We start from the raw sequence: 72089 nt of genomic DNA, 5'->3' as shown, positions 1-72089 counted from the left end.
TATGCTTGGTGTTATGTGCTAGTATTGAAGAGGTAAAAACTACCTTTTAATAACATTATACTTTTAATTGCAATTTTATTCATTTATTTACACATTTGTACTTTTACTGATAGTTAGATGTACAATTGTTTTTCTTTTCTCCTCGACCAGTTGTAACCTCCTTGAAGGTTGACAACCAGTTGCAACCTCCTTGAAACCTAAGTAGTATTTTGTAGTGAAAAGAGCACATAAACTGAAATCAGCGAACCTAGGCTCAAATTCCTGTTCCACCTCTTGTTTATTACATGTGGTATTTGGGCAAGTTCCTTAGCCTCTGAAGCTCGGTGTGATCATCTGAAAAGTGGGGAGAACAGTTGCTGTGGGTGTGGGATGAAATGCTGCTTGCAAAGTGCCTGGCACAGGGTTTGGTTCCTCTGGGCCTGGACGGTGGCCAGTCCTCCTGACCTGCTGGAGACTGATTAGTCCTGGACATCGTGGGGGTTCAGGTTCAGGGAAGGTTGGGCAGAGTGTCAGGGGTCAGTGCCTAAGAGACGCTATTTCCTTTTACTCTGGTTCTTATTTTGAAATTTCGGTTGAAAGGTATCATGTTATACTGGATAATGCTTGCATTTTTATTGTTTTTAAATTTTATTTAAGGCATGCTTTGAAATTCCCATTTTAAACTATGAGGAAAGATGGTTGATATGGTAACTGAGCTTTAAGAAAAAACATGCATTTTATATATTGAGAGAAAAAAAAGCTACTATATATTTTTATGCCAGTAAATTTACCACTTAATTCTGCTGCAATTTTAATATCTTTAAAAATTCTAATGTCACTTGAGTTTTCTTTTAATTTAGAAAGAGTGAAGGAATCATTTGGAAAAGTTTAAAACCTCAGAGAATTGTCACGGGACAGAGGATAGGACCCTGGCCTGCTATGGAAAAGCAGATCTGTGTTTTAGTCCTGGCTTTTACAAAAACTTACTGTGTGATCTTCATAAAAATAACTTTTAATATATTAATGTCTAGGGTGTGTTTCCTTATTATAAAATGCATGGATCAGACTAAATGATCCATAAGATCTTTTTCTGCTTAAAAAAAAAAAAAAGCCAACCATGATTCTTACTAATTTGGTTACAAGTATTGGGGATCAGAAAACTTCAGTCAAGTAAAACAATTTCTTTGTAAGTTTTACAAATGAATAGTGTAAATGAGATTATAAAGAGGAATGTTTAAAATGCTTGAGAGAACACTTTCAAGCAATTTGAAGCACTTGAAGAGCACGAATTTAGGTAGAAAAAAATTGATTGGCTAATTGCAAACCGTTCTTAACTACTCATTCATGCATGCTGGAGAACACACTCTGCTTAAATTGAGTCCCTGTATATTCTTGACAAGAGTAAAAGTACACTTTGTTGAAAAAAAACCTATCTACACTTTGCATTTGTTTTGCTCATTCAGCTTGTGACCGAGCAGTATCACATGATAGTTGAGGGACCAGACATCTCTAGAAGCAGCTTGATAACTGTGCTCACCTCAGAGGGAAGCCCTGAAGAATAAGTGTACTATTATATTTAGAATGTTGCCTGGTGCATAGTAGAGGTTCAATAATTGTTACATTATTACAATGGCTTTATTTTAGTGGTTTGCTTTAAGTATGATCTATAAATCTTGCATTGATCCACAATCTTATATTCATAACAGGTTTTATCCTTAAAATGTCCATTGCCTGTTCAAGTTGCTTGCCTCATTGGAGTTTTTATTGGGAGGTCACAGTATGTGATGGGAAGAAAAGTGACATGGAGACAAACAAGTGTCACTTTGGCCAAGTCAGCTCTATCGTGGGTCTTACTATCTTCATCTATAAATAAGACGGTGGGTTGAGTTCGATTAGCTCTGCCTGCTTGGGGTTCATGGCCTTTCAAGTTTGAAATATATGCAAAATTATATGCTAAATACTGTACATAAGCATTTTTCTAGGGTGAATGTCTATACCATTCATCAGCCTCTCTAAAGGATCCATGAAGAGTCAAGAACCTCCCATAGCAATGATCTTCAGCTTCCTTTTGGCTCTATGGTTCCATAGCTACAGAACATTGGGATTTTGGTGACATCACCTGGGGAAACAGATTTTCTGGGGAAATTGATAATGGAATCCCTTTCCTGGAGAAATAATAATAATAATAAAAAGAAAACCTAGTATTTATTGACAGTTCCTTCTGGCAATAGGAAGAGCAAGGATGAATAAAGGACAGACTTTCCACTGACAGATGACCCAGCTTTTCCCTGCATTTCAGTGAGACAAACGCTGTCCACCCAGTTTTTTGGAATATTTGTGTTATCTTGACAGTTCTTATTCAAGATTTCGACATGCTTACTATATAGAATGGTTACATTCATAATATTTTTGGGTGTCATTCTGGATTTTTCTAACAAGACAGAAGAGTGCAGAATTGTAGCTTGAGTCCCACTCCTAATGGCTGTATGTTAATCAGGCAAAGTTCTCTTTACTGGCTGTGTTATGACTGGGTCCTTCCCCATGGAAGGAGGTGTGAAGAGGGATCTGAGCAGGATCGGGACTGAGTTCTGGGCCAGGGATAACAGCAGGGATTTTGAGAATCAATAAACTTGGGGCTGAAAGGAAGTAAGAGGAGGCATTCCTGAGCTGAGAAGAGTGGTAACACCAAATCCAGAGGGGACAGGGTTGGTGTCAGGACCAAGGAGAGAAGAAGATTGATGTCAGACAGTACTATCAGTCAGCATCCCATGATATACTGTCCAAAATGGGAATGAGAGCTACCTTTCATGCTGTGAAAATTGTCAGGCCCCCTTAATTTTATACGATTTCTTTCTGGCAACCAATGTATCAACACTACAGGGCAGCTCTAGTGGTTTGTAAGAGCGTCCACATTCCAGACGCCACAGAGGGAGCTCACATAACTGACCTGGCCTGGCCACTTGTGCCCACAGGGTGTGGCTGTAAGAGGTGAAGGGACCATCCTGTCAGGGGCCAATTCTGTTCAGACTCCATCCTGTAAGAGCTGCTGCTTCTTCTGAATAACAAGACCAACACTGATGTACCCAATCCTTCCATGCCTTTATTCTTAAAATTTCCTGAATAGTTCTTTACTTTGGGGCTTTTAAAAAGACAATGAGAAATAAGTAGAGAAGAACTTACCCAATATAATGATATGTGTCATTTATAATTATTAAGTTATCTTATATATAAATAGGTAAAGAATATTACAAACTATATGACTTTCACTTAATGGTGATACTGTTAACTATTGAACACTCTTTGCTAGGGAACTGGCTGGAAAGGTATTTGTCTATGCCTTGGTCCTATTGGGATCTTCTACTTCTTGATCTAGTTTAAGTCTCTGAAATCCTCTCAATTACTTCTGTGTCTTGTGCTTTTCCATGATCCACACCAAACCATTTTGGACTAGCCAGTAATTTCACACTTCTTGTAATACATACGTCATAGTTGGCCTTTACTTTTTTGTAACATTTTGCTATTGACATTGCTATTTTCTGTTGTACAAAAGAGCCAACTAGAAATCCTAGAACTTTTGAGGAAGATGCCAGTCTCTGATTATGCAGATATGCCAGCTGTAAAACTCATTCTTCTGGTCTGCTGGGATTGGAAGTGTCCTATAGGCAGAGCAGGATTTGCAGAGAGAAAATAATTCTTACGTGGGATTTACCTAGAAAAGTCTTTTACTCCTTCCTCATTCGTTCATGAACCTGTCCTGAGTATCTGATATGTCCCAGTCTCTCAGGCGGCATCTGGAAATAAATACTAAGTCACCCCTGCTCTCAAGGAGCACGAGGTCTAGTGGGAAGAAAGACAGTAACAAGAAACAATTACAGTTCAGGGGAAAAGGGTTATGATTCTGGGAGGCACCAGAAGCCGTGGAGTCCAGAGGAGTGGCGTAGGGCCCAGCTTAAGTTGTTCAGGGAAAACTCCATAGAGGAGTTACACTTGATCTTAGTCTTGAAGAATGAGTAAGAATTTTCTAGGTAAAAAGGTATGGGGTAGGAAAAGCCATTTCAGGTAGGAAATGTAGATGTTCAAAGACCTAAAAATACAGAAACATTTCAAGTTCTGTATCATGGGAGCAGAGAGTTCTTTATGGCTCCTTTCTGGTGTCCCCTCCAAGCATCCTCAGCAGCTGGCCTGGCCACTTTGGGACTCGTTTCCCCACATTGGGTGCTTTGTAGAGGTTTAGCAGTGAGACCTTCGTGTGTCCTTCATACTTGACAGGAGGGTGAGTGTGGGATAAAAACTTTACTATGTCATATTTGACACAGTAAAGACTGTCACAAATTAATCACATGATTGCACAGCATTTACTACTCGCTGTATGTAAAGATTTTATTTTCAGGGCTGTATATATAATTTCTGTTGTGAGAGACATACTGGGAAGAATGGGAAGAAAACAAAAACTGGAGCCAGAAGACCTGAGAATGAATCCTGACCCTCCTATAACTTAACCATGATTCTGGGCAACTCACTTGATTGCTTTGAATCTCAATTTCCTGCAAAATTATGATTAATAGTATCAACTATTATTGGATTATTGAAAAGATTAAATGAGATGGAAGATGCCGATAGAATTTCGAAGGATTAGAATGTACTAATGATGATTGTTATTATTACAAATCACACACACACACACCCCTTTATATGTACTAAATGTGCTTCAGGATAAATCAGAGTTTCTGGGAGGAAAATAGCCTGAGCAACTTTTTGAAGGAGGGTGAGAAGACAGCTCATTGGACATGAAGTAGGAGGTGATTTCAAGAGAAATCATGGTCTCATGGTGCTGGTGGACAGGGCTGAGTGAGATTTGAGCTCTGCCCAATCAGACAGATGGAGCAGGGACAAGTGGGAGGCTGAGTGGGAGTGTGTGAGGGGAAGTGGTGACAGAGTCCTGAGGCCGGGACATGTGAGCTCTGTGGGTGGCAAAAGCAGTGGGAGGAAAGAACAGTAGGAAAATGGGCTCAGAGATGTTTAGAGCAGGAAAGAATCCTAAACTTCACGCCTTCACCCTCCTGGTGAGAAAATTATGTTCCTGAGAGGTTAAGTAATTTGTTCCTAGTCATCACCACAGGCAGTTACAGAACTGAGATTCCAACCTGGAAATCGTAGCTTTTAGTTTTCTTGTTTTTAACACTTCTTTTTTGTTTTATTTTCATTTTTTAATTTCAGAATATTAATTAAAGGGGCACAAGTGTTTTTGTTACATGAGTATCTTATAGATTGCTTACATCGGGGCTTTTCCTGTGCCCATCAACAGATTAGTGTTCATTGTACCCAACAGATAAGTTTTTATCCCACACCCACCCTCCCGCCCTCCCCTCTTCTTGTTTTCTCATGTCCTTTATATCGCTTTGTGCCTGTGTGTACCCATCTCTTAGCTCCCACTTATTAGTACGAATAAATGGTGTTTGTTTTTTCATTCCTGGAATACTTCAGTTAGGATAATGTTCTCCAGTTCTATATATGTTGCTGCAAAGAACATTACTTCATTCCTTTTTGTGGCTGAGTGGTACTCCATGGTATATATAGACCACATTTTCTTTATCTACTCATAAATTGAAGGGCACTTAGGTTGATTCCGCATCTTTGCAATTGTGAATAGTGCTGCAATAAACATTCTAGTGCAGTTGTATTTTTGATAAAATGACTTCATTTCGTTTGGGTAGATACCCAGCAGTTAGATTGCTGGATTAAATAGTAGGACTACATTTATTTCTTTGAGTAATCTCCATACTGTTTTCCATAGAGGTTTTACTAATTTGCAGTCCGACCAACAGTGTGTAAGCATTCCTTTCTCTCTGCATTCGCGCCTACATCTATTGTGTTTTAAATTTTTAATAATGGACATTATGATAGGGGTAAGGTGGTATCTCATTATAGTTTTAATTTGTATTTCTCTGATGATTAGTGATGTGTTGAGCATTTTTTTCATATGATCATGGGTCATTTGTCTATTTTTTTCAAAAAACTTCTGTTCATGTATTTTGCCCACTTTTTGATGTTTTCTTTTTTCTTGATGATTTGTTTGAGTTCTTTGTAAATTATGGGTATCAGTCCTTTGTTGGATGTATACTTTGTGAATATTTTCTCCCATTCTGTAGGTTGTCTATTTACTCTGTTGATTATTTATTTTGCTGCGTATAAGCTTTTTAATTTAATCAAGTCCCATTTATTTATCTTTGTTGTTGCTGTAATTACTTTTGGGTCTTAGTCATAAATTCTTTGCATAGGCCAATGTCTAAAAGAGTTTTTCTATGTGTTCTTCTAGAATTTTTATGGTTGCCTTACATTTAAGTCCTCAATCCATCTTGAATTAATTTTTGTATATGGTGAGAGATAGAGGTCCTATTTCATTCTTCTGCATGTGGCTATACAATTCTCCCAACACCATTTATTCAATAGGACTTCCTTACCCTAGAGTATGTTATTGTCTGCTTTGTTGAAGATCAGCTGGTTGTAGGAAGATTGTTTTATTTCATTTCTGGGTTGTCTATTCTGTTCCATTGGTCTATGTCTCTACTTTTATACCAGTACTATGCTGTTTTGGTTACTATAGCCTTGTAGTATAATCTAAAATCAGGTAATGTGATGCCTTCAGATTTGTTCTTTATACTTAAGATTCCTTTGGCTATTTGACTATTTTTTTGGTTCCAATGAAGCTTAGGGTTATTTTTTCTATATCTGTGAAATGTGATGCTGGTGTTTTGATGGGAATTGTATTGAATCTGTAAATCACTGGGGCAGTATGGACATTTTAATGATGGTGATTCCAACAATCCATGAGAAGGGGATGTTTTTGCATTTGTTTGTGTCTTCTGTGATTTTGTTTATCAGTGTTTTATAGTTCTCCTTGTAGAGGTCTTTAACCTCGTTTGTTAAATATATTCCTAGGTATTTTATTTTCTTTGTAGCTATTGTGGATAGTATTGAGTCCTTGATTTGATTCTCTGCTTGACTATTATTAGTATATAGAAATGCTACTGATTTGTATACATTTATTTTGTAACCTGAGACTGTGCTAAATTTATCAATTCCAAGAGTCTTTTGATGGAGTCTTTAGGGTTTTCTGGATATAAGAACATATCATCAGCAAACAAGGATAATTTGATCTCCTCTTTCCAGATTTAGATGCCCTTTATTTCTTTCTCTTGCCTGATTGCTCTGGCTAGAACTTCCAGTACTATGTTGAATAGATGTGCTGACAGTGGGCACCCTTGTCTTGTTCTAGTTGTTAGGGGAAATGCTTTCAACTTTTCTGTATTCAGAATGATATTGGGTATGTGTTCGTCATATATGGCTTTCCTAATTTTGAAGTATGTTCTTTCTATACCTAGTTTGTTGAGGATATTTATCATGAAAGGCTGCTAGATTTTATTGAATGCTTTTTCTACATCTATTGATATGATCATGTGGTCTTTGTTTCTGTTTCTGTTTATGTGGTAAATCATGTCTCTTGGTTTATGTATATGTTAAACCATACTTGCATCCTGGAATGAAACCCACTTGATCATGGCAGATTGTCTTTTTAATGTGCTGTTGAATTTGGTTTCCTAGTATTTTGTTGAGGATTTTTGCATCTATGTTCATAAGGAATATTTTTCTGTAGTTTTATTTTTTTGTTGTATCTTTTCCTGGCTTTGGTATCAGAGTGATACTGGCATCATAGAATGAGGTGGGGAGGATTCCCTCCTTCCTGGCATTATAGAATAATTTCTATAAGATAGATACCAGTCTTCTTAATGTGCTCCCCTGAAGGAAACAATGAGTCCCTATTCAATCCTAATCATAATAACTTCAGAGAATAAATTTAACACAAGCATATATCTATCTATCTATCTATCTATCTATCTATCTATCTATCTATATATATATGTGTGTATGTGTGTGTGTATATATATATATATTATTGCTTATGTTAATTCCTGTTTGGTTCACTCTTCTAACATTTACATGTATCAGAAATCTTTCTGTCCACCTCCTTCATTGAATTATTTATTCACAAGTTTATTTATTCATTAATCCTAACATACTTTTATTAAAGTTTCCAATATTCTGGGCACCACATATAGCAATAGGGATCCAAAGATAAACAGGACCCTGTCCTTAGCTTCAAGGAACCCATCCTCTCTTATAGAAGACAGACAAACAGACATATGCAATTTGTTTGGTGAGTAGGCACAATGAGAGGACAAGTCAGTTGTGAAATATGTGAGGGGACATTTCAGAGGTAATAATCTTTAAACTGGGTCTTAAAGAGAAACTAGGAGTTTTCCAGGTAGAGGCAGAGGATGGAGGTAAGTGTTGAGTAATGAATACACCACATAAGTGACGTGCAAAAGTCTTCACAGCTGCAAGGCAGAGAAATTCTTTCCCTGAAAACATACGATAACATATGATAATATTATGAGAGAGCAACACTGACGTGAGTTTTGGGGAAGCATTCTGTCTCAACTATGTAAAAGGTGACTTAATGAAAAGGATAAATGGCAAACATTTTTAAACACAGAACAAATCATCTCTTCTATCATCAAGAACGAAGCTAATTATTGTATGGTGTCACTTCTGCTTTATGAATCCCTGCCAGATGGGATTCTGCTTGTGACTTTTTCTGCTTCATTCAGGCGTGGGAAGAAGACTTTCACAGGATGAGTTCTTTTCCCGCTTGTTAAACTTTGGCAGCTACGACTGGCTCCACATCTGCAGAGTTCTGTTTCATAACAATGATATTGTTTCTGCAAAACTAAAGTTATATTCATTATCTCTGGGGATGCAGAGATAAATATAACATGATCTCTGCTCCCCAGGAGTATACACTCATGTATGGAAAACAGACATGAGGCAAAACACACACAAGGCAGTGGGGTATGCTCTACTGGAAGTGTGGAGTGATGAGGAGACATAGCTGGGAGTGGCTTGTGTTCCTAAGAATGAATTTTGAAGAATGAGTAGGACTCAGATAGTCAAATAAGGGCAGGAACCTCTTCCTCACAGAAGACAGAAAAAATACCAGGAAATCTGGACCAATATAAGATCTTCAAAGGAGATGCATGAGAGAGTAAAATGCAAGGTACAGCTGAGGCAGGAAGAGAGCAGTCTCAAGAAACCTTCTAAGTCCAAATGAGTTTAAATTTTATCTTGTGATGTTGGGAGAGCCATTGAAAATTTTAAAGCAAAGAGTGATCAGAATAGATTTTAGTTTCAGAAGAATGATTTTGGCTTCAGCAAAGGGAAAGAAATGGAGAGGGGAAATATTAAAGGTAGGAAGATGAGTTGTCCACCTGTTGCAACAACTTTGGCAAGAGATAAAAGGGAACTAAATTAGGATGTAAAAATGGTAGGCTTTAGTTACCAATTGTTTGAGGAGTTGGAGGGTGTGGGAAGAGTTTAGTATGGCTCAAAGATTTCTAGTTTCATTGACTGTGTAGTCATGCTGTTGTACAAATACTACAGAAGAAAGAGCTAGTCTGGGATGTGGTGTGTGTGTGTGTGTGTGTGTGTGTATGATGAATTCAGTTTTAGATATGCTTGGTTCAAGGAGCCTGTAGGTCCTCCAGATTAATATGTCCTATAGAACATTGGGTTACACAGAATAGGATTGGTTTGATTTGAGAAGAGATATCTGGGCTTGAGATGGAGATTTGGGCATTACCAACATATAAAAAGTAGTTGAACATGGGGAGAAGGAAGGTGATTGAGTTTTCCAAGAAAAGATAAGTAGAGAGAGAGGGTGAGGGTTGGATGGAAAACTTCTCTGTTTGAAATTGTATGTCAAAAACTTCAGATCTTATTCATTGTTGACACAGCATTGGGATATTTTCCCAATGGGCAGCCTTTGGATGGTGACAAAGTGAGAGTGCCAGGAACTAGATTTATTCTGTGAAGAAATTCTTCCCAAAGCAAGAAACTTTTGATTCTTACCTCTTACTCTGAGATTGTGTGTGCTCAGTCTCCAATAGCTTTTGGTAGTTGGTACTTTGAAGCACATTTGGGCCGATACTTTCACACTAGTACTTCCAATGACATAGCTTTGGATCACAGAAGTGGATGAGCATGTTCTAGGCCTCACAGCTGGTTAACCTGTCTTAGTCTGAACAAGTTTGGCATTTGATGTCTGGGTTTTCTTATGACACAAATTGGGATCTTATATTTTGAAAATGAAGGAACTAAAGACCAAATAACTTGTCCTTTCTTTCTACTTCAGAAATAAATGGCATGGGAATATTTGCAACTTCTAGCCTGTCTTCCTCCCTCTTTTCATGTCTTCCTTCCTTCCTTTAATCCTTTCCTGTGATTCACTGAATACTAATAGAACATCTATTATGTTCCATGTACTATGGTGGGAGATTTGATAAATACAACACAGTCCTGGCCTTTGAGAAGTGTAGTCTACTAGGGAAGATGGTAATACAAGCAAATAAATGCTGGGAAATGTGCAGAGTGCTGTAATAGAGAGGAAAATAATGGATAATAGAGATATTCTGGGGGGGCTTGTGGTAGACTGGTATCCTCTGGTGAGCCATCCCTCCCAGTAGGCTCCCCTGTCACACTAACTCTGGGCATGGCATGTGACTAGTTTTGACCAATAGAACATTGACAAGTATGATGCATGCAGAAGCTTGATGAGCACTTGTACATTGGGGCTTATCTTCCTGTAATGCTCCTTCTTGTAACTTGGCTACCATTTTGTGAGGAAGCCCAATTAGCCACAGGAATGGGCCTGCCTCTTATTAAGGCCCCCAGCCTGTAGACACAGTTGAGTTTTACACTAGTGGCTAGTACCAAGTGACAGCTCTGTGAGCAAGACCATTTGTATCATTTATCTGTACCAGTAAAACAGAAGAACTACTTGGCCAACAAAATTATCTTTTGAAAATTAAGGAACTAGAGATCAAATAGCTTGTCCTTTCTTTCTACTTCAGAAATAAAAGGCATGGGAATATTTATGATGTCTAGCCTGTCTTCTTCCCTCTTTTCATTTCTTCCTTCCCTCCTCTAATCCTTTTCTGTGATTCACTGAATATTAATAGAACATCTATTATGTTCCAGGTACTATGGTAGGAGATTTGATAAATACAACACAGTGGCCAATCAATTTTTATGAGAATAATAAATTGATATTGTTTCCAGCCACTGAGTTTTGGATTGATTTACTATTAGATAACTGAAACAGAGCTCTTGATTTCTTGATAATGGTTCTTTCAGTCACCAAAGCCTCTTAGGTTGCTCTTTCTTCCTTATCCACTATAGCTAACCACTCATCAAGTCATGCCAATCCTATTCTGTCAACCTCTTTCTCATCCACCTCTTCCTGCATTTCATCATTTACATTCCTAGGTTCACCATTTTCCTCCTGGGTTACTGCAAGAGCTACCTTATTTGTTTCCATTCCTCTAGTCTTTGCCCCTCTATGAAGTCATTATTCCCACATTTTTTAAATCAGGGTTTCTTAACTTTGATATTGACATTTGGGACTAGGCAATTCTTTGTTGTGGTGGTGCTGGGGAGTTATTCTGTACGTTGTAGGATGTTTAGCAGTATCCCTGGCCTCTACCTTCTGAATGTCAGTAATACCCTCCCAGTCCTACTAACCAAAATTGTCTCCAGACATTGCCAAATATCCTCTAGGGGACAAAATCAACTCCAATTGAGAACCATTGCCTAAAATCCCATCTAAAACCTTATTATTTATTTCCCTGTTCCAAACCCCTTTGATGGTTACCTGTTATCTTTGATATGTTTTCCAGAGAAACCCCATGACAGGGAAATGAATGGCAGGGGAGGTGGGATGATGTCTTGGATGTTCTCACCTCACTTGTGACCTGAAATCAGGAGCTCCATTTGGAAATAAATCTCTCTGCACCTGATCATAAATCTAAAAAAGAAAGGTGCTTCATGTAAAAGTAAAGGAGGCTTTTTGTTTATTATTAAGTCAGAATCATATTCACTCTGATCTGCAGAAGACATGACCTATCTTTCCTCTTTGTAAAAGTGCTAAAAGACATTACTTATCAGGCTCTAACTGTGTGCCAGATACCACCATGCTCAGAGCTTTAGAGTAATTAACATGTTTAATGCTCACAAAAGCCCTGGGAGCTTTGCACTGTTTTTATTACTGTTTTTCCAGTGAAGAAACTTAAATCATGTTACTTCCCCTAATAGCATAACTAACCCAGGCGAGAGTCCAGATCTGAATCCAGACCAGCCACCTCTGGAGCTGAGATCATCACCGTGTCCTATATGTTGTGGGTATCGCACTGACGTTGGTAAACGTGTGCTTGGGCTAGCTCTGCCACTCACTGGCTCTGTGTTCTTGGCTGAGTTAATTTACTTCCATTAATTTGGTGTATTTTTCAATGAAAATGGGGGAAAATAATCCCTACCCCATATGTGGTTGTTGTAGTATTAAATAAAGTGTGATATTTTATGTGAAGTAGAGGCAGAATAAGAATTAGTTCATTCTTTTTGATATTTATATAATAGCAATAATATCTGATCTGACTGTGTCATCCATGAGTTAAGGGTAGAAGATGTATATGGCAAAACATATTAAAACTGTAAAACAATATATATAAAGTTTGAAAAAAGTACTTTTTGTGTGTGTGTGTGTTGTGTGTATGAGAGAGAGTGAGAGAGAGTGTGTACGCATGTGCAAGGTAGCACTAGCCCTTTGGAACATCTACTATGTGACCAGTGCTTATATGAATTATCTAATTATCTTCAGAGAGGTTGTTATTACCTTAATTTTTCAGAAAGTCAAATCTCAGAAAAGTTGTGGCTTATGTAGCTGCTAAATGGCAGAGCTATGATTCAAACCTGGGTTCATTTGATTCTGAAATCCATACTCTGAAATATACCACTTCGCCTTTGTGTGATATTATTAAGTTTTAAGTTTTATAGCTGTATTATGTGTTTTAAAATAAATAAGTGGGCCAAACCTTGATCATATAAAAAAAACTATAGATATTCATGTTCTTCCTGAAACAAAGTTCCACAATGTTGGTGAACATAATAGTCTACGTGGCCGAGCTGAGGCCCAGCAGACTAAACAAGAGAAGCAAACACAGGAGCCCTGAAATATTTACCGTTTCGCACACACACACACACACACACACACACACACACAGTCTCTTTCTCTCAAGGGATTTGAAGGTCTTCAAGATAATGTAAAGGGCTGTGGATAATTATTTTATGTTAGAAGTACCCGGATAAAACAAGAAGTTTGGACATTTAGGGAAATAGCTCGGCAAGAGAAGCCCCAGGGAAATTAGGCACCACAATAAATAGAAATTACCCTGAGATAATTGCTAACTTTCTAGTCATTCTAAAGTTCAATGAAAAATTCAGAAATAAAAGAGAATAATACATCATAACTGAGAAATTAAAAAAAATATTTTGAACCCCTGAAAGTTGTGGGCATGTCAAAACTCCCCTGATACACACATTGGCGGGCCTCAGGGGACACCTGCACTCGTTGGATCCCAGTAAAGCAAAGAGCCCTGTAAATTATTTCTGTTTGTCTGGGTAGGTTTTTTTATTATTGTTTTTTTTTTTTTTTTGGTAGAGAAGCTGTGAAGATATCAGGAGATTATAAAGAAAACAAAAGAAGATATGCAGAAATTTCCAAAAATAAATGAACTGAGTGGAACATGCACCTCCAGGGAGGTCTGACAACTAACTGAAAATAAAATGGAATTGATTTTATAAAGAAAAAACTGTTTTGGTGATGCAGTGGAATAATCAGCACTGGCTCATATGGACAGAAAACATTGAGATGATCCTTGGCTGTTTAGGAGTATTGCTCAGAGAAGTCCATTTCTTCCTTCCAAGCTCCATTTCTCCCCTCTAGATTGTTGGCCTTTGTGCATTTTAGTAATCAGGACAATGATTTAGATTTTTGAAGTAAGCGATACATTTCATTGATTATTTTAGCTAGTAGTAGTTTCTTTCCCCTTGGCATGTAATTAGTTTCATAATCCTTGCCCTCAAGCAGGTCTCAATCGAGTTGAGGTCTTACATAGATTAACCAGTATTTACCAGTTTTGAAGAGTGTTATGGTGAAATGAGCTATGAAAACAGAGATTAAGGAGAGACAGATTCTTCTTGAAGATATGAGTGAGGGCTTGAAAGTAGAGGTGCACTTAAGGATGATGGGAGCTTTCCAACCAGATAAAGGCAGGAATTAAAATTCTAGACAAGAGAAAAATGGCATGCCAAAGCACAAAGGCATGAAAGAAATTACCTGTATGGGGCACTGCAGGTGGTTTGCTGTGGCTGAAGCACTAGTGAATGGATGGAATTTTGGGAGCAGGATTCCCTAGTCCAGGCCACTATTATCTCACCTGTTGATTATTGCAGCCAACTCCTTACTCCTCTTCCTGCATCCAGGATTAGCCCCTCCCCCACCATCAAATCCACACTCCACACAGCAACTAGATTGGCCATTCAGGGGAAATTCTGGCCCTGTCACTTTCCTGCTTTAAACTCTTTCATGGCTTTTGTTTGCCTGCTAAATAAAGCCCAACCTCCTGAGCCTGGGATATAACATCTTGCATGATCTTGCTTTCCTCTCTAACCTTATCTCTTCTGTCTCTTCCCAGGTCTCCTCTGAGTCTTTAATATGCTGCTTCCCCAATTGTCATTCTCTTGGGAAACTATTTAGCCTATATTTAAATTTCTCTTCCTATAAGATGCCCCAGTTATCTCCCTCCCCTCTGCAAAGCTGACTAGGGAGAGCTCTGTGTTCTGCATTCTGGGATGCATCTTTCCTAGCACTCATCACACTGTCTGGTATTGTTCACCTGCTCTCCCCATCTCATTCTGTTCTGTGGAGGATGAAGACTCAGAATGCATAGTTCTTAACCTCATATCGTAGGTGTGGAGTGAATGTTTATTGAATGGATGAACTCTGAAGGGATTGGTGTTTTAGGCAAAAGAACCTGTGAGGAAAGCCTAAGAAAATTACTTTTTCCCCTTAGTCAACAAGGTTATTCCGTTTGGGAAATGAGGATACTGGCAGCAAATTCATTATTCTGAATGCCCTTCAGGCCTCTTCTTCTTTCTAGCTACTTAGCCTTTCCAATTCCTTACCACTAATACAATTACATCTACCTATCTTATTATTATCTTATTACATCTATCTACCTGAATTATTTCTTCCCTTCACCAGACTAAACACAGCATGAAAACCTCTGTTAGAGCGTAGATATTTATTTTACATCAGAACCAAAATAAAGTCTATTCTCATTATTCCTGGTAGTTGTATTCTATAAAGTCAGCATGAAAACTGATTTCGCAAATACTGAAGTATTGCTTCTAGGAGAAATATAGGGTTAGGCTCCTGTGAGCCTCTGGCCACAATATTTTTGTCAACCGATTGATACATAACCTTGTTTTGATGTGTGTTTCTATGTAAAGGCACCTTATATAATATATATTGTTGATTCATTAACATGGAACGCACAGCCAACAGCACTATAACTCATGCCTGAAGGAAGCTTATCTAATCCATATATTTTCTCCATCACAGCTTTTTTGTGCTTAGAACAGCAGATAGCACTTCAGTATGATGCTTAGGAACCATTTTAAATAGTGAAGTTGCCAGTAAAAAACACAACAATTAAAAACATGGCACTAAATTGACTGTGAAGAGGATGCTTGTTTACAGAGTGAGAACTGAAAAAAGAAGGCAGAGGTCGCCTTGTTCAGCCTCCACGGGGCACGTGTGTATTAGGGGACTCAAATTTTTCACCATTCTGTGCATGTCTGCAAATGTGTCACAAGTCTTGGTTTTAAGGTTGTAAATATATTTTGGTGAGTAGGTGAATTCACACATACAAAATCCATGAATAATGAGAACGGACTCTATATATATTTAGAATTTGTGTACATTGATCATGATGGAGTGTGACAGACCAGATTTACCCTCACATCTGTAACAACTAAAAAAAGAGACAAAATATGGGCATGGATTTTCAAAATATTGAACATCAGACAATGAAGGACAGTGATCTCTGAAAGATGGCAAACAAATGAGAAAAGCTTTATGCCTGTCTCATGTTACTACCTGGGGAAAGGGTTCTGAATTGTGGTACCCAGAGAGGAAACCCAGAAAGAGCCAGCAGTCTCTAAGAACTGAGGAGCTTGGAGTCTTGGAATGCCAGGGTAGCAGAGTACACAAAGTACTGAAAGGATACAGCTGTACAGGGAGAGAACACCCAAGACCTGCAGAAGGTATCCCTAGAGTATTCAGCTACATGGTAATCAGCACATGTGTGTGAGGAAACTATCTGAAATGGGAAGAACTACTAAAAGGATTACAGGGAACAGCCCTTGGAGCTCACACAAAGCCTGGAATAGTATTTGTTCCCACCAGCTAGAGTGGAAACCTTAGATTTCACGGAACATGGGGTAAATGATTCAGAAGGAATTTGAGAATAACTTACTCCTAGACTAAATGTCCTAATGGTCCTGATTAATAAAGTTTAAAAAGGAAACCTAAAATGTCTGTGTTTTAAATAATCACATTCCAGAACAAAGTTCTAAAATATTTATAGGAATACAAAAATGTCCGGCGTCCAGCATGACAACATGCACATTGCCTGAAATCCAATATACATTACCAGGCATGCAAAGAAAAGGAAAAATATGACTCATATTAAAAGTAAAAAAAATGTCTACGAATGAAAACTAACTCAGAAATGACACAGAGAATATGATGGTGAATTAACTAAAGCAGGTATTGAAACTATATTCCAAATATTCTAGAAGCTAAAGGAAAAATTGAATATGTTAAATAGAGAAATGGAAGATAGAAAAAAAAAAAAAGTAAAGAGAGCTGTGGAGCAACCTCAAGCAACTTAATATATGTGTGTGATTGGAGTTCCTGAAGGTAGGAGGGAGTGAAAGAAAAAAAAAAAACAGAAAAAAATATCCAATCCAAAACAAAACAAATCAACCCTCCTCCCTAAAACAAGCACCAATGAAAGGAATTTATAGTAAAACTGCTTGAAGCCAGTGAAAAGAGAAAATTTTAAAGACAGTAGGTTGGGGGGGCATTATATACAGAGAACTAAAGATAAAGATGACAGCAGATGTGTTATCAGAAGCAATGCATGCTAAAAGAAGTACTAAAAGAAAAAAAATTGTCAGCATAGTTTTTATACTCAGAGGAAATTCTTCCAAAAAAGAAAGGAAAATAAGTACTTTCTAATTATGCAAGAGCTAAAATAATTTATCGCCTGTGGAACTGCACTATGAGAAATATTAAAGGAAATACCTCAAGCATAAGAGAAATGATACTGATAAAAGTCCTGATCTACATGAAAACATGACGAGCACTGGAAGTGGTAAGTGGGCACATATAAATGCCTTTTTCTTAGAATTTACATCTCTTAAAAATTAACTATTTAAAGCAAAAATAATAACAATGTACTATGGAGTTTATAAAATGTGTAGAAGTAGCGTATACAATGGCAGGAGGGGAGAAGGAAGTGGAAGTATATGTTCGTAAAGTTTATAAATTTTGCGAAGTGTAATAACTTGAAGGTGCACTGTGATAAACTGAAGACATATACCAAATACCTTAAATCAAGCACTAAATAACGCAACAAAATGTTTAGGAAATAGGTCAACAAAAGATATAGCATGGAATTATAAAAATATTCAATTAATCCAAAAAAAAAAAAGAAAAAAAAGTAAAAAAGAAACAAAGAATAAATGGAACTAATATAAAACAAATACTAAGGTGGAAGGTATATAGCCAACCATATCAGTAAGCACATACATGCCAGCAAGTGGTCTTCACATTCTATTTGAAAGGCAGATAATGTCAGATTGGAAAACAAAAACCAAGGCTGAAGTATATGTTGACTACAAGAAACACGCATTAAATAAAAACACAAAAATAGATTGTGAAAAAATGGAAAAAGATAATTCATTTTAATGCTAAATAAAAGATGATTGGAGTGAATATGTTATTATCAATCTGCCCTTCACAATAAAGAATATAACCAAAAATAGAATATAATTTTTAATGAAAGATTTGTCAGTTCATTAAGAAGATAAAACAATCCTAAATATTTATGTACTAAATAACAGGTTTCAAAATACATAAAGCAAAAATTAATAGAACTACAAGAGAAATAGACAAATATACAAATGTATTGAGAGATTTCAACACTTTTCTCACAGGAATTCATAGAACCAGACAGAAACTTGGCAAAGATATAGATTACTTAATTAAATAACATTATCAGCCAAATACTGGTATTTTAGAATAGAGTACCAACAACAGCAGAAATAAACATTTTCTTAAAGTGAAAAAGAAACTTTTACTAATGAAACTTTTATGGCCATATATTAGGCCATCAAAAATCACAATAAATTAAAATGGATTCAAGGGAGACAAATTTTGTTCTCTGATGATAATATCATTAAATTGGAAATCAATAATAGAAAGCTAAATAGAAAATCCTTAAATACTTGGAAACTAAGTAACAAAGTTCTAAATAATCCAAGGAGCAAAAATGAAATAAAAAGGAAAAGCAGAAAGTATTAATATTTTGAACTGAGTGAAGCTAAACATATAACCCATCAAAATTTGTGATCCATAGCTAACAGTTAAATAGTAAGTGAATTTAGAGGTAAATTCATGGCAGTAAATGCCTACTTCATAAATTAAGAAGGATCTCAAATAAAGGTACTGAGTTTGGGCCTTAAGAAACTAGAAAAAGAAGAATAAATGATATTCAGAATAAACAAAAGAAAATAAATAATAAATATAAGAATAGAAATCAATAAAATATCAAACAATAGAGAAAAACAAGAAAACCAAAAAGTAGTAAAATTCTCTGTAAGAATACTACAAAATTTATAAATCTCTAGTCAGATTGGTCAGAAAAAAAGATACAAATTACCAATATCAGGAATGAAACAGATTATATCACTCCAGATTTTACAGATATTAAAATTATAAATAAATATTATGAATAACTACAGATATTAAAATTATAAATAAATATTATGAATATTATGCCAATAAAGATAAACTTTTTGCTAAAAACCTTTTCAAAGAGAGAATTCCAAGCCCCAGATGGAGTTACTGGAAAAATATGCCAAATGTTTAAGAAAAAAATATCAATTGTACACAGACTATTGCAGACAATTGAAGAGGAAGAAATACTTCATAACTCTTTTTATGAGGCCACCATTATTTTAATAACAAAAGAGATAGTTATCAAAAAATTATGAACCAATAGCACTTTTGAACACAAATGCAACAATTTTAGACAAAATTTTAAGAAATTGTATCTGACAGCATGTTAAAAAAACACATCATGACAAGTGGAGTAGTTTATCCTAGGAATGCTGATTTCACAGTCAAATATCCATGTATATAATTCACTATATTAACATACTCACAGTAAAATTATAATGTATTATCATCTCAACAGATTTAGAAAAAGCCTTTCACTAAGTTCAATATCTATTCCCAATAAAACTTTCAGAAAACTAAGAATTAAAGGGAACTTCCTCAACCTGATAAATGGCACCTACAAACAATTAATGAAGACTGAAAGCTTCCTTTCTAAGGTAAGAAAGAAGGAAGAGATGTCATTCCTGTCACTTCTGTTTGCATTGTACTGGAGGTTCTAGCCAGTAGAATAAGGTTAAAAAAAAAAAGAGAGAGAAACAGGGATATATCAGTAGAAAGGAAGAAGGGAACCTTCCTTATTGACAGATGACATAATCACCTTTGTATAAAAATCAGATGGATTTGACACAAAAGTTACCAGAACTAGTAAGTGATTTAGCACTGTTGCAAGATATGAAGCCAGTATGTAAAAATGAATTGTATTTCTATATATTAGCAAAAAAAATTAGAAATTGAAATGAGAAAAGTGATATCATTGACAATAGCATAAAAATATGAAATACTGTGGAATAAACCAGATAAAACACGTGCAAGACCAGCACACTGAAAATAACAAAACATTGCTAAGAAAAATTAAAGAAGACATAAGTAAGTGGAGAGATACACAACATTTATGAATGGGAAAATTCAGTATTGTTAAGATATCAGTTTTTCTCAAATTGATCTCAAGACACATTCTATTATAATCCCAGCAGGCACTTTATATAGAAACTGAAAACCTGATTCTAAAATTCATATGAAAGGGCAAAAGTCTAGAAAAGCCAAAATAACTTTGAAAAGGAAGAACAAAGTTGTAGGATTTACCCTACCTGACTTCAAGAATTACTCTAATGCTCAGTAATCAAGGCGGTGTACAGTGATGTCAAGATAGACAAATAGATCAATGGAACAGAAATGGGAGTTCAGAAATAAACCCACACATATGTGGTCAGTTTCCCTTCAACAAATTTGCAATAGCAATTCAGTGGAGAAAGAATATCTTTTTTAAAGAAATGGTTCTGGAACAAATTGTACATCTATGTGCAAAAAATCAAATTTTAACACTACCTTATACCATATAAAAAACTAACTCAAACTATATCATAGACATGAATGCGAAACCTAAAATCATAAAACTTCTTTAAGACTACATAGGAAAAGTCTCTGTGATTTTGGGTTAGGCCAGCAGTTCTCTACCAGGGGCAATTTTGTCTCCCCTGCCAGGAACATTTGGCAATATCTGGAGAAATTTTAGGTTATTTCAACTGGGGTAGGCATTGCTACTGTCATCTAATGGGCAGAAGGCAGGTATGCTGCTAAATATCTGACAGTGCACAGGAGACCCAATCCCCTCTCCCCCTCACACCTACCCATAACAAAGAATTGTCCAGCCCAAAACCTTAATGGCGCCAAGGTTGGGAAATCTTGGGTAAAGGAAATGTTTATTAAATACAACACCAAGAGCATGGTCCATAAAAGAAAAATTTGATAACTTTTATCGAAAATAAGAAATTGTGCTTTTGAAAGACACTTTTAAGAGAATGAAAGTCAAGCCATAGACTGAAAAATTATTTGTAAATTGTATCTGATAAAAACTTGTATCCAGAATATATTAATATTTATATAGATACACACATACACACACACACACACACACACACACACACACACACACATATATATATACACATAGACACACACACATTTATACAGTGGCATTTCAAAACACTGCAGTAATAAGCCAATAAAAATATGGGCAAACATTTGAATAAACATTTAAACAAAGAAGGCATATGGATAGCAAATAAGCATACAAAAAGATTTTCAACATTGTTAGATATTGTAGGTAAATACAAATTAAAACCACTGTGAGACATTACTGCACACCTATTCGAATGTCTAAAAGACTGACAGCACTAGGTGTTTTTAGAGATATGGAGCAACCGGAAATCTTGTACAATGCTAGCGAGTGTGTAAAATTTTGTTAAACATTCTCGAAAATGGTTTGAAAATTTCTTCAAAAGTTAAACATACACCTATCAGATGAACCAGCCATTTCATTTCTAGGTGTTTACTCAAAAGAAATAAAAGGATGTACACAAATAGCAACATTATTTGGAATAACCAAAAACTAGAAACAACATAAATGCTCATTAACAGGTGAATTAATAAATTGTAATATATACATAAAATGGGATAGTACTCAGCAATAAAAATGAATGAACTATCAATACATGCAACAACATAGGTATATCTCAAAATAATTATTCTGAGTGAAAGAAAACAGACATTAAAAATCACATACTACATGATGAGTGCGTTGCACACTGTCTGGGGAATGGACACACTTGAAGTTCTGACTTGGGGGGATGGGTGGGACATGGGCAATATATATAACCTAAACTTTTGTACCCCCATGATAAGCTGAAATAAAAAAAAATTACATACTACAGAATTTCATTTGTATAACATTTTAGAAAATGCAAACTAATCTGTAGTGGCAGAAAGCAGACTAATTTTTGACTGGGAATGGGAGATTCAAGGAGGTTGACAGGAAAAACTACGTTGGGGGATGAGGAAACTTGTGGGGATTATGGATATGTTTGTTGTCTTGATTGCAGCGATTGGTTCAAGAGTGTATGTGTCAAAATGTATCAGATCAGACACTTTAAATATGTGCAATTTGTGTGTAAGCTTTACCCAATAAAATGGTTTTTAAAAACTGATCTCAATCAATAAATGATATATAAACATTTATTTATAAGTGAATAAAGAAACATTTATTGAATACCTTTTACAATGAATGGCTCTAGGCTTATATTAATAATGAATGAAATGATCATCTGTTATAAAATGCTCAGTTTTGTCAGGAAAAGAAAATAATGATAAAAGCAAAATAATAACTAAACTTAGATGAAAAGCTAGAATATAGTTAAGTATCAAATATACTTAACTCAATATTTAGTATATTCTTTTTGCCAATCTAGGTGCTTTAAAGAAATTGTCTTGCCTTAACAAGTCTTTGAAGTAGGCACTTTCATTATTCTCATTTTATAGGTGAGAGAATGCCAGGAAGTCTGTATTAAAAAATCCACATAGATATCTTTTTATGATTTATAAGCAAATATATTAATTACTAAGCAGTCTAAGTGCTATAATGAGGTATTTATGAGAAATTAAAATCTTTTTGGAGTACAGAAGAGGAAGTAATAATTCTGATTGGTGGCGTTCAGGGTAGCTTCAAAAGAAAATGACATTTTATCTGGCCTTTAAAGAATTTGCCTTCAATTCTGTCTTTTCTATTAGAAGCTGGGCCTTTGGAAGGCAAAGGTTTACTGTCTCTTATCCACTTTTTAAAAATTAAAATTTAATTGAGATAATTATAGATTCCCAGGCAGTTGTAAGAAATAAAACAGAAAAAAGAAATAAAAACAAACAAAGGTAAAACAGATCCCTTAGACAGATTTCTCAGTTTTCTTCAATGGTGGTATTTTGTATCAGAAGCAGGAAATTAATATTAATACAATCCACTGATATTACTCTGATTTTTCCATTTCTACTTGTATCATGTGTGTGTGTATCTGGTTTTACATAATTTTACCACCTGTGTAGGTTTGTGGATCCACCATAACCATCAAGGTACTGAAAGGTTGCAACATCACAAAAGTTCTTCCATGTTGTCTTTTCACAACGGCACTTACCTCCCAGCCCGCTACAGTCCCTAAGCCCTGGTAACCACTTAACTATCCATTTCTAAAATTTCATCATTTCCAAAATGTTATATAAACAAAATCATATACTGTGTAACCTTTTGAGATTGACTTTTTGGCCCTGAGAGTAATTCCCCAGAGCTTCATTCAGGGTATTGCATACATCAATAGCATATTCCTTTTTATTTTAAGTATAATATTTCATGATATGCTCATGCTATAGTTTTTTTGAAACACCTGTTAAAGGACATTCGGGCTAATTACATTTTTTGGCTACTATATTTCAACTATATATCAACTATATTTGTGTATAGGTTTTGGGGAGAACATCTTCTCATTTCTCTGGGATAATGACCAAAGGTACAATTGTTGGATCATACATTATTTTATATTTAGTATTTCAAGAGCATGCAAACTGTTTTGTAGAATGGTGGTGCCAGTTTACATTCCAATTAGCTATTTATGAGTAATCCAGTGTATCCACATTTTCACCAGCATTGATGTTGTCACTGTTTTTTATTTTAGCCATTCTGACAGGGGTGTGGTGATATTTTACTGCAGTTTTAATGCTCATTTCCCTGGTGGCTGATGATGTTGAACATCTTTTTATATTTGTCATCTGGATATCCTCTTCAGTGTTCCTTCCTGTCTTTTGCCCATTTTCTAATTGGATTTTTTGGTTTTGTTTTTTTTAATACTATTGAATTTTGAGAGTTCTTTATATATTTAGATTTTAGTCTTTTGTCAGATATGTGGTTTGCAAATATTTCCCCCCAGTCTGTAGCTTCTCTTTTCATGGCCTTTATAAGACCTTTCACAGAGCAAAAGTTTGAATGCTTGAGGAGTTCCAATTTATCAGTTTTTCCTTTTATGCATCATGCTTTTGGTATCAAGCCTAAGAACTCTTTCCCTAGTCCTGGTTCCAAAAGATTTTTCTTGATGTTCTTTTCCAAAGGTGCTATAGTTTTACATTTTACGTTTAAGTCTATAATCCATTTTTGGTGTTTTTTTGTATAAAGTGAGAAAATTTCTTCACTTACTGGTTTTGCAACTTCATCAAAATTCAGTTGAGGATATTTATGTGAGTCAATTGATAAGATCATACAATTTTTCTTCTTCACCTTGTTGTGGTGGAATAAATTCCACTTAGTTACAGTGTGTATTTCTTTTAAAACATTATTGAGGCCAGGCGCGGTGGCTCACGCATGTAATCCTAGCACTCTGGGAGACCCAGGTGGGCAGATCGTTTGAGCTCAGGAGTTCGAAACCAGCCTGAGCAAGAGTGAGACCCCGTCTCTACTAAACATAGAAAGAAATTATACGGACAGCTAAAAATATATATAGAAAAATTAGCCGGGCATGGTGGCTCATGCCTGTAGTCCCAGCTACTTGGGAGGCTGAGGTAGGAGGATTGCCTGAGCCCAGGAGTCTGAGGTTGCTGTGAGCAAGGCTGATGCCACGGCACCCTAGCCCGGGCAACAGAGTGAGACTCTGTCTCAAAAAAAAAAAATTATTGAATTTGGTTTATTAATATTTGTTGAGGGTTTTTGCATTGAAGCTCATAAAAATATTGTAGGATCTTTTTTTTTGGCAGTGTCTTTATATAATTTTGGTATCAGGACAATATGGGCCTCATAAAATGACTTGGGAAGTATTCCCTCCTCTTCTATTTTCTGGAAAAGATTGTGTAGAATTGATGTTACAACATACATATATGACTCATATAAATCGGCTGGTTTTAATATTTTACCACATTGTGAGTGAAGTGTGTAAACCTCACTTCCACTTAGGTCCCTTATTGTTCCCATTTTTAAATATCATTGTCTGGGTGGTTTTATTATATTTTGTTCCAATCATCAAATGAGAATTATAAACTTCGTGAGTAAAAGGATAGTCTACTGCACTTAACTGTATTTATGATCTTGATCTTATTTCTTCTTCCTTCCTAATGTTCTGTGGTTCTTTATTTTATCTTTTTCTGTCTTTTTGAAGAAATTCCTTTGCCAGTCTTTAAGAGTGAATCTGTTAGTGACAAGAGTTTTTAGCTTTCCGTCATCTGAGAGTGTTTGTATTTCTGCTTCCTTCCTGAAGGATAGTTTCTCCAGACACAGAAGTCATGGTTGACAGTTTTCCTTGTTTTTTTTTTTGTCTCAACACTTGAAAAATGTTGTGCCCCTTCCTCCTGGCCTCTATGGTTTCAGATGAGAAATTCAATGTCATTTAAATTGGTGTGCCCCTACTGGTAAAGTTTTATTTATTTGCTTTCAAAACTCATTTTTTGGCTTTAATTTTCAAAGGTTTAATTATATATTCATATGGATTTCTTTGAGTTTATTCTATTAGGTGTTTGTTCAGCTTCTTGAATATATAGGAGTGTGACTTTACCAAAATGAGGAAATTTTTAGCCTTTATTTCTTCTGTTTTCCGGTTTCCCTCCTGCCCTACTCTTGCCCATTTTATATTCTCTTTTTCTTGCCCACATTTTACCACATAGTGCGATGTTTTATACACAGTGAATGCTCAATTGTTACTTCACTTGAATTACTCAGCTAGGTATTCACTCACTCATCAAGGGTGTTGGCGGAGATGGTTGTGCTTTTACTCCTCTTAGGCAGGTTTGTCTAGATGTCTGTATACCAGGGACAAACCTCTCAAAGGCTGGTAGGTAAAAAGCATGAATTCTTTCTGTGGGAAGCGTCTATCTTCATGAGAGTTGGATATAGCATCCTATTCTGTTGAGATGATTTTGTTTCTATCACACAGTCTCTTTTTTTAGAAACAAGCAAGAAAAATCATTGCCTTTCCTTCTTGGACCTTTGTAAAAGAAGTCTAAAAGATTTCAGATTGGAGTTTTGAGCTTTCACATTGCAAAGCAGGCTATGAGGCTGATACCACAGGGATCCATAAATGGGTAACCATTTTATCTCCTACCATCGAGGCTGGCTTGAAAGTAAATGTTCCTTCATTTTGGCTGATAGGATTATAGAATCTCAGAACTAGATAAGACATTAGAGAATAGCTGCTCCAAAACTTCTTATGTTACCAGTGCAGAAAATGAGACTTATTTAAAGTAATGGTTTGTCTAAGACCACAAAGAAGTTAGCAGCAAGTGGGCAGTGCAACCTAGTTGTTAAGTATTTGTGCCGTGATTCAGAGAGCCCTGGGTTGGAATCCTGGCTGCATGATCTTGGATCTACGTCCTTTACTTTGTCTAAATTTTTTTTTCTTTGGTGGTGTTGTGGGGACTCAATAAAACAGTCTGTGTCAGGGCCTGGCAAATAGAGCTCAGTAAATGTAACTCCCTCCATTCCAGGGATGACCCAGTTTCAGCTTAGACACTTTACTGTTCCTATTGGCAAACTTCTATTAGGTCCAGTTTCCAGTTTCATTCATTTATTCATTGAACATTTGCTAAGCACCTGCTGTGTATAGCAGCACTGGAGATACAAAGATGAATAGAATGTCCTGTTTGTCTTTATTGAACTCATACTCTTACCAGGGGGATGTTCCCCGTAAACAAATGGGTCAGCACAGAGGTCCACACAAGGCACAGAGGCCAGGGGAGAGAATGTGTTTCTCCCATCTTGGGAAATTACTGCTAGGATCATTTTATTTTTATCCGTCCACTATAAGATGTTTGAGCTTGCATGTGTTGGCCATAAGTAATAAATGACTGCAAGGTAATTAGTTGGCCCAATAGTTTTCAGAAATTAAAATTTCTAATTCATTAAAAAGTTTCTATCAATATATAGCCTGGATACCCCCAAGAGATCAGGGTTTTGGAATTTGGAAGAACTTTTTTTTCTGAGGCTCCCGCTATCTGCCTTGGCTGAATAGTTAGGTTGAGCTTCATTTTACATCAAGTTTAGTCACAGCAAGGTGACTAGGAGTTCATTCAGTCAGTTTGCAGTTTCATTATCAGATTAAATGTAGAACACCAGTTTTAAGAACAAGTTCTAATTAATGAATGACTAGCTTAGAAAGCAGAAGTATGTGTTGTATGAAAAATGCAGAGTACTGGGGAAGAACAGGGGGTGTAGAGATTGATTTTATTTATTAACTCAGGACCACAGAAGGCTGGATGGCTATGATGATGGACAAAGATGCTAGAGCTAGAGTTTCACTAGTGGCAGGCAGGTTGCAGGGACAGCATACAGCCTGGCGTGGTGGGTCCCTGAGCTTGAGGAGGTGAAGGAGGAAGGGGCAGACTAGCTTGGGGTGAAATCATTAAGGCCATGAATATTATGCCACAGAGGATGGACTTTGGACTTCATGAATAGGAGTTAGGGAATGGGCACTGTTACAGGTGTGAATTGCAAGAGCAAGCTTTCAGTCACTATTAGTGTCAAGTAATTCTCTGCTCTTTGCATCTCTGCATTTGAAAGGACGGGGTATGAAACATATTTAAACAATGCCAGGTTTCTCTTGCCACAGCAGCCCTTAGACACAGATCCTTAACAAGAGAGTACTTGATAAAAGTATCCTCAGAGAGGTCTTATGGGCATATAATGAGGGGCCTCAATCTGATTATGGCTCTCAGGAAAGTCATCTAAAGCCCCTTGCTATATACCTCGTGTTGACTGATGACCATTTTGACCTGGCTGCTGTGGCCTTGTCTTTGGCCTGAATAATGATGTTCTCTGCCATTTTCACAAAAAGAAATGACCAGGAACTGCCATGCTGTGTTCGATTTGTTTTCCCAGTAGAGTCTTTTGAGTAGCCCAGGTGGGAAATGAATAGTCTCTGCTGAGATTCTTTATCTAGTTCAGGCTGAAGTCCAGGCATGAAACAGTCATTACAAGATGAAAATAGAGTAGTCACTTTTCGGGATTAACTGGTTCTGGGCTCTATTTGCGTAAGCAAATTAATGAGCTGGAAAGTCTCATTTTTACAAGTGCTAAATTGTAAAGACACTACAGGGACAGACACTTCAGTGTTACTGATGTGTGTTCAAATGAGAAAAGGAAATCTCATGGAATACCAAGGAAGCCTCCTAATTTAAAATATGTCTTCTAACTGTCAGCAACATCATTTCAATCCCAGCAGAGAAGGAAATGGCTGAGAAAATATTTTTCATTTTGTTTGTTGCGGATATTCCAACATGCATGTATAATGGCAAGCTACCAACTAGGAAAAGTATCTTATGAAATTTTTCTGTCCAAGATGGCTAAATTACATCTTAAAGTAGAATCTTCTCTCTCTAGCTCCCTCAGCATCCTCCTTTCTTCTTTCCCTGTCTCTCATTCTCTCTTCCTTACTTCTTTCCCTTTCTCCTTTTCCTCTGCAAACATTTATTGAGCGCCTATAATATGCCAACCATAATTAGTGACCAAATTTACAAAGGTGGAAAATACAAGTTCTATTCTTAAGGAACTCCCAGTCTATTGAAGAAAATAGATGCATAAAATGCACAAGCAGATCATCACAGAGCAACGGGATGAAGATCTGATTCCCATTATCTTCAGCCCAAAGGCCTTTCCCTGAGTTATTTGCTTGGGGGTAGGGGGGTGGGAGTGAGAGTTCTAACTTGTTCTTTGAAGATATCCAGAAGCCTAAAGCAGTGTTGTTCATCCTCTGGTAAATGACTGATGAAAGCAAGCTTTCTGAAGAGGGCCTAACTAGCCATTCTTCCAAAATACATGGCTAATTTGATAATTCAAAAGAGCAAATGATTACCAACTCTTTATATCTGACTTTTTAAAGACATTTTATGCTTACGTTTGCATCTGGCAGTGCCATCCTAGAACGACTTAGCTCTTTAAATCAAATGAAGGCCTAATTTAGAAGAGGCTCGGCAAGATCTCCTCTTGCAGAATTTCATTTCCTGCAGGAATGCAGAGTGTCAGCTTCCAGACTGAGCAAATGCACAATCCAGGCTAAGTTCCGTTGCATGGATAGCAATTACATGATTAAGAGTTTTGGTTTAAAAGACATTCTGTGTGTTTAATTTGTACAGGCCCATAGATTATACTAATTTCAAAAATTGTTTTTCATATTACATTTAAGTTTCCAACTTATACAGTTCTCACGCCCAGGAGGAAGCTACTCTTATCCCCACTTTACTGCCAATGTCTCTGAGGTATGAGGAGGTTAAATGCTTATGTGAACACAGCTCTTTAATAGTAGGTCACTAAGTCTGAGTAGGAAGAAATTGCAAGTCCCTTTTCTCCAGTTCTGCTGAACTCCTGATCACGTGCGGGGCAGGACACTGAGGGGAATGAAGTGGGCTAAGTTTGGGAGTCACAGTGACCAGCACCTGGCAGGTTAAGGGTCAGCTAGTGACATGGTGACAAAGAAAAGGGCCCTTCTGTCCATGTAAGAGTTATGTGGTATAGATATTAAGCATCAAAAAAAAAAACCTCTCACAATGTTGTAGAATTTATTCTTTCAATCATACAACACATATTTTTTGAAATCCTACCATTGGCAAGAAACTCTTATAGGTGCTGGGGATATAGCAGTGAATAAAAAGAGAAAAACTTGCTTTTATCAGACTGTAGTCCAGAATTGGGAATCAGAAAGCAAACAAATAGAGAGAACACATGGTGTGTAAGATGGAGACAAGTTCTGTGGAGAACACGAAAGCTGATAAGGGTGGCACAGGTGTTATTTTAAACAGAGGAGTTAGGGAAGGGCTGATAAGGTGAGGACTACGGGGGTGACCGTCCAGGCAGAGCTGTTCTAGGCAGAGGGAACAGCTGGAGCAAAGGCCCTGGGGTGGGGGCCTGCCTGGTGGGTTGGAGTCGCGGCCAGGAGCCAGTTTGTAGGGCGGAGGGAGCACAGTGAGAGCTAAGTAGATGAGGTCAGGGAGGGCACAGAGCAGGTCACTGGGACCTTGGGCTTTGACTCTACTCAGAGGGAACAGAGGACTGATACGTGCTGTCGTATTTCAGCAGGCTCGTTCTGACTGCTGCATTGAGACTGGGCTGAAGGCGACAAAGGCTAAAGCAAAGGTACCTACCTGTTAGGACATGATGCAGTGGATGGAATGTTAACACATGAACTTCCCTGTGAGTACTTAACTCACGCTAGTTTTGAGCCTGGGGCCTCGTGAAGCAAAACCTGGGCAAAACCCTGTAGTTGGTTCCTGAAAATCTTACTGATGTTCTTACTGTTATGACTGATATTGAAAAATTAATTCTAAAAATGTGGATTAAATGAATAGAAGTCAAATTTTGTTTTTCATTAAAATTTTTCATTAAATTAGAAAGGATCATTTTGTTTTCAAAGTTTTTATTCTATTTTTGTAATAAAACACCATGACCCCAAGGAAAGAAATTTTTTTCCTAGTATGGCAGTCAGTGTGTTAATTCTCAGGATGAGACATGTGATCCTGTCGTGGACACCAGCTCGTCTGTCTGGGAGATGTCCGCCCAGCGTCCCCTGGGCCAGCTCCAGCTCCTGGGTGTTGGCGCTCTGCTGTCCCTCCTACTTAACATTTCACTGCATTGATTACCCAAACTCTCTAAGGCATTTCAGACTCCAAACTAAAAGACAAATAGTCTCGGATAAGTCACTTGAACTCTTTGACTTCTGAGTGTTCCTGTATAGTGTGGTGAAAATCATCTCTACCTTGCTATCCTTTCAGAGACCTTCTGAGAGAGGTAGACAAAAGAAGCTTGTTAATGAAAAAACACCATACAAATTAGGTGTTCTCATGTACTTCGTGACATTACCGTCATTTTCCTAACGATGCTACAGTGGTCCCCACTGCACGAGCATCAACATGAACCATCTACAACTGTTGCCTTTCCTTTGTGCCCCAATCCCTGGTGTTTCCCGATCTTACCCAAGTTTTCTTTCACAGTGTTTCTCCCCTGTGTCCTTCTTATTTAGCCACCAGAGTCGTGGTCCTTATAGCGTGATAGTGAGGCTATTGAGATCACTTTTGGGGAACCTCCTTGCCTCTTCTGTCCTCCGTGCGTCCCATGTTCCGTGTGTCCCCTGCACTGTAAGTTCTTGGCCGCAGTTGGCCTCCTGCCCAGTGCAGGCTCCTGCCCCTCCTCTTCCGGTTCTGATTCATGAGCCTGATGGCCCCAGTGTTTACTTACAGTCTCCCACCATGTCTCATGGTTTTCTATTTCTATGGCTTGGATCAACCACTTCAATTTGAAATAATTTCCCTTTTTTTCCTCTTATCAAAAACTCTCCAGTGTTTCCTAAAACCTTTCCTCTTACTTCTGCCTGCCACAATTCCTCACTCACTGAGCAACTAAATATTTATGTCATGTGATATTACTCACCTCCTTGTATATTCACATCTTGTTTCCCAGTAAGACCATCTTTGACAGGCCCCAGTCCTGAGCACAGTACACTAATTATTCAGAAGGTGAATGATTCTGGGATCCTGTAAGTTCCTGTGAGTATCTGGGTTCCTATAAGTGTCTGCAACATCAGTAGGGTTTCTGATAGACAAAAGGAGATCCTGAGCTAAACTGACAAGGTTCAAATCCCAGAGCCTCTGACTATTCTCTGTGTGACCTTGGATAAATTGCTTAACACTTCTGAGCCTAGTTTCTCCATCTTTAAAATAGTTATAATAGTAAGTACCATATGTCATTGCTCTGAGGATTAGAAATACTCAGGTAAAGTGACCATCCAGACTGGTCCTAGAAGTAAATGCTCAATAAATTATAGCCATTATTATAACTAGTACTGGTATCATCAGAAAATAATTATTATTTACTATCAGGGTGAACTTTAGGACTTGCTTTTTGCTGAGCTCAATTTCCCCACTGTTAGATTTACGGAGTTGAACTAGATCAGTGTTTTTCAAATGCTTTAAAATTATGTCACTTCCACATCTTTAAAAAAGCTCACATTTTTTTTCTCTTTAATGTCATTTAAAATAAAAAATAATTCAAATATTGCATTAAAGAAGACATGCAACTACTGGGGCAAAGTAATCATGTTCAACCCACAACCCAAAGATGGAACTCAGAGATCTAGGTATTCTCTCACGTCGTTTCCAGATCTAATGTTTGGCTGAATTCTGTGAGTTTTGATGGGGAGAAAAGCTCACCTGTGTCTATTTTTTCCGTCACGAAATGTTACAAGACTGGTGTCTTCTGTCTCTCCAAAATCTCTTTATACATGAAGTAGTATTTCCATCATTTAAACACAGATGGGGGCCATGGAGTTTCTTTCTTCCCTTGGTTATTTGCTTGCATTGGTGCTTCCCTTGCTCCCACGAGAACTGCGCACACGCAGGCAGTCAAGAAATCTTCTCGGAGCATGCTCCATACACGGCAACTCTCCTCAAGTGTGAAGCAGTCAACACTGTTGGCTCTGTAGGCTGGGAAAATTTACACATGGTAAATACTATTGATTTTCCTGGCCTGGAGATTAATTTAGAAAGAAGAATCTGTTATTAGTATGAAGGTAATGTGCGATGATGGAGAAAGGAAGGAGCAGGAATCGATACCCGAGAGCCACCAATAATGTACTACCGTCACTATCATTTTGACAGGTTTACAATCAAATGCCATTGATTTTTCATCAGCTTTTTCAGTTGGCCTCAGAAGGTGAGGTTTCTTGGTTTTGAAAAATAAAGGGTTTTCTAACAGACGTTTTTGCTCTAGGTTTTGCACACAGGAGAGAGGCTTGAGATTTGCTGAGTCAGCCTTCAACTTCTGTCGTACTTTTGTGCATTGCAGCTTTGGCTGGTGGGTAGGAAAGGAATTAGCACAGAGGGAGGCATCTGTGTGGGCCTAAGGAAGGCATCTTTGATGAAAGGAACAGTGTTGCTTAGAGAATGGGACGTTCCCAAAGCAACAGAGTATGAGCATAGAAGCAGCTAGATACCCAGGATGACCTGAGGACTTTGGAGTGGAGGTGGGGAAACAGGTGACTTGTAATCTCTGAGCACCTGCCATGCACTGATGTCTTACCTGTGTCATATCATTTATGTCTCATAATATCCAAATTACAGATAAAGAATTGAAATTCACAGAGTTCAAATAACGTTTTCTAGGTTGTACACCTGGAAAATGCCGTTGGGATTTGATCACAGTACTGTTTGAAATCATTTCCATTTTTCCCCTTGATGTTTTAGTTCATTCATTCATTCACTGCCAGTGATGGGTGCTGAGTTGCCTGGCACACAAATTTAAGGGACTTGTATGAGTCAGAAAAGCCTTGATCACATTGGCTTTTTCCTCAAAATGGCCCATAACTCTCCTTCCTTATCCCTGATCTTAAAGATTCATATTTGCCGTTCCTGCTACAGGTGGTAGATGTCTTGCTAGAATAAGTGCTCTCTCCATACTGGTAGATGATGATGGTTTTTGATCTCAATCAACATATACCTATAACAACAATGCTGGCAACAAAATTTGTGGATTTTTCCTGCATACGTTCCTACTAGGCACGAATGGGCATTTCGTGCTCACTTGGATGTTCCTTTTGTTTATTTTTCCTTGTAAACCTAAGTGTGTATTTTGAAACAAATTGTTCTATTTAAACACTTTCCTGTCACGGTGGCCTTTTCAGAATTCAAATTTGGATGGTTTGTTAGTGCTCAAAAATAGCTAGGAGAACCCAGGTCCTAGGCCCTGCCGTGAATATATTATTTCTATGTTGTAGGAATGAAGAGTACTGAACTTGGATTCCAGGGAATAAGTTGAATGAGTTCTAATCTTGTTTTCTACACTTATTTCCATATTTATTCACCTTTCTGAATCTCAAATGAGAAGGTAACATAAAATATTTTTAAGAATTCACACATAAGCACTATAAAAATAATCTAGCTCTACCTACCACATATAAAGGATGAGCCTGCCAGGCTCAGGGAAGACATTGATGACAGGTGTGATATTAAGCAATTCAGTGTTTATTTAACTTACTGCCTGCCAGGAGGCAAGCAAGAGCAGGAGCTGGAAGTTTAGGAAAAGTTGTGCAATGAAATGTTATTATTGAGAAAATTCCATTCATTTGCTTTTTCCCCCCTGATGGGTGCTGGGAAAAGACCTTGTGGGTGTGTTTACAGAATAGAGTATGATAATATGTGTAGAGTAGCTAGTTTATTGCTTGTCATGTAGTAGGGTCTCCCTTAGGGTTATCTCATTTGATTCTAGTGGCAGTTCATCACTGTTTAGCTCTGAATTCCTCAGGAATGTAGTTTGAGAACCAATGGATTAGGGGCATCTTTAGATCTCTGCCAGAACCGACATTCTCTGATTCATGGATTGGTTCTCTCTAGGGAAATAAACCAAGACTTGGGAGTTGGGAGTAGGACTGGGAGTGGGGGTGGATCTGAAGATGTGAGTGGAGCACACTGAGTGTGCAATTGTCATGATTTCACCCGTCAAGACCTTGCCTCAGCCCATTGATTATGTGAAGACAATTCCCTCTGACATTCCAAATTCTGTGATGTCTGCTGATTATATGCAATGCCATCTGTCAGCTCTGTAGCTGGGTCCTTAATCTGTGTGAGATTACTTAAAGAAAAAAAAAAAAAAGAAGAAACCCAGCAACTTTACATTGAAATAAATCCAGATGTATGCCACCGGACAGGCATCTTGCTAGGCACTGGAATGATAAAAAGTTGAAGATTAGCAGACTTCTTATCCTCCAGGCAGCATAACATAATGGCAGGTACTCATGTGAATATATGTATGTACACTTAAGGCCGCACAGGTTGACGAAACTAATGCAGGCACAAAATGCACAGGGCAGGATATGCTTATTTTGACATGGAGGTGGGGAGCAGTGGTATCTTCCCAGGTTGAGGCTCTAATTGGCCAGTTTTGACCCCATCTTCTTTGTCTCTAGAAGGTTGTGGATGCATGTGTTGAGATGGCCGCTGCCTGGGCTGGGCTGCCTGAGTACCATGAGCAGACTCTCCCACCAACCTGGGCGGGACACAGCGCAAGTGGGAAATTAATCTGTGTTACATGGTGCCCCTAATGCTGGGGGGGAGTCACCACAGTGTAACCTGGACTCCGCCAGCTGGCACAGCCAGAAATTGTCTTTCTTTGCTCTCAGCTTCTATTTCTCCACCTCCCTTTCCTCAGCCTTCAGTGATCTAGATCTTGCTGTCTTCATTCCTTGGAAATGTCTTACAGAAAGGAAACCAAAGATCTCCTGTTTTCCAGATTGTGGACAGCTTTCTAAAACTTATCCTATTTGAATTCTCTGTGGTATTTGATTCTGTAAACTAATAACTTATTAGAATATTTTTTTCCCGTTGGCTTCTGTGACACTACACTTTATGATGTATTTTGAAGTAAAGAGTAGGGAATAAATCCTGGAATGTTTTCCTGTTAATATGAAATATATTTACAAATTGTTACACACTCTCCAACATTTCCTGAAATCAGTAGATAGTTGTTACATAGCTATATTGACTGAGCTAAATTGTTAGGACCCAACTATTAATATCTCTGGTAATAGGTGGTAGGAACTTTTATAAGGTTCTAAACGGGTTAAATTAAAAAATAACAAGCAAAACCACATCCATATTGATAGCTAATTTCAAAATGGTCATATTTATTCCTTATTAACATTAAATATTTTATAATGTTGCATACAAATGATTTTAAAGGCAACAAAATTTCTTTTATTACTATCATATTTATCACCTCATTTATTATATTTATGAAGTCAGTAGATCCACTAACATTTTATCATACAAGAGAAGGAAGAGTCAGAGAAGTAGAGAATGATTTTGTCATTGTGAAAACCCCCCAAATATAGGGAAGCTGAGGTGGAAAAAATTAAGCTGCACCTATACAAATGTGTTAAATAAAATGTTGCCGTTCCCTCAAATAGAACAAATACCAAAAAAGACACAGAAATATAATGTATTCATATTTGCATGTTACAAGAGAAAGCCTTGATTTTTTAGAAACCAAATCCCTTTATTTCTAGTCAATTGTTCTGCTTTCCCATTTGCCAGGTTTCCCCAGTGCCCACGTATGCACACATATGAACACATGCAGCCCCCAAACCCAAAGAAAAACAATATTTCAGCCAAATATCCAATCTGGTCTGGTAGCTGTTTGATATATGCACATGTGAAAACATGAAACCTGTCTACTACATATGTATTTTAATTTCTTTTTAATGCTTATTTTAAAATTTGTGTTTTCAACATATATTTTAAAATACCTTTTACTCTATTTAGCTGGGTCTGCTCGCTGGAGTTTTCAAGGAACCGCTTCTACCTTGGTAAGACACTCCAGGTTGTGAATGCGAGGAACACTCCCACTGCCTTCTCCACATTTACCAACTTAGTCTTGAATCTTTGGATTTGACTCATTTGGTATTCTAATCTCCTCTGTCTCCATTCCATCATGTCCCTTGACAATTGATCTCATTGTCCACCTACAATTTCGATCTTCCTTTCACTCTTCCATGTGAGTCTTTATGTGGCTCTATCTCTTTTGGCTTTTGCTGACAGCCCTCGGAGGAATGCGCCTTGTCCGTCTGCCAGTAGCCAGCCAGTCACTGGCAACATGGAGCATAGGGACAGTGTAAGGCTGAGGACGTAGCTGAGATCTCACAGGCACTGCAACTGGCCTCGCAATCTTTAGCCCAAAACCCAGGCATCTGATAAATGGTTTCTGCACCTTTGGAGTCAAAGGTTCTGGCTGAGAACCTCACCTGAGAGGACCCAGTGCTATCAGTAAAGGAGAGCAATTAGAGCTGTGGCTTTGCCAGTGAGCCTGCAGCCAGAGCACGTAGCTGGGAGGAGCAGTGACCAGGAAACCAGGAGCTGCTGCTGCTTCCAGGGCTGCCTGGGCTGACATCTGGGATCTTAGATCATCAACACTGTAGCCGATGGCTGAACTTCCAAGTATGTGGTGTGTGTTTCCTCCTGTGTAGACATGTATGCATACATTGGGTGATTATACATATGTGTGTGTATATATATATATATATATATATATATATATATATATAAGCATGTACAAACATACTTCCACGTGGGTAGGTATGGGCATAGGTGTGCATGGGTGTGCAGATGTGTATATATATATGTACATGTTTGGGGGAAAGTATTGTATATTCTGAGAATCAGCACTCCGTAAATATTTGTAGGATGAATAAATTATTCTATTTATTTAATTTCATAAATATTAACGGAACAGTTTAATGATAATTAGAATCCTCATAACTAATAATAATGAAAAAAAGGAAAAAAAAAACTTCCTCTAGGATATTTGTAAGAAGAGGTATTTGCCCCATTATTGGCTCAGGAGTTGTCCATGAGGTAACTGCTTCTTTGTAAGAAATTTAAATCTATCCTTGTTCTTGCAACTTTGGGCCTATGCTCACTTCATTGCCTAGAACACTGGGCCATTGCTTTCTTTCCATTAGATATTGGTACCATGCTGACCTCATTGGAGACATTTCGTGTAGAGTGTCACCTTTCCTTTACTGCCTATATAGTTCTAATACGAATCTTTTGTGCAAAGACTTTTCACTGCCACAAATATGTACAGAAGTATACATTTCTCAGCATTTGCACACATCACTCCTAGGACAGGTAATAATTCTCATAGACAATATAGTATAAATAAATATAAGACAAAAACTTTCCTAAAGTGATATGACCTACAAGGATGTTCCTGCCCCCAAGGTAGTATTTACATTATGAAGCACTTTTCATTCCCTTTCTCTCTTTCTCCCTTTTCCTGTCATGGATTGGTCCATGATTAGGGACCCACTTAAGCATATGACATAGGGCATGTAATAGTGTCAATCAAGACAGCTCTCATTTATCTCCAATCACGTTCAATTAGCTATGCAAAGACCAGGAGCTTACTTTCAATTTATGGTTTCATCCTTTTCTTGCACCGGATCAAACTCTTAGTATGGGCTTCCCTCTTCACCATTCTCTGGGAGGGGGAAGGGAGGAGTGTGAGTGTGCATTTCCCCGTCCGCTGGGAACAGTGGGGAGCAGGAACACTCTTCCTGTTATAAGGGTAAAGATTCTTAATTCATATAATAGCTTATCATTTACACAGAACTTTTGCAACCCTCTATACCTGAAAAACTAAAACCTTTTTAAAACAAAGTGGTTTCACATACATCGGCTCACTTGATTAATTACCTGGGACTTACACAGCAATAGCAACTCTCTCCCCAACAGAGCATAACAAGAGTCATCTAAGGCCCTTGGAATGGGTCTTGTGGGACAGATAGTTGAGGGGTAACTGTCTTTCCCATCCACTTCTGAGGACAGTCACATAATTTCTCATCAAGTTGTCTGTCCTTTTATTGGCAATTTTGACTTGACCTTCTGGCTGTGTCTCTCAATTACCTCAAATCCATACACTGTTAAGATGCTAATAGGGAGAAGAAAAGTCATTACCGAAGAAACAATCTCCAGCAATCTCTCCATTTTGTTCTGTGTCAGGTCTCCCTTGCTCTCCTCCTGAGCTGTGGGGAAGTGAAGGGAGCTGGCTGCCCTTATTGTACTTCTTAGACGGTCACTGGGTACGTGCAGAAAAGAAAGCATTTCCCACACTAAAGGAGGCTTTAAAAATATTTAGATCATCTAGGTTACCTCTTACATGGCTCCATTACATAAAACAGCATTGATGCTGGGCAGTACGGAGAGGGCTGTGGCAAGTCGGATACACGGGGAGCAGAAATGGGAAGGTTTTTATGAGCTTTATAAATTTTGTACCTTTATACATTTAATAAAGAGCTGTGTCTAAATTATGAGAGTGTTCTTGAGAATGAGGCATGGGTTTTTAGAACCTTTAGTGTCTGAGGATATATTAACTGCAAAATAATAACTTGACTGGAACTTCTTTGAGTGGGTAAGTAGTAAAAATGACAAGGGGCATTCAGAGATGTTTTCATTGTATCCATTCATCATCTGAAACTTTAATACAGTCAGGATTTACCGAAAGAATAACATGCTCCTATATATTAAATGCTGGGAGTGTTACAACTTTGAATGTTCTTGGAAACTATCTATCCAATTACATATGTTTCTCCAGAAATTCAGCTGAGATTACTGGCATTGCACTTGGTAGAAGTGATTTCTGACTATTCCTTTTGCAGATAATGACTTCTGTGTCTCCTTTTACTTTCTGTCTAGCACAGCTTATGGATTATTTATAACCCTGGATCATGGCTGTGTGGGATTTTCTGAGGGTGAAGAAAGCTCCAACTGAGCGGCCTGAGAGGAAAATCATAAGCTTATCTTTGTGTGGCCCATACCTGTGGATAACATTGCCGCGTCAACATTAGCTGAGGCCTTAAACAAATCATGGAGTAGTGAAAAGACCATTCAGTTTAAATTCAAAACAACAACAAAAAAGAAAACACAAGGCAAAACAACACATGGGTTTGAAACTTGGCACTGCCATTAATTTTGTAGCTTTGGCAAGCCATATTCGTTCCTTGAGTTTCAGGGTCTTCAGTAGAAAACAAGGCAAATTCTGTCACTGCATCATTTGAAAATAATTAAAAGGATGAACATGCAAGTCTTTTATGTATTATAAATTACTATATGGTTGCTAATTATACTCAAACAGTATTAATTGAGGTCTTTCTGAGTACCAAATAGTGTGTTAAGCACTGTATCGGAATAAAAAAATGAAAACAGATATAGTTTCTGCTTTCCAGGAGCTTACAGTCTATGATACTATTAATGGTTAGCATTTATAGGATACTGTGCGCTTGAAACTGGGTGAAACATAGTTTAAAAAATAAATAAGATAAAGGAGCCACATACAACAGGCTTTGGGTAGGCTAATTATAAAAGCTGAGTTTGCATCTAGACTAATAGGCTCCTCCTGGCCAACTTTGGTGGACGCTAGAGAAAGTGCAAAAACACAGTGTATGTAACGACCACACTCCTTTCGCTAAGGAGTCCCTAGCAAGGATATTGCACACCACCTGCCTGCGGGGAGGGATCTTAAAACCCTTACCATTGGCTGCTCATGTACAATTCAGAGCCCCACGGTGGCTACATCTAGGTCTGCCTGGATGCAGTCAAACCGGTGCATGGTAAGCGTAGCAGCGTGACCTCCAGGGGAGCGTTCGTATGGTTGGTCATGCGTTATGCAGCCCACAGAACCAGAGGCAAAGATGACCGTGATAGTGACTGTGGTCAGCGTTGCGCCAGGCAGCACAGAGCTTACAGCAGCCTCTCATCTAAGGGCTGTTAGATGAATAATTTCTCATCTAAGATTCTTTGGAACCTAGGTTTCTTTATCTAGAAGTCACAGATGCCAGGATCTGGGTGAGATATCACTGAGATGGTGACTGAGTCAGTCTAATTTCCAGAGAAAAACATGTATTTGGGGGTGGGTAATATCATTTAATTTTTATCATAAACTATGTGTTAGGTACCATTATTATTCGCATTTTAAAGCCCACACCTAGATGCTTAGAGAAAGTTACCTGAGGCACATCGTGTCATACAGTGTGTGTGGCTGGGATTCCATCATGGGTATTGTTCTTAACCAGCAAATAAACATTTATGATATGAGAGCACCCAGTCTGCTCTGGGAAGTTCTGTTGGGGATGTCACTTTCTTAAACAAACATCAAAGAATACGAGGCACTCTGCACGAATGGGAATGGCCATCTCGGGGACAGAGACCCTCCTGGGCAAAGGCACTGAGACAGCGGCAACAGGTGGAGAACCTGAGACTGTCAGCAAGACATCAAAGGGTGAAGCTTCCAGGGCATGACGGCCAGATTAGGCAGGTCACGGTTTGCCATTTTAAGGATTCTGCCCTCTACCCTATAGGAGATGGGGATTTGTCAGAGGTTTTTAAGTAGGGCAGTGACCAATTTGAATTTTACATTTAGAAAGATGAGCCCTGATGACAATAAAAGATTAAGGCTTAGAATAGGGAGACCCACAAGGCAGTTGAAGTACTGGAGGATAAATGAAGAGATGACTGATGATTTGTAATCTCCTCTTTCTTGACATTTACATAATGTTTTAGCCAGAAGGTAGTGGATATCGAATGTTTAAACAGAAACGCCGGAGCTGCTACATACAGGGAGGGTGCTAGCAGCATAATACAGGAAGTGTGATGCATTTTGTTTTTGAATATTGGGAGATTCATTTTCAGTTTGGAGTCAGCCATGATGTTATTCTTCCTATCAGAAAGAATGTGATTTACCATTGCACCCTCCCATGTGGGCACGCTAGTACATACACACACGTACACACACGCACACATACACACACACACAGCAAGATAGAACACGGTCTCAGTACACATAGAAAGAGACCCAAACCTATACAGCCCCTCTGAAATAAGTAAATATGTGTCACCTTTCAAAGATGATATTTAAATAAATGTATTTGATGACAATACTACATTAAATGTGAACTTGAAAAAACTACATCTAGAAATAGAACTCTTTGTAGCATTATTAAGTGAAATCACAGTGCCAACGTAAGTTATGTGGGACAAGAATGGTGTGTATCACACAGAAGATCATCTGCAGGATCTGAACAACGAAAGGAGAGAAGTTATTTTTTAGTTAAGGGTTTTCAACCTAACTTAGGAGTATTGTTAAAGTAATATTAAGGCCACAATATAATCTCAACTAATTGGAAGCCTAAGCACCAGATATATCAAATAATGGGTTTGTTTTCATGAATGAACAATCATTTAAAAAATAGTACCATTGTTAAAAATTGAAAATGTCTATAATGCTTAAAAATAACTTCTTAATAATGCTCACTGCAAGATATGGGGAGAATTCATTGATAGTCAGTCATAGACCAGCTTAGTGAATAGTTAATTTGCATACCTTGGAGTGACCAATTGCCTCAACTCCAATTCTACAATAGTAAATGGCCATTACAGCAGTTTTCTGAAGGACTTATTCACCTAATACTTAGTCCACCAAAAATTCATTTTTATTAACCATTTAGAAAGTTTATAGCAATTATTCATGTTTTACTGAGGCTGGCCCCACGTTCTGTGCATTTTTTGCATTATATTTTTGTAAATTTTGAATTTCATTTTAATACATAGCATAAATTCCAAGTATTTTATAAATGAATGGTTAGAGTCTCTCTGCACGCACATTTTAAACCCAATCTTTTGCCTCTCCTACTTCCTTCAGGGCACAGTTTTGCTTTTTTGAGTAAGGGAGAAAACAAGGAATTGTATACACCCGGATTTTGCGCTTGGGAATGACTTTGCACAATTGACTTCACACACTCATTATACTGTGCATGCAGCACTCAGACACATACACACCCATGCACTTGCAGACATAGAGGCTGTTCTTTATTCTTGGATAGTCTTTGTAGATCGTTCATGATATGGAGTAAAGCAGCACTGTATTTCTCATTGCAAATGTCCTCCACTAATCAAGATAGGATACTACTTAGTAATGTGTTGTGTCTCTATCACTATGTCCATTGGTATTATATGATTTGTGAATCACTAAAAAATAAAGAGTATTACTTCTATATGGCCTATTTCTTATACACAGTCTATGGTACCATAATATATATTTTGTCAGCCTTGCTAAGCAAATCAGGTCTGTGCAGATATCTGCTGTGCTGCTGTTTTCCTAATGTGGATGCTATTTCTTTGCCCTTTTTGTTTCTTAATTCTTTTTCCTGCATGAAACACGTGTTTGTGTAAGTGTGTTTGTGCACTGACTTGACGGGTTGTGATATGTGCAGATAAATGAGTAGAATATTCCCAATCTTGTTGCACTAGCCAGAAACCACACCTTTTCTCTCAATCATGAAAACAAGTCAGTAAATCAATGAAGTAGAAATAAATGGCAGTGACTTGGATTGAAAATAATTTCAGTGAAAGAAAACTGCTCTATCATTTATAAAATGTTTAACATTTGTGACCTGCCTGACAGGTAAAATTCAAAATACATAAGAAATTACAATCCAAAATTATACTTAATAATCTTTGCCATGATATGCTGTGCTTTTAATAATTAGTTAATGGAAACTTGTTAAGGTAATTCAATAATCGAACAAATCAGTCATTTGGTGAATCACTGAGCTAGTGATTGCTGGTGGATTAGTTGGCTTGGGAATTTTGCTAGATGATCTCTATAGCAGTGGTCTTGCCAGTAATGATTTACCAGGTTCATATACATTAGTAGATAATAACTACTTGAAAGCATTTGGAGATGCCATGGATTGGAAATTTATATGTGTTTCATGCAGGAAAAAGAATTAAGAAACAAAAAGGGCAAAGAAATAGCATCCACATTAGGAAAACAGAACTTATCCATAACTTTTCAGCACATTTCTGCTTATGTCTCATTGGCCAGAATTATGTCACATGGTTAATTTCAGCTTCAAGAGAGTTTGGGAAATGTAGTTTTTAGCTTGTCCCATTACTCTCTCAAACATAACTGAGTTCTGATCAGGAGGAAGAAGGAGCAGTTGGATATTGGAAAAGCAATGAGCAGAACTGAGGTTTCACTTTCTCACTGTCTTTTTCGCTTACTTTTAAATTCATTACTCTGCTGGCTTATTTTTTCTAATTTAAGTTGTTCCTCTGCCCCCTGAGTTATATTTTACTTGGAATCATAGCAGTTCTGCACGGAAAGAACAGGGATCATCTCATTCCACCCCTTTATTTCACTGATGAGAAAACTATAGTTTCTTGGCCAAGGCCACACAGAGAGTTTTAGAATCCAGGAGCACAAATCCTGCCCAGGGTTCTTCCCCAGAGCAGTGCTGCCTCTGGGGAATGAGGGGGAAAATCAAGTGGGTAAAATTTTCACTTTTATGTTTCCTAAATGAAAACCTCAGTTACCAACTGCTTTAAATTTTCATTTATTTGCATTGCTATTGTGGAGTTCAATTTCTAACCAGCCAAGCATAATTGTAACACATTACCAGTTTTTCTTATTAAACTTCCTACACACTTTATTATAGGATTGTGGGACTACCAGAATGGGAAGTAGAACTCATAGGGTTTCCCTTCGCTCGTTAATCAAAAAGATTAAAGGCCAATACATAAGAATAACCTTACAGGATGCCACTAAAAACTACTGCCAGAAAAATACCCCAAATAAGATTTGAAGTTTCCTGCTATTTTTTGCACAACTTTCTACGATTGCTACACTAAAGGCTGTGGGATGTAGTGGGGAGGTTCTGAGTAAGGCCAGGAAGTGCGGTCTCTATTCAGTATCTTCCCTGTAAAGAGTGATCTTGTGCAGGTCACTTTCTCATTCTGACTCTTTTTCTACAACAAGGAGAGGTTAGGCAGGAAAGTAGAATTTCAGCTCTGGTTGTACGTTGGAATAATGGAAGAGTATTTGAAATGATCAATGTCTATGTTACCTCAACTGTTTTGATCCTGTTGGTTTTCAGTGTAGGGCATAGGCACCGGCAGTTTTTGTGAAGCTCTCTAGGTGATGAAACATGTCACCAGAATGGAAATCCACTAGGCTAGGAGGGACACTAGTATTGCTACTTGGAGTGTGGTCCACTGACCAGAAGCACTGCAGAACCTGAGATCTCGTGAGAAATATAGACTCTCAGGTCCCACTTCAGACTGCAGAATCAGAGTCTGCAAGAATCTCAGGTGATACTCTACACTGTGAATCTTGAGAAGCCCTGCTGAGGTTCCTCTAGCTCTCTCATGTCATGACTACAGTGTTGGGTTTGCTTCAAAAACCTTCAGTAACTCCCCAAGCAATCTAAATTCTTCAGCCTGGTGTTTAAAGCACATCATAATCTAACCCAGCCTTCACCAGCCATTCCTTCCTTCACAGTCCTGACTCCGGAAACCCCTGTTGTCTCATGGCCCCCTGAGCAGCCCCCAGTAGTTTCTGCCTGGCTGGGATGGCTTCCCAGTGCATCCCAGCTGTACACGTCAAAGTCCAGCCCAGACCTCCCTCCTTAGACGGTGAGGTACTTTAAGACAAGGACTATACCTTATTCATCATTGAATTCCAAGTGCATGCTCAAAAAATATGGTGGACATCCAATAAATGTTAATTATTAGGGCTTGCTGGAGTGAGAAGATTGGTGACTTGGAAGTCAAATGAGGTGGCTTTTGTAACCCTGATGGTGGAACCTTTCTGAATCTCTGTTTTCTTTTATATAAGGAACTTTAGGTGCTTCCCAGCTCTGAAAGTCTAAGTCTGGGGCTTTCCTGGGACCCCCGTTTTATCCAAGTCATTGTCCCTGAGGACTCATGTATTTTATGTATTTTAACAGGAATGGTTTGCACATGTGAAGAGTTTTTAACTTTTACAGTCCTTCGTGAGGCTCATACTATATACCATTTGAGCTGTCCTTGACAATAAGCACTGTCCTATGGGTCTGAAACTGAAAGGAATCAGGATGAATACAACAAGAATCAGGCAGCTGAATGAATGAGAAACTACATAAACTTGGCTTGGCTTGGTCTATCCATTATATTGTTTGGTTTTCAAGTGAATTGTGATTTTTTTTTTTCTTAAAGATATAGTTTGGGATCAACTGGAAATGTGGCTTTTGCTCTGTGATTATTTCTGCTCTGAGTTACACAGCTATCTGGTTAACCATAATAAATCAGCTCTTTGCAACGAACAAATTATGATTCTCATTTGCCCTCATCCCCACAGCCCTGTGAAGGAGGCACACAGAGAGTAGACTGTCCCAACTTGGAGCTTGATGAGGCTGGGTCAGAGTGATGAAGTGACTGGCCAGTAATTTTCAGTGTTCTTCAAAGGGCTGGTTTCTTCCCTCAGAAGCACCTGGGAGTACTTATCAGTTCTGCAGAATCCTTGGCCCCACCTCAGCTGGAATCTTTTGTTGAGGGGAAGGAGGCGCAGGATCCTGCAGGCTTCATAACACCCTGGGGAAACTCTTAAATATACCAAAGTATGAGAACCACCTTGGAAGGAAATGTCCTCTGTCTCTGCAGAGAATAAATCTAAATCTCAGAATGGCTACACTTTCTTGTTTCCACAGGGAAAGGCTCTGAAACTGGACGTGTTATCACAGCCACCACAGAGCTTTTGAGAAAGATCATATCACTAAATGCCACCAGGCCAAATGATACAGTTTCTCCTTGGAGGGGCCCTGGAATCGTTATTTTGAAATGGTTGTGTTGATGATCCTGATACTCAGCAAGCTTTGGGAATTTTCATCCTAAGCCTCAGTTGAAATCAGACTGGAATATTTTTTAGAAGGCTGCAGTCATCAGAGATAATAATTTGTAATTGAATAATACAACACATTTAGAATGGGGTCTCAGGGCTGCCTCTCTGCCTGACTTCCTGTTCTTCTCCTTGTGGAAAGACCTCATTCCCCTAATCAATAGGGCTGTCCTGAAGCACATCTAAACTCCTTGAAGTCCTTAGAGGACAGAGTCAGGATCGGGAAGTCATCAAAATCCATTTTTCCTCTCTGACGTCCTGCTACTCATCTGCTGTTCCCTCTTTAGGAGACACCAGGCTACATCAGACTATGGCCATAGCCAGGAGCTTCTGAGATAGGAGAACCCGGGCCTGCTAGGAACAGCTTCAAAGTTAGATAAAGCAAAAATAACAGGCCCTCACTTTACCATTCACAAAGCACATTCACATCTTTTTATCTCATTAATCCTCACAACAAACCTGTGAATAGACGTCATTACCCGCATGTTACAGACGATGAGATTGATGCCAGGAGAGATAAAGTGTGCTGCTCAATCACAGGTGACGCATCACAGCGCTGAGCAGACACCCATGCACGGGTCCTGGTGTCAGGCCCACTGCTCTTCCCTCCGAGCACGGTGGCCACCAGGGTCTCACAGTGGTGCTGGTGAAGCGGGTGTTGTATCCTCACTCTCAGATGGCAGAACCGAAGTCAGAAGCAAAAAGCCCAAGTTGCACAGTCAGTAAGTGGCAAAGTCAGGTTTCAAATGCAGTTCTCTCCAATTCTAAGACCAACTGCTCTTTTTATTTCATGACTCTACCATTTTCCTTGAAGGACTAAATCATTAAGTTGTGTTTCTTTAGCATTTTTGACATGAACCCACGATAAGAAATCATCACGGTTCAACGCATGGTTCAAAACCACAGGGGCACCCTGCACACACATACACACTTGCACACACACAAACTGCGTGCACACACACACACCCCAACCAAAACGGAGCTTTCTGAACTAGGACTCTACTGCCATCTACTCTATTTTCAATCTTATCCTTTCATTTGCAAAATGCTGGTCATCGCCTGTTAAATTTGTTTTATAACCTACTAAAGAGTCATCATGACTTATAGTTTGAAAATCACTCTTCGGAGGGCTCAAATATTTGCTTGTAGTATTTATTTCTATGGCTTCCACCAGGTCAAAACCACACGTGGAGAGACTGAAACAAATTTCTTGGTGACAGTTTTGGGCCTCCCCAGCTGGGGCACGGCTGCCCGGCTGTGCTGGGTTTTGTCTGGCCCTGGGGTCAGGCCTCCGGCTCCCAGCGCTGTGGCTCCAGCCGGTGTGATGCCAGCGGCACAGGGGATCCCGGGTAATGAGCACATTCCTCACCGCTCACCCTTTCCTGACGACTGTGAACAGTAATAAAAATGTGAGCAAACAGGGAGAGTTTAGTGTGTTTATTGCTGCTATTGAGAAAATAATGTGATAATAAACAGGGCCAGTAATGGAAATTGCTTCTAAGAATAAAATTATGTTATTATGAGTTACATGCAGCCATCGGGAAGCGTTTTGTCTCTCCAAGTGGGAGCTGCCCGGCTGGCTGGCGCTGTGCTGGGGCCTCCCGCCTGGGACTGTGCTCTTTGCTTCACTCTCCAATTCCAACTTTTAGCCTCATTGACTTCTTGGCGTTGCTGATCTTTGGGAAACCGGGCGGCTGGGGCGGCATTGCATTTTAATTAGTGCGTTAATCCCCTGGCCGGTGTGGTGCGCTGAAGCCCGTTAACTTTCCATGCAGAGTCCCATTAGGTCTGGATGAGGAAACGCTTCTTTAGTGTATGATGAAGGAATTAACCCTGAGCACAGAGTAAATGGTCTATGTGGAGCAGAATCACCTTTATATCCGCTAATGGCCGATCCTGTCATTAACACAGGCGTAAGAGTAAAATTAAGGTTTGAGAGCTTAGCTCCTGTACTAATTATTAATAGAAAGAAAATGACACACAAAATGTCAGGCTTGAATAGATAAGTTGGCTTTGATGACACCCAGACATTTGCAGGCTGAGCACAAAATGCCCTTTAAACTGCTTCCTTCACACTTTGTAAATAATTTTACCTCCCCCTGCCTTTTTTTTGTTTTTGCCATGTTTTTTCACATTCTTCTTACTGCAGGGAATCTCTCCACTGCCAGCTTCACCTGTCAAATCTCACTTATTCCTCAATGTCCCTCCCAACAGTGATGTCTACAGGAAGCCATGCTAACCCCCAGGGAGCTCCTCCTCCCATGTGTCATCTCCGTGTGCCAAGGAGGCTCTGACAGGGAACTTGTCATGGTCTCCTGAGTATTAAGCTAATTGCGTCACATCCCTCGTTAGATCGTGAGCTCTTCAGTTCCAACTCTGGTCCTGATTCATCCCTGCTCCCTTTACAAAGGCTGGCCCAGGCTACATCAGAAGCCAGTGGGGTTCATGATGGGCAGTGGATGTGGATCAAGTGTAAGTGACTACAGGATCTTTACGCATGGTGGCGCTGGGGCAAGAAGAGAGTGGCATCTAGCACGCAAAACCTAAAGCAGCACATGCACACCCCTGAGAGTGAGTGTCTGCTTAAGTTTGACACCTTAGGCACCTCTCTTGCCCTACCCCAGTCCTGGACTTGGGGAGTAAACTGGGAAAAGTATGGAGGTCTCTGTTGAAGAGGCTTTTGCTGGATTCCTTTTGTAATGACAGTTTATCTTCTGTTGTCAGGATTCTTGTAATCAACAGAAGAGGGCCCCCTCCCCTTTGCTGTTGTCCTCTTAAAGGCTGTGATTCTGCAGCATCCCTTCTTATCCCAATCTGGTGGAGGGCTGGGTGTTAAACAGCCAGGATCTGGGTTTAGCAAGAGCTGTGGACTTTATTCCTAGTGGGATGGAAATGTGTGACAGGTGATGACCAGGAGGGCAAGATGATTCGATTTACATTTTCAAAGCTTGCTCTGGCCTCTGTGCAGACCGGATTGTTAATGACCCAAAATTCTGCATAGCATCCTCCGACACACACACACACACACACACACACACACACACACATACACACATGAACGACAAAGCACAAATATTTGCAACATATAGAAAGCATAGAGGACTTCTTGATTTGTAGATATTCTTCATATCTTTTTTCTTGGCTAGAAACTTGCCTCCTTTAACTTAGAAATAAAAGCTCCTGCTTTTTGTTTGGAGCAAATACTTGTAGTACTCTTAATAATAGTTGTAAATTGTTCTTTTTTTTTTTTTTTTTTCTTCTCCTCCTAGTTTGTCATCAAGTTCCTGACACCTCCATGCTGTTTTACATGCACACAATATATGTTTGGCTTTTGGCTGTGCCCTTTTCCAAGAAAATTGGATGTAAGTCAAGTGGCTGTAGGAGCAGTTATCATTTCTTTGGATTTGTCACCAGGAAGAACATGTAATATACTGTTGTTCAATTTTATTTGGTGTTTGGAATAGCAAACATCTTTGGGGACAAGAAGGAACTTTCACAGACCTTGAACATTGTCTCTCATAAAACACTCTCTTGGTGAATATAATCTCTGGCTTTTACTACAGTCGCCAGTGGGGAGTCAGTAAAGATGGTCCCTGATGCCTGGGAGAAAATGTTCCCTTTTTATAATAACCGTCTGTAGACACCGCCCCCCGCCCCCATACTCACACACAATCTCCTCTTCTGTCTCCTTTGGTCTGAGAAGGTAGGTTTGGCAAAACGAAGAGGAGGTATTTGGGGATAAGATAGGTGTGAGGGGAAAAATAGGCATATGTTTGTGCATGTGTTTTCATTTCCTCCTGTGATAGGGATGGGTTTATCGAGGGCTGATGCCTCCGCTGTAAATGAGTGTTTATCTAGCCACCCGGATAAGCTCCCCTGGACAGCGGGTTGAAAGGTCGGTCCCAGATGATAATGCGCTGAATTGTGTCCCCTACATGCTTACGTTGAAGTCCTGGCTCTCAGTACCTCAGATGTGACCTTGTTTGGAAATAGGGTCTTTGCAGATGTAATTAGTTGGATTAGGGTGAGCAGATTCTTCCCCCAGCCTTGGAAGGAAACAGGGCTGCCGACATCTTGACCTCAGGCTTGCAGCCTCTAGAACTGGGAGATGCATTTCTGTGTCTAAGCCGTCTGGCTTGTGGCACTTTGTCACACCAGCCCCAGGAAACTCATCCAGCCCCACCCAGCTCCGAGTGGACACAGTCCCTGGGGGAAGGCAGGCGTCTGGACTTCAGTGGCTTATGAGGACAGGGTGGGCTGGGAAGCACAGTTCCTTCTGCCCTGGCCGCCTCCCTGGGCAGCTGCGGACACCCTCACCGATGTACTCAGTGTCTTTTCAGGGGTCTTGTGGGATGCGCGCACATATTGCAAGCACCAAATGAGTCAGTCAAGACTGGATTGTTTGCTTATTAAAATAGACATTTGTTGACATTCCTCTGGTTACAAAAAAAATGCTGGTGGTATAGTGCATATGTCATGTACCAAAAAGCCAAGTGTACAACTGTATTCCCAGCACCTCGTCTTGCAGTAACTACACACAAGCCCAAAGCTTGTTCAAGACGATAGTAATTCTAATTTCAGAGAATTCAAATATACTTTGAAATCGATGATTTTCTGGGTTTCTGGTTAACTAAAAAGAAACTGCCTTTCATTCTAAAATGTCGATGACACTCAGTATCCTTTCTGACAAGCAGGTTCCACCAGGGTCACTTTTGTTTCCTGTAGAACTCAGTAAGCAACAGAGAGAAACTCCTTCCCAAACAACCCAGTTAACGGTGTATATATAGAAACCAAAGGCTGGAGGGAGCTTTTAATTTTTCTCCCGGCCAGTCTGACCTCCGAGACCAGGCTGTTTGTCCGACAGCACCAGCTTCGCTAACGTTATCATTGAGGAGTGTTTATTATAAGTCTGTGTCTCAGCAACCTTCAGCGTTCTTCAGCTCACCCTTTGGGCTGGGATTTATCAGGCTTGTTCTGAGCCCAAACATGATTTTTTTTTCTCCTGAAAAAAAAAATTTGGTAAATTTCTGCTCAGCCATTTTTATACTATTGAAGCATGAAGCATAGTTATATTCTGAAAATTGTTTAGATGCTTTCCACCCACCTCCAGCCACATAACAGGAGCTAGTTTTTTTAAAGTAAAAATTTTCCATGGCCTCTTTTGAGTGCGAGAACTACTTCTTTGTCGCAGTGGGAGATTTTCTCCCTTGTCGGAAGCAGCTCGGGAGAAGGAGCGTGGGCTGGGTAAAGAGACAGACTTGAGTTTGAATCTCACTTTTCCAGTCACTTTTTGTGTGATCTCGGGCAAGATAGTTAACCTTTAAAAGCTTTGTTTTACTCATTTATGAAATGAGGTAATAACCCATTTCCCATTTATGGTGAGGATTAAAGTTGATGTACGTAAAACAACCGAGGTGTGATATAGACTGCTGGTTCTCAAATCTGGGTGCCTGGAGAGCCGTGTTTTTTGTTTTTTGTTTTTTGTTTTAATAGACTTTATTTTTTACAGCAATTTTAGGCTCACTGCAAATTTAGGCAGAACGTACAGGGGTTTCCCATATATTCCCTGCCCCCACACTTACACAGCCTCCCCCATGTCAGCGACCCCACCAGATGGACTTTTGTTACAATGGATGGACCTTCACGGACACATCATCATCACCCAGAGTCCACAGTTTACATTAGGGTTCACTCTCGGTGTTGTACATTCTATGGGTTTGGACAAGTGTATAATCTTGGCACATATCTACAATTAGAGTATCGTAGAGAGTCTTTTCACGGCCCTAAAAAGCCCCTGTACTCCACTTATTCATCCCTCCCCTCCACCCCGGCAACCACCATTTTTACTATCTCCATATAGTTTTGCCTTTTCCAGAATGTTATATAGTTGAAATCATACCGTATGTAGCCTTTTGAAAAAAGAAGATTGATCGATTGATTTATTTTAGAGTCAGGGTCTCTCTCTGTCACCCAGGCTAGAGCAGTGGTGTGATCATAGTTCACTGTAACCTCAAACTCCTGGGCTCAAGGGATCCTCCTGCCTCAGCCTCCCCGGTAGCTGGAACTACAGACATTGGCCTTGGCTTCTTTTTTTTTCTGAGACAGAGTCTCACTCTGTTGCCCAGGCTAGAGTGAGTGCCATGTCATCAGCCTTGCTCACAGCAACCTCAAACTCCTGGGCTCAAGCGATCCTCCTGCCTCAGCCTCCTGAGTAGCTGGGACTACAGGCATGAGCCACCATGCCCGGCTAATTTTTTCTATATATATTTTTAGCTGTCCAAATCATTTCTTTCTATTTTTAGTAGAGATGGGGTCTCGCTCTTGCTCAGGCTGGTCTCGAACTCTTGAGCTCAAACGATCCGCCCGCCTCGGCCTCCCATAGTGCTAGGATTGCAGGCGTGAGCCACCGTGCCCGGCCTAGGCCTCGGCTTCTTAATGTGCTGGGATGACAGGCTTGAACCTCTGTGCCCAGCCTCAGGTTGACTTCTTTCCCTTGGTAGTACGCATTTACGTTTCTTCCATGTCTTTTCATGGCTAGTTAGCTCATTTCTTTTTAGTGCTGAATAATATTCCATTGTCTGGACACACTACAGCTTTTTTATCCATTCACCTACTGAAGGATATCTTGGTTGCTTCAGAATTTTGGCAATTATGCATACAGTTGCTATAAATATCCATGTGCAGGTTTTCATGTGGACATAAGCTTTCAGTTTCTTTGGGTAAATGCTAAGAAGCATGATGGCTGGATTGTATGATGAGAATATGTTTAGTTTTGCGAGAAACCACCAAACTGTCTTCCCCGTGGATGCCCCAATTTGCGTTCTCACCTGCAGTGAATGAACGTTCCTGTTGCTGTACATCCTCGCTAGCATTTGGTGTTGTCAGTGTTCTGAATTTTGGCCATTCTAATTGGCATGCAGTTGTCTCTTGTTGTGTTTTCAATTTGCATTTCCCTGATGACATGATGTGGAACGTCTTCTCGTATTTACATTTGCCATCTATCTACTTTGGTGAGGTGTCTATTAAGGCCTTCGGCTCATTTTTAAATTAGGTTGTTTTCTTATTACTGAGTTTTAAAATCTCTTTGTATTTTTGGATAACAGTCTTTTATCAGATATGTAATTTGCAAATATTTTTTCTTTTCTCAGTCTGTGGCTTGTCTTTTCATTCTCTTGACAGTGTCTTTTGTGGAACAGAAATGTTTAATTTTAATTAAGTCTAGCTTACCAATTCTTTCTTTCAAGGATTAGGACTTTCGTGCTGGATCTAGAAAGTCATCACCATTCCAAGGTCACCTAGATTTTCTCTTATGTTGTCTCACCAGGGGAGCTTTTAAAACAAAACTGCCCTTCATCCTAGACAAGATGCTTTTGATTTTCTAGGTGTGGGGGGATAAGGCTACACATCTGAATGATTTTTAAATGTCCCAAGATTTGGAAATTCCATGAGGGTTAAAAACTAATAGGTCTAACAAAGATGAACTTCAGAAGCATTATCCTGAGCAAAAGAAGCCAGACACAAAAGACCACATTCAGTATGATTCCATGTGTGGAATATTCTAGAAATTGACCAGTGGTTTTCAGGGATGGGGAGTTGGGGAAGGGGATTAATGCAAATGGGTATGGGGATGAAAATGTTTGTAAATTGATATGTCAATACTCACCTACTTGTACACCTCAAAAAATAAATTCTGTGGTGTGTAAATTATATCCCAATTTAAAAAATAAGCCAGTAAGATAGGTACTCCATAGCCATTGTTTTGATGATGATGATGATGATGATGATGATGCAGCAGCAGGAGGAAGGTAGCAGGTGTTTGAAAACAATTTCCAAAAGTTGTAATTTTGATGAAGACCAGCTTGAAATCCTTGAGGCATTACAAGATAGATCACCATAAATCCATAACTTGAAATGTGCACATTAACATGAATGTTATTTGACATGCTTTTAGTTCCAGATGTTCAGGTAAGCATGTTGAACGGGGCTTGCTGACTCTTTCATTGCTAATGAAGAATAAACATCAGATGATTGGAAAGAGTGTTGACACGGAGCTGCACATTGGGAACGTACTTGAGCAGAGTTATCCAAACTCTCTGAGGCTTCCACACAAATAATCACAGACAGGCAGAGACACTTGGGAAATTCTTCCCAAGTCCCTTTTCTGTTGGGGCTGGAAGACAATGCTTTCTTTTAGTGAGATTTACAAAAGAAGCCTTGAGAACACGAACTGTCTGAAGAGCAGAAATGTAGGCGGGGGATCAGCAAAGACCTCTGGTGGTTTTCAGACTGAGATGGATCAGTACTCTTACTCAAGTGTTATTACCCAAACATAGCCTTTTGGAATATTAGCTTTCTCATCTCAGAAATGAGGATGATGTTACCTACTCTGCAGGGTTACTGGAAGAAGTACAGCTAATGATGTATGTAAAGTACCCGATACGGGTGCATGGTAACGACATTTTATATTTAATGGATCAAATCATGTCCCAGGCACTGTTTCTCCTGGTTTATCGGTATTATTAATTTAATTTTTTACTACAGTTGTTATTGTCCCAATTTACTAACAAGAAAACTGAGGCACAGGGAGGTTGGCAATTTGGCCAAGGGAAGATGGCTAACAGCCTTCCTCCAAATCCTGTGCTCTTAATCACTCAGCTCTACCATTGCTGGTGCACACAGAAGGCTTGCCATGATAGTGATAATGTGCAGAAAGCTCAGTATCATTAATCTATCCTTGAGTAGGACTGGTTAAACCTGAATTGCTAGACACCATGCTAATTTGTGTGTGTATATGCATAAGTATTTGGCAGAGGAAGGCTGCACAAATGAAATGCAAGGAGTGTCACAGCAAGGCATGGAAACCCAAATTAGAATCCCCATCTGTCCTTTCCAAGGTGTGACATTGGGTAAGGCACTTGATCTCTTTGAGCCTTTATTTCATGTCTACAAAAATAGGAATATTTCTGTTTATCTCACCAGAGAGCTGTCAGGGTTAAATAAAATAATGGGTGTAAATGTACCTAATATTGTCCAAAATACATAGGAGATTGATAAAATTTTTTCTGAGATTGAAACATGAAGAAGCTCTCAAGAGAAACTTGCATCCTAGCAGGGCAAAGGGAGATGCGATTTCCCGCTTGGGCTTGCGGTTTCTGTTTGAATGCTGGTGGTTCACAGCCATATCCCTCATCTCTGTCCTGCATTCTGTCCTGCAGAGTAAGGGAGGAGAGTAGCACTCACTTCTGCAGTGAGAATCCTGGGCTTGCAACCAGACTGGCTTGGCGCTTGGTCACCAAGGTCCTGAGTAGACTGCCCCATGCCCAGCAACATACCTGGCCCTGGGGACATGACAGGGAAGGAGGAGACATGATCCCTGTTCTGAAAGAACTCATCAGCCCTCTGTGGGTGGTGAGACTACATTTCGGGATGCTTAGGTGGGACCTGTAGTTGTTCATACTTACGTCTGCTGCACCTGGTCCAGTGCCCAACACATAGTCAATGTTTCATAAGCACCAAACAGATGAAGATCTGGTCACTGCAAGGGAGGGCTGTTAAGTGCTCAAAAGAGCTGCAAGGTAGAGATGCAAGGTGGGCTAGACAACTAAACGTTTGGGGTTTTGGGCTCCATGACTTCCTTTGGCTTTATGGAAATCAAACATGCCTCTTCTCTCCTTGCCAGATGCTCTGAGATGCTGCTTGCTGAGCTGAGAAGTGTTGGCAATTTTCTTTAGTTGATGCTTCATGAACAGTGGAGAAGGAATTTTCTTCTGAGGCTGGAAGAATAGCTGTTAATGAACAGAAAAATCCCACGGTGACATCTGATTTCATGGCGGCCTAGAAGGCTATGCCTATGGTGTCTGGGAAAGGCAATGGGCAGAGAGGTGACCTGCGCTCAGAAAACCTACATCTGTCATCACCTAGCTTTGGGACCTTAGGCAAGCCATACTTTGCTAAGCTTCAACGTCTTACCTCATAAATCCTGGTCTTCCAGTTCTATGACCAGCTGCCACATACTGTGCACCTACTGTGTCCCAGGGCCTGTCCCCGGGAATGTGCCCACCTTATCTTTAAATAATCCTCAGAGCAGCCTTAAGGAGTCAGGGGTTCCTGTCACCTTCCGATGTGAAAGGTGAAACCTCTGGACTCGGGTGAAGCTTCTGGATTAGGACCTGCCTCCTTCCTCCCTACCTCAGCATCTCTCAGCCGCAGTGGCCTTCCCTGACATGGTGGCCCAGCTTACTTCTAGGGATCTCTTCATACACAACCATCTGCTTCCTCCTCTCAGATTCACACACTCAGCTGGTTTTTCGTGAGAATTCATCCTTTTTGTGCAACAGAAGAAAAGCAAACATAAAGTTTGCCATTTGGGATAGCCCCGGGGATTAGCTAAGGAGGCAACCCTGGGGGACTGGGGAGAGGCTCCAGCCATCCTCTGGCTCCTTGTTCCTCCTTGCTGTGTGAGCCTGGGTAAATCACTCTCCCTCTCCAGGCCTCAGTTGACTCATTTGTAAGGCAGTGACAATGATCTTTGCTAAGTTTTTAGGACTGACAGTTTAGCAAAACTGAGACAGTGATGCTGAAAGATCTTGAGGTTTTAAATTATGATTTGGGGAGACTTTAGTGGCCTAGAGAAAGGGTCCTCTTGTCCTAAAACACATCCCCTAGCTCCTCATGGTCTGAAGTCTCTCTCCTAGAGCCCCTCAGCCTTTTCTTCCTTCCCTGCTGGAAGTGGGAGGCTGGATTCCTGGAGTTGATCCTTGAATTGGGATTCAGAGCTGACGGTAGCCTGGAGCAGAGGAGGGATGCTGTTTCCCACACACTGGAGGTGAATATTCTTCATAAGCCATCCATCTGTGACCCGGCAATGTGTCTGTTTCTTGTAACTAGGATTTGAACTCCTATAGGCCAGAGATGGTGCCTTACCCATTCCTGTATTTTCAGCACTGGCATAGAACTCTGCACAGAGTAGGGGCTTTGTGAAAACACACCAAACAGAATTAAGTTGACTGGAAGTTCTAAAATGCCAAGACAGCTGCTGGACTGGGCAGTAAGGAAAGCCTGGCCAAGTCTGGGTGGAGGTCATTCTTAAAAGCCGGTGCGTGTGGGGGCTGGAAAGTGGAGGGAGGCTTATTCTCTCTGACAAATAGACAGAGACTGTTTTCCTGTACCCTTGGGGTTTAATCTTTTCTTTTGAATCTTGCAAGCCCATAGAGTTGAGTGCTGAAACCCATTACAGAGCAATTGTCCTTGGAGCTCAAGTTCCCTTACAATTCTTTTCATGGGAGGCTCATATGACGGGCGCTGACATTACTCCATGAATCATAGACAGTTCTGCTTCAGGCTCTCAGAAATGTTTTTCACCTGCCTGGATCTACCAAGAAATAGAACTTTATTCCCCTTTCTGCACGCTGAATGCCCTCATCTTCAAAAAAAGGAGCTTTCTTCAAAGCCATCTCCCTGCCTCCGCCTTAGAGCAATTTCCAATCAAATACAGAAAAGGCCATAGACTTGAGATAGAGACACTGTAGGGACTGATATAATTGAAGTAGGGCCAAGAATCTGATTCTATGAATGACAGATTTGGGAGGCACCTGGGGACAGGAGGCCTGAGGAGTGAAGGGCACACCCCTGCAGCAGCAGGTCTGACACACACTCCCTGCAATCCTGGAATTGTGGGATCACAGGGCATTCGGGGTTCCTGCCTCCCTGCCAATCCCATTCCTCGGTTTCTCCCATGAGAACCTGTCCCAGTGTGTCTAAGCACATGGAGTTCCCCGAACGTGGATGCTCCAGGCCACAAGTCATTTCCATCTGCTGCTGCCTGTCCTGAACACCCTCTGTGGGGGTCTTTCCCTATAGGGCCCTCAGGAATCCTTTTTTATTTAGATCAGACAGCAACATGACTGAAAATTCTCTTGAATTTCCAGCCTGATTAAGTGTTCCAGACTGAGTTTGTGCCTTCTTCTATCAGAACACATTGAATTTATTAGTTATTTGCTTCCAACAGTGAGTCCTAAAAGAGCTATACATTGGGAAATGATGAGGCCAAAGTTACTTTTTCATAAAGTTTACTCTGTTGGGTTTTGTAGGAAGCGGGTGCCAGGATGAAGACCCTGGGAGGGGGGAAGAGGCTATTGGAGTGGTCCAGGGGGAAGCAGGAAGGTTTGCCCTGAGGACATCAAATGAAGAGTGATGTTTGTTCAGAGAATGAGGCAGGAGGAAGGAAGGACTCAAAGCACTTCTTGTGTGAGGTTGTGAACCATGCGGAGAGCAGAGTGGAAGGGAGCCAGGGACCTGCAGGGTTTTTCCACTGACAGATAATATAACTGCAAAAGTTCTCAACAAACAAGACAAAAACACTTGATCTGATTTTTACCGAAGAGGTTCTGGAACCAGGTGTGAAGCCCTGGCATGGTGAGTGCCTGCCTCTGAGGCCTGCACGTCTCCTTTACTGCCCAGCATTCTCCTGTGTGGGCAAACTGGGCACACTGCACTCGGCAGCTTGGTCAGCGCGTTCTGCCCAGAAGCCTTGGCTCCTGTGCCTCCCACGGCCTCTGTGGACCTACATTCAAGTTCTTGCCTGTCTTTACAGGCTCAGCCCAAACGTCTCCTCTTCTGCAAGGTCAGAAGCACTCTCTCTCATGGTGAAAAGTTGCATTTATAGAAGCAAATTGACATTTTTCACCTGTCCTGTGATCTCAGCATGTTCCTTCCACCTCAGTTTCTTCATTTGTGAAATAAAAATAATCAAGAACAGCTACTTCATGGATTAAGCATATGGATGAAATGGGAAATTGTGAACCATTGGATGTCTACAAAAGAGAAGTGCTCTTCCTCCTTCTTTGCTAGCCCAGTGCTGATTTTAAGTCAGGTATCATGTTCTTCCATGTACTTGAGTAGTGTAGGCATGAGTTTAGCTATTCCTTGATGCTTGATAATTATTTTTGTACCCTACCCTCTATATCCCCAATCTGAGAGAATACTTATTCCTAGTAGACAATCAGAATTATTATTGAAATGAGTGAGATTAAAAACACCAAGTCCAGCTTCTCTGGATGCCAAGGACCATGGCCAGCCTTCTTCAATGTAGCAATCAGGGAAGATCATTCTCTTAACTCCTTTTTGCAAAGAAGAGCTAGGAGGATTTTGGAGTGTGACACATAAACCCAGACAGACTCAGGAATAAGAGAACTAACATAACAAATTAGTGTGTGAGTGAATATGAGTGTGTACGAGTGTGAGTGTGAGTGTATGTGTGTGAGTATATGTGTGTGCACATGCATGTATGAGAATGTGAGTGTGCAAGTATGTGAGAGTATGAGAATGTGTGGGTGCATGTGAGAGAGGGTGAGTGTATATGTGTGAGTGTATATGTGAGTGCACATGCACATGTGAGAGCATGTGAGTGTGTGGGGGTATGTGTAGGAGGAGGAAGCAAAGGGTGGTACAGGGAACACACATTAAGCAGCACAGAGCTGGGCAAAAATGACACCTAAAACACTTGGACAATCTCCTTCTTCCCCTTTCTGGGTGGAATCTTTCAGGACTGCAAATACAAAATGCCCTGAAAATACCTCAGTGCAAGAGTTGCTGATCCAGGAGAATTTCAGCCAATAAAACCTGGCAGGAGCAGCAGAGAGGCCACTTGGCAGAAGTCCTCGGATTCCTGCTACCTACATTGGTTTCAGAATCAGCCTCATGTCTGAACCTAAGATTTCTGATTCCCTCAGGAATGGCCTTCAGTGACCCATAGTTTGAGCATGATTATCTGCTCTTGGTACCAACCCCACGTTTCAGAGGTCTGTCATGGGCCTGGCCCAAGGCTACATTCTGGCTCTGCCAAGTCACATTGTGTGACACTTCCTATTTTCATCTTTGATTCCTCCAATATCTTATTCCCTTAAGAAAGTTTCCCTGGAGAAGCTGGATAACTTCTCTTGACTTGAAAGATGGTGGAATGACTTCCAAAGGCTCTTGCTCCTCTGATAATCTGTGGCTATGGTATAATCTCCACCCCTTAAAGACTTGTCAGAGCTCCTTCTTGGAGCAGAGCAGATGGTACCCCTTTGAAGGATGACCCAGGACAGACATCATTCCCTGGGAAACCTCTCTGCTTCATGCTGGAGAGTTCCTTCCTCTCCCAGAGCACCGGCCAGGCTGGGATATACACCACAGGCTTGCTCTCCACCTAGCTGTTCACAAGTTCTCATCAGGAAATCCCATAATCCTGGATTTTTGCACTCACAGTGACAAAATGTTGCTTTCCAAGAAGGAGTCTTCATTTTAACCTTTATGTGAAAATAAGCCAATAGATGCTGAACCATACTGAAATTGTCTCCTTGCCCTGTGAAATATAGTATGTGACATAGAATAAAAACAAGCTCTCCAACTGAGGCAATGTGGAAAGTATTTCATTCTATCTCCAGAGGCCAATCCACCAGCAGAAAAACAGAGCAGTTTAGGAATAATTCAGTTATGCTCTGGGTCTGCCTATTAGCATTAATTGGAACAAATATCCCAGCTAGCTTTGAGAATAGGGAAGTGTGGTGGGAGTGACTATCTGACTATCCTGAGGTGAACTCTAGCATCTGAGGCCTCTGTCCAGTGGCTAGAGCCTGGATCCCACAGAGATTTTGCTTCCAGAAGTGGTGGGCATTTCCCACTCATGTCTGGTGCAGAGTGATAGTGGGTGTTCTTGTTCCCACATGGCTCTGCGGCCATCAACCAGTGATCAACTGACATCCATTCTGTGTCTCTCCCATTATAGGACAGCCATGAAGTCTTAAGGAATGCCTCCCTCATCAACTCCAGACATGGGCTCTGATTTGCTGAATCCCAGTCAGGATCATCTTATTGTCTTAGCACAGTAATTGATATGGGTTACCCAGGCCTATGTCAATCAATCAATACATGGCTGTCTTCTGGCTATGGGGATTGTTTTTTTAATCACCTCATGGTCCATATCAGATCAATGAAAAGTAAAGGATAAATGTGTTGGAAAATTTAGGGAGTTGCTTCCCACTTTCTCTCATCCTCTGGAAAACATCACAGTCATTTTGCCTCTGTGAGCCTAAAAATGAACTCACCACATAGAGGATAGAGCTGAGTGAGTAGCAGAGAAAAAGCCTGTGACACTAGACTCCAGAAACCACCATGAAGGCTGCTCCACCTCTGGGCTTCTCTTTGTTTGAACCAAATCATCATTATTTAAATTGGATATATTATTTTTCTACTACTTGTAGCATAAAACAAACTAATTGGTATGGGGGATTATAAACTTGGTGGGGGGAGTGAGAAATAAAGTCAAAGAAGGACAGGTAACAGGTACAGTGTGTTTGGGAAATTGTCAGTGATTCTATAGGCCAGTCCAGTTCTTCCAGAGGAGGGATTTGTACACCGAACATTGCACGACTTAAGACTCTGTGTCTTCTTCATCTCTGAGCCCCTAGTGTATAGCACAGTGCCTGACACTTACTTTGTGAGTAAGCAAATCAGTGAATGAATCAATCAGTGACTGAGTGTATCTTTTGTTGCCCCAGGCCATGTAGATCAGCAGGTACAAGAAGGGTTGAGAAAAGACAATAGTGAGCAGACATTGAAGCAATCAGTGGCCAATTTTAAGATAGCGAACGCCAGAGTGAGATCATTCATGGTCCTCCCTGGTGACAGTGAATGATTTGGAGAGACCTTGGAGAAACTGGGACATTGTGGGACTTCCAGTCAGAAGAGCAACCTTGGAATGAATATTCATAGTAGTTCCCATTAATCAAACTCTTTTAAAACGTGCTCCATTAAGAAATTTATGTGCTTGAAGAGATTACAGATCTGCCTGGAGGGTTGGTTTTCCTGGAGTTGGTGGGATGGCTCGAGCCCTATGAGGAGTGACAGTCCCATGAGATTGCCCCGACGTTGGTGCCAGGGGAGCTCTGGCCCAAGGACTCCCAGAGTCATTATAGTATCAACTGCATTATTGGTGCCAGCCAGGCCTCCTGAGAAAAATGAAATCAATCTCTATCATTTTGCTTTTATTTCTTCACCAACTGCAGGCACAGAAATCAACTGGGGATAGTCTAGAATTTAACATGTGCTTATCTCTTTTGTGGGCATCACTGAAATCAGAGAGCTCAATTAAGTCATCCAGTTGCCAGTATAAAATTCACCGATTCCTGGAGAGAGGATCTGAGACCCTGTGACTCCCTCCCACAACTGCTGGCATCTCGCTCCATCAATCATCCGTTGTCTCTCCCATGTCTGAGCCCTGAGCTCTGCGCTGGTGCTTTGCTTCCAGCACATGAACGCACTCACATCTCTAACTTAGCACGCACACAAACTCCAGTTTCTCTTTAACCACATTCCAGTCTAGTCTGTGCCTCATTTTCCTCCTCTATGTCCTCACCTAAATCCATGGAGATGGTCTGGACCTAGACTCTAGGTTCCCTGCACCTTCTCTTGCTCCTGAACCTTTGCTCTGAGACTGTCTGCACTTGGGCTTCTGTCCCAACCACTCCCCGAAACAGCTGTCACAAGGGCAGCCATAACCTCCTGGTTGCCAGGTTTATTGGGTATAAAAATTGCAAAGATATTTAGATGACAATCCAGCCATCACCAAACTGGGACACTTTTCAGAACCTTTCTCAGAGCAAATGGGGGCAGATGCTGAAACAATATGTAGAATATAACTCTCCCAAAAGAACTGGCATGAGGTTCGCTCTAACGTTTTACAAATCTGTGTTCATTTACACATAATAGAAATGTGGCCTGGAGAGGCAAAACAACTTGCTCAAGGTCACATGGCATGCGTTAGCACTGGAAACCCTGCTTCTTGACTATAAATATTCATGTAGAAGTCCCTGTACACCAGGCACTGTTCTAAGCATTTACAACTGTAACCGTCATCACAACTATATAAAGTAGGTGCTGCGACTCACACCCACATGTTACCAATAATAAACCCGAGGTTTAGACCAGTAAGTAATTGGACCAAGGCCACAGAGGTGGAAATGGAAGAGGCTGGACTTGACTCCAGAACCCAGTGGTTCACTGCTGTGCTGTGCTACATTTCCGTTACCTTACCTTTTACTGTTTATGCAAGATCTTTCCAACCAGGGTATGTGACATACTTTATGTCACTGGGTAGAATTGTTTCAGGATAATAGTTTCCTTAGTCCCAGGGATGGCTGCGTGGAGCTTGGGGCAGTCATAGATTCTAAATGGATCCCCCTTTTCTGGGAGCTACCTTGATCTTTCACTCCAGTGGGTCACGTGAATCTTATTTTTCATGTTCAGCATGATGTGTAATATTTTGTAATAAGTCTACATAATGGCAATATTAAGATAAGCGCCCTGCAAATCCTTGTTGATTTATCCAAATGGTATGTTATTTAGCATGACGGTGTTGTGTATGAACCTCTCCAACATCTACTAATAGTCACTGTAAAGTTTGCAGCAGCCGTGGGATAAGCTGTGGGTAGGAATAAGAGGGAGAGGGGCTGGGAAGGAAGGGAGAGGTTCTGACAGAGTGTTCATTACAAAGGAATTAGTGTTCAGTTTGTTTTTACGTAAACACCTTCTGCTGAATTTCCCATAAGACTAACCCTACTCTTAATATTCTAAAATGTTCCCTTGAAGTCAAAGTCACAATTAATTATACAGAATCCTGGTATAAAATGAGATAGACATGCCTCTAAAATAGAACTACTGCATACAGAAAAGGGGCCACACCATGTAGTTATTTTATAACCTGGTGTTAGCTATTTTCCCCCAAGACAGAGATTTTAATAATTAAGGGTAGTGCTGAAAGCATAAATTGTTGCTAATTAATATAATACATAATCCCCTTAATTCCCCCACATTCTATGCTAAATTACAACAGTAATACCACTTAATAATACTTAAGCCTTCAAAAATGCCAACAATACCTACATTTGCATGGTAATTTATAAAATATTCTCTTATCTAATATCTGAAATGTGGTTTTGGTGTTAATGGGGATATCCTCAAATGTCCTCTGAAATCAATATGATGAACCTTTCTATAAACCTTGCCATGAAATGAGAGTCCACAGTTGCAAAGCTCAGACTCATCCCCAGGGACCTTCCTGTTGCTCAAATTTCCAGAATTTCTAGCCCTCTCCTCTGAGCGAATCACTCCAAAAAATTGGAGGAGTAGCCTGCAAAAAAGGGGAAAAGAAGAGCTCTCAGGGTTTTGCAAGAAGAAAAGGGTGCTAGAGAGTCCAGAGGGAGAAAAGGGGGTCAAATGCTCATACTTCTGTCTTCAAGCTTTGTCCCTCAGGTGTCCACCTTGTCAAACACTTTACTCCTCTTAGAAGACCTGTTATTTCCTTGCTTAAGAGGGTAGTTCTCTGATGAGCTACCCTTGGGCTTACTGAGGGAGCACAGGCCTGGGGTTGGGGTTGGCTGGGATGTAGTTCAGTGTGATTATTGATGAATATATCAGTTTCTTATGATTGCTGTAACAAATTAACACAGACGTAGTGGCTTACAACAACACAAATTTACAATCGTATGGGTCTGGAAGTCAGAAGCACAAAATGAGTTTCCATGGGCTCAAATCAAGGTGTCAGTAGAACTGAGTTCCTTTATGGAGGCGATAGGGGTTAAACCATCTCCTTGCACTTTCTAGCTTCTAGACGCTGCCCACATTCTTTGGCTCATAGCTCCCTTCATCTGCAAAGCCAGCGATCATCAGTCAGGTCTTTCTCACATTGCATTACTCTGACATTGACTTTTATGCCTTTCTCTTCCACAATGATCACATTGGGTTCACCTGGGTCACCCAGGCTACTCTCCCTGTTTTTAAGGTCAGATGATCATCAACCTTAATTCCATCTGCTGCCATAATTCCTCTTTGCCATATAATATGGCATATTCACAGGTTTCTGGAATTAAGATGTGGACATTTTTGGGAGGTCGTTATTCTGCCCACCGCAGTGGGTGACAGGTCTGGCAGCTGCAGCCATTCAGTCTTTTACTTGGGACAACTCACGTAGCTGGGAGAGTGGTCAGCTTGTTTTCAGTTGGCTGACATTTTTGATAAATCATGAAAATTCAACAGAAAATCTTTAATCCTGAGTCCAATTTGTTACCTCTGCTGCCTTGTTTGCTGTTAGCCACGTGTCACTGGGGTTCTGCGGTGACCTAGAGAACAGCACTACTGCCGCCACTAGTAATAACAATTCCTCCTCCTCCTCCTCTGTCTTCTTTCTTTTCTTCCTCCATTACCTCCTCTTTCTTCTAATACCTGACATTTATCAAATACATACTACGTATCAGGAACCATGTTAACTTCTTTAACAGAATTAGCTCATTTAATTTGCACAGCAATCATATTTACTAGGTATTATTTCCCTATTTTATATGTGAGGAAATTGAGGCAACAATGCACGTGCCAAGCATGGGGTTGATATTGTCATCCAGAGCTACACCCCCGTCCAAAGAGATTGGGGACTGGGAGAAAATAATAGATGAGCTTAAAAGAAAGAGTCACAACCTTACTGACATGATTCCAGTCACCCTTCGAAAGTGCTACTAGAGAGGGACTTGCAATATATACAAAGGGCTTTACTGCTGTATAGCATGTATCCAGGGATGTCCCCAGCCAATCTAGGAGGACTGACCCAGGGAAGCTGTGCCTCCCTAAATGGGACTTTACTTTCTATATGCACATCAAAGAAGGAATCCCAAACATTCAGATAGATGGTGGTATAATTCTCAGTAAGTCCATTAGATCTACCTGGCAAAAACTATCATGGGCAATGGAGGAAAATATAGGCAAAACATCCCATAAAATAGTTTGAAAGAGCCTCTCTAAACAGAGATGATTCAGAGATTAGACTGAACAGTCATGCAAGGCCACATGCCAAAATTTATTTTCTGTAATGGCAATATTCCAGGTGCCCTGGGCTCCTAACTCTAATACATTTGGCTGTGGGGTTATATAAGTTTAGGTTTCTAAATTTATATTGAACAGACGGTTCAGGTGGTAATGAAATGCTTTGGGTAAGTATAATTTTCTTTTCAAAAGGAAAGTGACAAAGAATTGCCAATGTTTGGGGGCATAATAACATACTTTCTATTTAGCTAGTGACAGCTCTCCAAGAAAGCTCCAATTCCTTGGACAAATATTATGGAGATACAGGTCTTCAGCATGCCCTTGAAAGGTAAGTGGTAACTAATGCTATCCTGGTTCCTTCCTGGTGCTCTGAAGCGTGGAGAGGCCACCTCTTCTGAGGCAAATCTAAGACGAGTGGCAGGACTTAGAACAGTATAGGTCTTCTAATGGCAAGGGATTCTGGTAGGGTTGTATCATTATTATTATTTTTTATTTATTTATGTATTTTTATTGATTCCTTTTTATTTTTTTTAAATTTCAGAATATTATGGGGGTACACACATTTTGGTTACATATATTGTCTTTGCATTGCCCAAGCTGGAGCTACAAGCGTGCCTATCCCCCAGATAGTGCACTCTGCGCCCATGAGTGATGAATTTACCCATCATTACTATTATTAATTGTATTATATTTACAGGATCATGCTCATCTCCAAACAGTCATGGGCTTGTTAAAAGTAAACCCTGCCCAAGCTCACATACTTCTGGCTTTTCTGTGTACGCATCTCTTATACTTAAAGCGCTATTAGGGGACTGTGTTAGCTTGCCAGCATTGCTGTAACAAAATAGCACAACCTTGGTGGCTTAACACAACTGGAATTCTCCTGGGCGGGAGCCAGAAGCCTGAAGTAAGTCTACAGAGCCAGGCTCCCTCTGAGGGCTCGAGGGGAGGATCCTTTCTTGCCTATTCCAGCTTCTGTGGTCACCAGCCATCATCCTTGGTGTTCCTTGACTTGTGGCTGCATCACTGCAGTCTTTGCCTCCATCTTCACATTGCATCTTCCTTGTGTGTCTTTGTGTCCAAATTTCCCTCTTCTTGTAAGGACATCTTCACCAAGTCCATCTAAATCCAGTATGGACAGGTCCTGACTTGGTTACATCTTAACTTGGTTACATTTCCAAATAAGGTCACCTTCCCAGGTATGAAGGGTTAGAGGCTCAACATATCTTTTTAGGGGACACAGTTATTCACTTTAGGTACTATCTGACCTACTGAGACTCACTCATTTCTGGCTTCTCTACTGTGACAGAGATTGTAATAAACTGGATGCCCTTGAATTCTTTTGCCCAGTAACCCAGGTTAACACTCCAGTCTCCATACATAGAGCCAGTTCAGGCCTCGGAAGATGCTGGGCTTTGGAGCAAGGTTCCAGCACACGTGGCAGAGACTTCTTTTCCTGGCGATGACTTCAGGGGTGATGCTGTGCCTAGACAAAGGAGAAAGTTAAAAAAAGAAAAGATGCTGGAGAGTTAAAAGGCTAAGAGAGGGAACGAGAGAGGAAAAAAAGCCAGTGCCATGAAGACTGCCCAAGAGAGAGCTCAGTCCCTGCAGTCCAGATCCCTCCTGAGCCCTCTGTATGGAATAGTCCGGAACCAACTCCCGTGCTCTGGCTGCAGAGCGAGCGATGTCTGAGACAGCGGTGTGAGCTCGTCCCTCCTACTTCAGTGTCAGCGATGCAGCCTCTATCAAGTCAGATCACCAACAGCTTTAGGTCTCAACACCATTACTCTCACACCTGTAAAACTGCCACCAGAGAATGGCTATTTAAGGGGATGTCCTTTTCTTTTATTAAGGGGCCATATAAGAAATGACCGAATAAAGCATGTTTCTGTATCTTCTATAAAAATGCTACCGAAGAGAATATATCTTTCATTGTTCCATATCCCTTACATAAAGATCTCTATAATGATTCCCTCTTAAAAGTTGCTGCTAGGAAAAGGTTTGTCCTTCCTGTCACCCTATTTTTCTTGTTAGCAGGAAATGATAGTACTGACAATTTTGGTGTTTGATGAGTTTTGTTTGATTTTTGCCTTTGTTGTCAGAAAACCACAAGGGTCTGAGTTTTCTACTTTCTACCAGATGTTGTGCTAGTTGCTTTCGTATTGCAACCTATCTGTCAGAAGAAAAGCATCATAAGAGGGCTGGGTGGAGACAGGGCAGTGGCATCACTCTCTCAGGCCACCAGAAATTGACTTGAACAGAGAGGAGCTACCAAATCCAGATACCTCAATGGACAACACCAGAGTGGCTCTTTAGTATTCTGAATATGACTGTAGCATTGCTTAAAAGTGGCCTAACCCATATTGTAGAACAATGTACCATTTTGGCACATGCATAATTACATGAATTATAAAGGCTTTTCAAGAAAGATGTATAAATAATAAATATAAAACTGAATAGGCCATCAGGAATTGGCTCTATGTATGGAGTGTTAACTTGGGTTGCTGGGCAAAAGAATTCAAGTGTATCAAGTTTATTTCAATCACTGTCTCTCTCAAATTGTCACAACAGAGAAGGTGGAAATGAGTGAGTCTCAGTAGGTCAGATAGTACCTAATGTGAATAGGCCACCAAGATTTTGACCAGATGTCCTTGTGACACCATGTGCCAAATGACCAGTCTCTTATTATTCCTCCCCGTACGTAATGACTCCATGCTGTCCAGCAGTCCCCTGCCATTTAATGCCTCTGGTCTGATTGTTCTCACAGGCAACATTGTATCCACAAAAGCTCAGGGTATCTACCTGTCAGAACAGTCCCTTATGATTACACACTCTTGAGAAGGAGCCCACAAGGAGATGCCCAGAGGCTGGCAGCAGAGAGACAGCCCAGTGCCTGAGGCAGGACATAAGTAAGGCATCTACACTCACCCTCCCCTTTATAAATTATAAGGAAGTTTGGATTTGTGTATGCTTGCCTGTGTACGTTTGTGTGTATGCACACTCACGGGACATTTTCTTCCTGGTAATGAAGCATCTTCAGAGTTCACTGTATACAAATTCATTACTAACACCTTAGCTCACACATTACATAATTTATAAACAAAATTTCTTCCATCTAGAAAATGAATGAAATATGTACCTAGGTCCTCTGGGTTTGAAAGCATAAAATTTTGAAAAGTGCCCTTTGGAAAATATCAATGAAAAGCTCAAAGAAGGAATGCTAAAGAAGAGACAGACATCAAATGTCTTTAAAATTGAAGAAATGGAGATGAGATAGCATGTATTCATTCATTCATTCATTCATTCATTCAACCATAATTTTATTCAACACGAGTAGGCACCAGGTACTGTGTTATAACCATTGGGGTATAAGAGTGGGCAAAAATAGGCATGCAATGAGAGTGGAAGATTTTAATTAATTAATAGAATATAATTAAATGATTGCACAAATATAAAACTGCAACTGTAACTAGTTCCATAAAGAAGAAAATGGTGCCAACAGGAGCCGCAAAGGGGAGAAGTGACCTACAGAGTGAGTTTGAGTTGCAGGTTGACAGGAATGCAGTTCATTCGCAGGAGTTCATTTAAGAGCTTTAGAAAGCACTGAAAGGTGAGCCAGTTCCCAAGCAGAGGGAGTGTGTCTTAGTCTCAGAGATGCCAGTGATGAAAGGGGCCTGGTACAGGCCCTTCATTTTACAGATGGGGGCGGGGGGACGAGGCCAGAGAGGCCACACAGTATGGAAAGTGTCACCCAACACTTCTTATCTCCTCTCCTTATGGCATGTTTCCCACAGTATTCTCACCCTGTAAATGTTATATATCTAATAGACATATGTGTGTGTGTATGTGTGGATATATATATGTGAATGTATAACTTATTTGGTTGTTAATCCTTTACCTTCCCTGACTAGTGTGTAAGCTCCACAAGGATAAAGATTTTTGTTGGGTTTATGTGTTGCCTGTGACCCCTTTGGCTACAACCATGCTTGGCACATGCTTGGTGCTCAATAGCTTGTAGGAGGTGTTTGATTGTTGTTATCTCCCTGCCCTTTGTCATACCTCTGCTGAGATGCTGCCATAAGGCCTGTGCTCTACTCCTGGTTAGCTGGCTGTCCCAGCACAGGGAGGGCTGAGCCAGCCTAGGTGAGTCACCTGGGTGGTGCCGCTTCCTCTTCCTACCAGCAGTGTGTTGAGTGGGGAAGGGGGAGTGTCACCTTTGCTGCGTCAGTAAACACAGAACACGGCCTCTCAGTGAGACAGAGTGATCGGAACCCAGAGCCAGCTCGCTCAAACCATCCCTGGTTCTGTAAATGGTCACGTGGACGCTTAGAATTGCCAGTCAGGATTTGGCCTTACTTTTACATGGTAGCAAAAACCAAAATAAAACAAAATAAAAAACCCACATCACAGTGGCATAGAAACATTCATTTTCCTCACATAGCACAAAGTCCAAAGGGGAGTCATTCAGGCTGGGGGCACTGTCCAATGAAGGTCTCAAAAATGCAGGCTTCTTCTGCATTGTCCTCTGTCATCCTGAGACTGGTGGCTTTTCTCCACTTTTGTCCTGCCCCGTGATTATAAGCTGGCCACTGCACCTTGTGGCATTGTGTCTCCATTCCAGGCAGGAAGAAGAGGGAAGGGAAAATAAGCAAATTGACCATATCAGACAAATCTGCCCCTCTTTACCAGAAAGGCAAAGCCTTTCCAGAAGACCTACCCAATAAACTTATGGTTACATCCACTGGCTAGAATTTGTCACGTGGCCACCCCAACCCAGTCACTAATCAAGGGGAATGAGAAACCCATGCCTGGTTTAAGTAATCCTGAGTCATCCCCTGCTGTGGATGGAGTAGGCTCACCCTTCTTAAGTTCAGTGGATCTTTCCAGTCATTTGAACAAATCATGGCTCCATTAGAAGGAAGAGGGAATAGGAAATGGGTTTGTACAGATACTCACAGGGCCTGCCACAAGGCTCTGGCATCAGTCAGCCACCACATAGCCCTGCCAATTCCAGGCTCTGTTCTTCAACATGATCCTTGCAAAACTTCTGGGAATGTGGGCAGACTTCTGTTGCCTGTTGCATAAAGAACACCCACATGGGCATTCTCTTCCTTCTCCATAACCTCGTCTGACATTGGCTCTGAATATCTGCATTGTGTGTGACATTATCTGTTATCCTAGACAAGTTCCAATTTATAGCCATAATTCTATGGAGATAATCTGGAGCTATGGGGTGCCAATTAGACTGGGGTAAGAAGCAAGAAAACAAACCTGTACAAGAATTCTACATTGGCTGCCTGCCACGTTTGTGATAGCGCATAACTAACATTCTCTCTGATCCTTGGTTTCCCCCTCATCAAATGGGGATGTTTTGAAGGATCACATGGAGTAATGAGTTTGAAAGTGCTCTGCAAACTGAAAAACACTGTAATACGTTGAAAGCGTATTTTACCTAAGTGTTACGGTCTAAGTTGTATATCCCCAAATTCTATATGTTGAAGCCCTAATTCCCAGTACCTTGGAATGTGACCATATTAGGAGATAGGCTCTTTAAAGAGGTGACTGTGGTAAAATGAGGTTATCAGGGTGGGATCTAATCCAACATGACTGGTGTGCTTGTAAGAAGAGGAGATTAGGACGCAGACACACACAGAGGTATGACCACGTGGAAATACAGGAGAAGATGTCCACCCCAGGCTAAGGAGAGAGGCTTCGGGAGAAGCCAACCCTGCTGGCACCTTGATCTCAGACTTTCAGCACCAGAACTGTAAGAAAATACATTTATGTTGTTAAAGCCGCGCAGTCTGCGGTACTGTGTTAATGGCAGCCCTAGCAAGCTAATACACTATGCAGAGAATTCTAGTTTCATGCTGTGTTTCTGAATTAAAACTGGGGTGGGGTGTGGTGAGGACACTTGGGATTACAGCTGTAAGAGTGTGGAAACAGAATGAAGTGCTAAGGAGACAAAAGTGCTGGATTCGTAGCCAAGAAACCAGGGTTCAAAGCCCTGGCTTGTCA

This window comes from Lemur catta, chromosome 4 (genome assembly GCF_020740605.2).
Source record: "Lemur catta isolate mLemCat1 chromosome 4, mLemCat1.pri, whole genome shotgun sequence".
NCBI classification, from domain to species: Eukaryota; Metazoa; Chordata; class Mammalia; order Primates; family Lemuridae; genus Lemur; species Lemur catta.
This window is presented reverse-complemented; position numbering follows the sequence as displayed.